General features: G+C 38.4%; 3 protein-coding genes, 1 long non-coding RNA gene and 2 other non-coding genes across 7 annotated transcripts in view; all 6 read right to left on the bottom strand.

Annotated features, from left to right (window-relative positions):
* Positions 1 to 2,891, bottom strand: part of LOC145559645 (uncharacterized) — a 4,408-nt gene extending 1,517 nt beyond the window's left edge. Inside the window, exon 1 of the long non-coding RNA XR_014092826.1 lies at positions 2,627 to 2,891. This is a non-coding gene — a long non-coding RNA (uncharacterized LOC145559645). The remainder of the gene's footprint in view (positions 1 to 2,626) is intronic.
* Positions 2,892 to 25,450: 22,559 nt separating this feature from the next.
* LOC145558472 (carboxyl-terminal-processing peptidase 2, chloroplastic-like) lies at positions 25,451 to 39,809 on the bottom strand. Of its 2 annotated transcripts, none has more exons than XM_081619723.1 (15): positions 39,451 to 39,809; positions 37,086 to 37,353; positions 35,116 to 35,329; positions 34,764 to 34,954; positions 34,375 to 34,544; positions 33,972 to 34,054; positions 33,632 to 33,837; positions 30,047 to 30,115; positions 29,743 to 29,864; positions 29,242 to 29,317; positions 29,114 to 29,155; positions 26,402 to 26,510; positions 26,012 to 26,109; positions 25,841 to 25,934; positions 25,451 to 25,744 (listed from the first exon to the last, which is right to left on the bottom strand). In XM_081619723.1, exons 1-15 carry the CDS (start codon positions 39,629 to 39,631, stop codon positions 25,619 to 25,621), a joined length of 2,049 nt encoding a protein of 682 aa, XP_081475849.1. In that variant the 5' UTR covers positions 39,632 to 39,809; the 3' UTR covers positions 25,451 to 25,618. The 2 variants fall into 2 exon arrangements, with proteins under 2 accessions (XP_081475849.1, XP_081475848.1); XM_081619722.1 differs by having other exon boundaries at positions 34,375 to 34,524; positions 34,612 to 34,954.
* Positions 39,810 to 42,808: 2,999 nt separating this feature from the next.
* LOC145561106 (small nucleolar RNA R71) lies at positions 42,809 to 42,915 on the bottom strand. Its single transcript, XR_014093687.1, has one exon. It is a non-coding gene; the product is annotated as a small nucleolar RNA R71 (small nucleolar RNA).
* Positions 42,916 to 50,822: 7,907 nt separating this feature from the next.
* LOC145561031 (small nucleolar RNA R71) lies at positions 50,823 to 50,929 on the bottom strand. The gene has a single exon (XR_014093613.1). It is a non-coding gene; the product is annotated as a small nucleolar RNA R71 (small nucleolar RNA).
* Positions 50,930 to 66,437: 15,508 nt separating this feature from the next.
* LOC145557506 (uncharacterized) lies at positions 66,438 to 67,058 on the bottom strand. Its single transcript, XM_081618684.1, has one exon. It carries the CDS (start codon positions 67,056 to 67,058, stop codon positions 66,438 to 66,440), a length of 621 nt encoding a protein of 206 aa, XP_081474810.1.
* Positions 67,059 to 71,807: 4,749 nt separating this feature from the next.
* Positions 71,808 to 72,089, bottom strand: part of LOC145557507 (uncharacterized) — an 828-nt gene continuing 546 nt past the window's right edge. Inside the window, exon 1 of the mRNA XM_081618685.1 lies at positions 71,808 to 72,089. This exon is cut by the window's right edge and continues 546 nt beyond it. Coding sequence (XP_081474811.1) covers positions 71,808 to 72,089 — 282 coding nt within the window.

The raw sequence follows: 72,089 nt of genomic DNA on the forward strand, positions 1-72,089 counted from the left end.
TCAGCTTTAGGAAGCACTTCAGCAACAGCATGTAGGATTGCCTGAAAACACACACAAACAGTAGGACAAAACAACATATGTCATATATATTACCCTTTACTCAACCTTGAACAACTAATTATAAACATCAGAAATACACCAAATAGATATAGAAAACACAATTACCTGATGTTCATCAGAAATAATGGCCACACCAGTGCCATCTCCTAGCTCCAAACAAGCCTGTATATGGGTGAAAAACCAGACCCAAGACAAGGTATTTTCACCCTCCACGGCTGCCCATGAAATGGGAAACATATGTTCATTAGGGTCTCTTCCCACTGCACTCATGATCTGACCCCCTAAAAAGGTTTTTATGAAGGCTGCATCAACACATATTACCCTCATACAACCCTTCTTCCACCCTTCCCTAACTCCATCAAAGCATACAAACAATCTTTTAAACATTGGACTTGACAATTTGAGGTCTGCATCAACCACCAATTCCAAGACTGTTCCTGGGCTTGCATTCTTCACAGCTTGAATATATCTCTCAACCTTCATATAGTGTTCCCTCGTAGATCCATGAAGCATCTTATGAGCATGATACTTCACTTTGTATGCGAAATCCCTCCTAACTATTACTCTATAAGCTCTTCTTATAGTCTCAATTATGTCCTTAGCCGGCCAGTGTGGCCTAGCTTTGAACACTTCTAGCAGCTGACTAGCCACCCAAGTTGATTTCAACTGCCTATTCCTACTCATGTTTCTGTGGCATGTGAGAAGATTAACCACTGTCTTCACAAGCCAAGTCTTCTCTCTAGTATGCATTGAACAATAAAGGTAAAAGGGGCACTCACCAACACACCTCACTGCTAATTGGTCCTTCTTTTTGTTACTAATCACATAACTTATATCCTTCCCCTACAGAACAACATACTTACTCACAGCTTCCTTGAACTCAGCTCTGTTTGGAAACCTTTGACCCACCTTCCACACAAATGTTTTGAAGTCTGTGTCCCCTCTTACTAACAAAGATTTCTTAGTTCTGTTACTTCCCTCACCTTCATTCTCACTATTATGTGGTGTGTGTATCTCCTGGTCACTGTCCTCATACTCACTTGTCCCACCTTCAGGGGCTGCTGACTCAACATTGACTGGTGGCTTCTTGGATGACTGGCCTAACTTCCCTTCAGCAGCTTCTTGTTGCAACTGATGAGCTATCTGAACCAGCTTACTAGTCACTGTCTGAATCCTTATTCTAGCCTCAACCAACTCTTCATCACTTTCATCTGACTCACAACATTAAACTCATCTTCTACAAACTCCTTTTCAACCCCTTCCTCTAATTCTATGTCACTCAACCTAGAATCAGCATCATCCTCACCATCATTTTCATGTCCCTCACCAACTTCTTGGTACTCTGGTGCATATTCAGGGTCACTCTCATCACTACACTCACTGCCATGACCTATAAGTTCACTCCATTTCAATGGACTTTTGGGCCTGTTGTCCTCCCACTCATACTCAGTATTGAAAGATGGGTCGATAAGGGGCAAATCAGTTGTAGTGTGAATGTTTGAAGTTTGGTTTTCAGAGGGTTGCACACTGCCTTTAAAACTCAGATCTGGATTCAAGGGTTTTAATGAGGTAGTTGGCTCATTAAAAAAGGAGGTAGATAGATGAGAAATGGTGGATTTTTTCTGGATTGGTATTGTAGTTGGATTATTATTAACATCAATGAGTGAGGTGGAAGCATCTTTTTTGGCTGATGTGGATGATTCTTGCTGTTTACTAGGACTTTTCCTGGGGACTGATATCACTTTTGTGGGTGGTCCCTTTTTTGGAGTCATTTTTTTTCTTTTTGTGTTTCTTATTGGTTCCAGTGGTTGGTCATTAGTAACTTGTGTAGGATTTAAAACTTGAGAAAGATTCTCAACTGGTGGTGCATCTGTATTGGGGGCATTTGTTTGGGGTGAGTTATCAACAACAACATGTGTACTTGTCAAGGGAGGGTTCGGATCTACATGCTTTAGGTACAATTCAACACACCTATTATTTATAGCTATTTCACCCAACTCCAACACTTCCTTATCCCCATCTATTCTCCTAATTCCATCCTGCATATTCATTCCAGGAATTAAATAGTACAGTCCCCCCACATGTGCATATCCACATTTTTTTGCAAATTCAAATAACTCCCAATAACACAACTCATCTGGGTCAACCTTAAAAGTCCTCCCCTTACCACCTAAATATACCATTTCCCCATTGTTAACATGCTTGAAGGAACCACCATGCCAAACTTTTATACTAACCGTATAAAAAACCGCAAACATAATTACCTAAGCATATACAAATACACACTTCTTTTTTCACTTCCAACAAAAACACACATCAACCAACTATATCAATATGATTCAAATTATTAAAATCAACATAAAACATAACTATCAGCCCTAAATTACTCAAATTTTAGGCTAAAATTACAAACAAAAACAACAATAACAACAAGTACTTCATCTAACTACACAAATTTAACAAAAAAAAATCAATCTTTAAGCAATATCGCACTTCAATTGGTCCTTAAGCATAATCCCACTACAATCCCACCAACAAATCCCAAATTAAAGTAACAAAGACTTACCTCAGTACCACAATTTCGGCTCGAACTTCTTTAAATACCAACTTTGCTTTTGCTCACCAACAATCGCTCCAATAATCTCCGGAACACTCCAATTGCATGCGCAATTTAATGACTCTGAGCAATTTTGTGGTTAAAACGTGTTTACATGAATTGCCTTAATTGGAAAATTCAAAGAGGGATGAGAGAGACTGGGAGAGGAAAATAGAGAGTGAAATTAATGGGTGTTTGGGTAATTAATGCCACGTAGACTTCATTTGGAAGGAAATAGAAGTCAAGGGTTGACCACCCACCTAAAGAGCAAGTCACAACCGGTTAAAGGTAAAATGTTCTATTTAGAGAAGATCCTTGTCAAAGGTCATTTTATTCCGGGATAAACAAAAGGTCATAATATTTATGGAAGACCGGGTAAAGGTCATAATATTCCTGACAAATTTTCCTTTTATTTAATATTGAAACCACGATTAAATAAGAGAAATGATAAAATTTCTGATTAAACATAATTCTGCAAATGAGTGTATTACATATGTAACTTATTTTTCTCCAAAAATAAATATAACTTCTAATTACATCATTTGCTTCAATCCAGCTTCACTAGCATGTTTCTCATGCTTAGATAGTGGAAGGGGTTTAGTAAGTGGATCAGCGATATTCTCATCCGTATGAACTTTGCACATCTTCACATCTCCTCTGTTAACGATCTCTCGAATGAGGTGATACTTCCTCTCAACATGTTTGGATTTGAAGTGTGACCTAGGCTCCTTTGATTGAGCAATGGTGCCATTGTTGTCACAATACAACTCGATTCCCTTTTGAGCACTTGGTACGATATCCAGCTCAGTTAGGAACTTCTTTATCCAAACTTCTTCTTTGGCTGCTTCAACTACAGCCAAATATTCTGATTATGTTGTAGAGTCTGCGACAGTGCTCTGCTTCAAACTCTTCCAGCTCACTGCTCCTCCATTCAGACAGAAAATGTACCCAGACTGTGATCTAAAGTCATCTATGTCTATTTGGAAACTTGCATTCGTATAACCTTTGACAACCAACTCATCTTCGCCACCATAAACTAGAAACATTCCTTTCCTCCTTCTCAAGTACTTAAGGATGTTCTTGGCAGCTGTCCAGTGTGCATCACCTGGATTTGCCTGAAACCTGCTACACATGCTTAGAGCAAATGCAACATCCGGCCTCGTACAAATCATGGCATACATTATCAATCCTATTGCAGAAGCATAAGGAGTGATAGCCATACGTCTCATCTCATCGGGCATAATCGGACATTGAGATTTACTGAGGTAATGCCATGAGACATGGGGAGAAATCCTCTCTTGAAGTTTGCCATCTCAAACCTGTCAAGAACCTTATCAATATAAGTCTCTTGACTTAGTCCAATCACCCTTCAAGACCTGTCTCGATGGATCTTGACTCCCAAAATGTACTCGGCGTTACCCAAGTCCTTCATGGAAAAACAACTCTTCAACCATTCCTTGACTGACTCAAGCATTGGTATGTCATTTCCCATGAGCAGTATGTCATCCACATACAAGACTAGGAAAACTATGCTGCTCCCACTAGACTTCTTGTATACACAAGGTTCCTCTTCACTTTTCAAAACGAAGATTCCAACTCCTGGATGCTTGCTTCAATGTATAAATAGATTTCTGAAGTTTGCATACTATTCTAGGATTTTCTGGATCTTCAAAACCCTCAGGTTGTGTCATGTACACTTCCTCCGTCAAGAACCCATTCAAGAAGGCGGTTTTGACATCCATCTGCCAAATTTCGTAATCGAAAAATGCAGCAATCACTAGAAGAATCCGAATGGACTTAAGCATGGCTACTGGGGAAAAGTTTTCATCATAGTCAATACCATGAATCTGTCTGTATCCTTTCGCAACCAGTATTGCTTTATGGATGTAGGCATTTCCATCCTTGTCTGTTTTAATCTTGTAAACCCATTTGCAACCAATAGGTTTTACCCCATCAGGCAAGTCAACTAGGGTCCACACTTCATTTTTAGACATTGATTCCATTTTGGACTTCATGGCATCAAGCCATTTATCTGAGTTGGGGCTCGCCAAAGCTTGCTTGTATGTTATAGGTTCTTCATTCTCCAATAAGAAGATTTTAGAATCCTCAGTTATCAGAACCTCAACAAACTATTTGTTTCTGATTTTGGCATACCTACGTGGGGTAGGAGAAACAATAGAAATATTCTCTCCAACTCCTTGAAGATTTTCGCATGAACTAGGTTCAAGTGGGACGATAGGAGTCTCGTTAGTCGAATTAGCTCGCTCCGACACATTATTAATCGACTCATGCGCCCTCGCCTCTGATGTGGTGTTATCCACATCCATTTGGTGCTCGTCTTGAATTTCTTCGAGAACCACTTTACTCCCACTTGGCTTTCTAGACAGGAATTCTTTTTCTAGAAAGACACCATCGCGAGCAACAAACACTTTGTTATCTTCGCAACTGTAGAAGTAATACCCTTTTGTTTCTTTTGGATAGCCCACAAAGAAACACTTGTCTGATTTAGGGTGTATTTTATCACCTTGTAAACGTTTTACATAGGCTTCACATCCCCAAATCTTGAGAGACAACTTTGGAGCTCTTCCATTCCACATCTCATATGGAATCTTTTCAACTGCTTTGGACGGGCTTCTGTTTAGTATTCTCGCAGCTGCTTTCTGACATGTCTAGTAAGGTCCTATTCCTAGATTGTAAAGCTCATCATGGATCGAACCATGTCTAGTAAGGTCCTATTCCTCCTTTCTGACACACCATTCAACTGTGGTGTTCCTTGAGGAGTCAACTGCGAAAGTACTCCACAATTAATCAGATGTTCATGAAATTCTTGGGTCAAATATTCACCCCCACGATAAGATCGTAATGCTTTAATCGTTTTCCCAAGTTGGTATTGTACCTCATTCTGGAATTCTTTGAACTTTTCAAAGGATTCCGACTTGTTCTTCATTAAGTAAACATAACCATATCTACTTAAATCATCAGTAAAAGTAATGAAGTAATTAAACCCACCCCTTGCTTTTGAACTCATTGGTCCACACACATTTGTATGTATGAGTCCTAAAAGGTCACTAGCTCTTTCACCTAAACCCGTGAAGGGTGACTTCGTCATTTTCCCAAGCAAGCATGACTCACAATTTTCAAATGATTCATAATCAAATGAAGAGAGAAGTCCATCCATATGTAATTTCTGGATGCGCTTTTGGTTGATGTGACCAAGCCTACAATGCCATAGGTAAGTTGGGTTTGAACCATCTGTTTTCTGCTTTTTATGATCAATGTTGTAGACATGAGTTGTATATTCTAAGACATACAAACCATTAATTAATTTTGCGTTAGCATATAACATATTTTCTTTCGAAATAAAACAACATTTGTCTCTTATTTCAAATGAAATCCTTCAGAATCTAAAACAGGAACTGAAATAATGTTTTTAGTAATTGTTGGTACATAATAACAGTTATTAAGCACCAAAATAAGTCCAGAGGGAAGTCTTAGATTATAACTTCCAATAGCAAGTGCAGCAACTTTTTCTCCATTTCCTACTCAAAGCGTTACTTCCCCTTTTGCTAAGTTCTTACTTTCTTTCAAGCCCTGCACGTTATTAACGATGTGAGCACCACATCCGGTATCAAATACCCAAGTGGAAGATGAAGTAAGATTAATTTCTACAACGAAAACATCAAGTAACTCTTTACCTTCTGTTTTCACTGGTGTATAGTGGGGACACCCTGGTGTATGGCATGGCCAACTACCGCAAAAGAAGCATTCGTTTCCTCGCCTTTTCAGGAACTCCTCAGCATGGTTAAGCAAAAGATTGATCAATGTCACCGACGATACCTCATCATTATGAGTGAGCTTGACAATGTCAAAACCATCATGGAGTGAGAACAAGATAATATCATGTGCAGAGTCATCATCGATCGATTTTCCAAGGACATCCATCTGATTGAACATTTCAATCAGTTCCTTGACATGGGCCATTACTGACTGACCAGGCATGAGTCTTTTAGCCATTATCTTACAATGAACATTGTAAGCCTCATACCTGACGTTGTCAGTCCAGGAATAGTAAATCTGAGGGATCGAGTTAACGACCTCTCTTACATTTTGATCTTTGAAGCCTCCACTTCCTAATGCCCCAATGCCACCTCGACAGATAGCACAAAGACATTTGTACAAGTTGGTTAGCTCATAGTGCCTAAATCTTCTTTTCCAACAAATTGGAATAGATTCTAAAATGAGCCCTCTAATTTTCTCTACATCTGAAACAATTTCAGCATGCCTTTCAGCTTCATATTTTTCTATATACTTGCTCTTAACAGGAATATATAAACGAGATTCAAGCCCATGGCTTGTGAGTACTTTTCTCAACTCATTTTCCCATTCCTTGAAGTTTCTGAGATTTAGCCTTAAGTTAAGTTTCATTGGTAAAACAGTGTTGTCGTATAAGTTATTCATCTACAAACAAAAACAAACGAGGCAAAGTTCAATAATTATGTTTAATAAATTTTTAAAGTACCATAAGCGATTATAAAACTGGTAACTTTAAAACATTCATTCAATTTTTAATTGATCCCTATTGAATATAATGATTCCAAGATCCTTTATTTGTGCAATAATTGACCGGATTGAGGCCCTACCATCAAGTATTGCATTTTTAAGGTGAGTAAACTCTTTACTGATTACAACTCTTTGTAATTCTTGGTTGAATAATTACCCATCACATGTTTAATTAATTATTACCCTTAGCTTCAAGGTTCTAAACTCTTTAGGTAACCTTGTTGAGTAGAACCGATTAAAAGTGTAAAACGTGATTTACCCCCACTCCCCTAAGATATAGTATGACACCCAGCTGAGGCATGACCTGTCATAAATATCGAAGGTTTCATCGGGTTTTTAATTGGAAAAGCAACCTCAATATTACTGGGACCTAGATTTATTATGTTGTGATTATTTAGTAAACTCTAGCACATCATCAAACAACATAAATAAAATCTAACATGCATAATCTACTAATGCATAAATAAAACATGACATAGTATGGCCCCTTAATCCTAAGAAAACTAATAAAGCAAAATCTCCCACTTGAACCTTCATGGATCTCATCCATCTTGCTCCTTTCGGCCTCCACTCCATGGATTCTTGTATTAACTGCAACCTGTAATACTATTCTATTCTATCTACTACTTAAAAAAAATAGAATAAATTACAAAAATACTTTACGGTACGCAGACCGTATTTAGATTACAAAAATACAAAACGATGCGCAGATTGTATTTAGAATCTATGGGCCATACTAGTCTATATAGCAATAAATAACATCATATACTATAAAATTCCATATAATAAATCACTAATCATGTTTTCCTAAACTACAACATCGAATGTTCACAATAAAGGAAACATGGCTCCTAAATATCTCATATTTTAATTAATTACTGTAATTAGATAATATCATATATTATTCATAACCAATTATAAAATATCATATATTTTAATTTAGGTATGAGATAGAATCAAATCTTACTTTAATTATGGAAGATAAATCATATTTATTTTCCATGATTATCCTAACTTTTAGGAAATTTTATCCTAATTACTTGCCAATCACATATTTTAAATCAATTAATATCCTAAAATAATTATGGGATAATCACATTATTTAATCAATTATTATCCTAATAGAATCTTTTGCTCCATATTTATCTTATCTTAACAAAATTAACAACTTTAACTTTGTTAATTATCCTTTTCAAAATCAAAACTTATCTTTAATTTATAATTTTGAAAACTGATTTTTATCCAAAATAAAAATAAAAAAAAAATTTGAAAATAGCGTCAGCCACCGTGGTGTGGCCAGCCGAAGCCAGCCACGATAGTCGTACACCTTGCGGTGTACGCTGCCCTGCAGCGACGCAAGGACAGCAGCAGCAGCACACGCAACAGGGTGGTGCAGTGCTGCGTTGCCCCTATCCGACCCTTGCCCAGCCCACCATACCTCCTAGACCACCACCGGTGCGGCAGTCGCCGTGGCTGCGCCACCCAGCCGCGGCTGCCGCACCTCAATCCCTTTTTTTATTTTTAATTCAAAACAAAACATTTTTATTAAAATTAAATTAATGTGGTCCATCTAATTTTAAAATTAAATCATATTCAATTTCAAAATTAGGGTTCTTCATGAATTTAATCCCAATTCAATTTAACTTTTAAATTAAATAATTTGATCATGAAAAATTCATAATTTAACATGAAATCAAAAGGATTAAATTCTTTAAACACAAAATTTTAGAATTAAATCAAAATCAAAACACAAAATTTCATAAATTAGGGTTCTTGATTTCGAAATTTTCGAAAAATAGGGTGGGGGGGTTTGAATTTTTCAAACTTTATAGGGCAATTTTCGGATCAAATTAAGGCTAATATGGAGCAAATTAAACAACTTTTCATGATTCTATATTGTTAAATCACATTTAATATAATAATTGACCCATAATTAAATTATTCTCCCTCCTAATTGAATTAAAATTGTGGATTATCAAAGAATTGATACTCAATTGTAGGGAATATTTCAAGCGTTAATCCCCTTGCTTGAACCCCACTATGATCATACACTAAAGTACGGTGGCGTCCAAAGGGAAAGAAGATAGAGCAAAAGAGTCGCCAACAAGTTTTTTAGGAACTTGTAAACCGTTCACGAGGTGAAGGTTAAACCCCTTAACGATCCGAGAGATCGTCAACTCCATAAGGTCTTGAACCAAATAGGGTTCGGGGATGAAGGTACAAATCAAACCTAAAAGAGAATGAACCTGCCCTAATAATAGGCCTCTACTTTATTCTGATCGTATTCATGTGCGCTTTTTGACTAACATACAATCAATAGGTTTAACCCTAAACCTGTTTATCTGTGTTGGTTGAATTAAATGCACAAATAAATCTATTATTGGCGATCACTTGAATTATAATCACATTAACCCTAAACAAGATTGTTAATTATCTTATTAAGCATGATTACAAGTACAAATTCCCTTTAAACATGCATAAAAAGGTGATCAAGCAATAAACAATAAAAATCAAGCAACATAATAATAATCATCATAATTAAAATAATCATAATAATAATCAAAAAATAATCATGATAATAACAATCATATTAATCACAATAATAATCATGTTAAAGCATAGCAAGATCCTAGGCATGATACTAACAAGATTAATAACAAACCCTAGCATGTCACTAAGCAATAAAAATCATATATTTAACCCTAACATGATACTAACATGAATAAATATTAGGAAGAACATAAAAGGCATCGTACTTTTAATCATACTTGATTTTAAAATTACCCTAGACATGATACTAGGAATCAAAATAACAATCTAAGCATGAACTCTATATCATAATATCAATAAAAACCATTAAAATACTTACTTTGATGCCTCGTACCTCTTTCTAATAACAAAATACACGCGTTAGTAACTTCAAGGAAAATAATAATCAAAACAATTAAATTAAATAATTGCAATAGAGATTTGGAACCAAACCCTCAGAAATTAAACTTTTCACGTCTAGAGCAAAGGCAACTTCAAATATGGCTAGGTGTATCAAGATCTAATGAATGCGGAATTTTTATATTTGAGATAAGCTAGTTTAGAACAGAGAGAGAGAGAGAGTAATCAAGAGAATCTTGATGAGAGTTGGTGAATCAAAACGGAGTTTTTACGATGTTATTTATAAAGAAAATCAGCCAAAAAGATAAAATATCAAAACAAAGTTATGGCGCACGTAAAACCTGATCAGCGCCAACGCTGGCTATTGGCGCCAGACGCCAACATTAGCGCCAGACGCCAATGCTAGCGCCAAGCGCCAAGCATAGCGCCAGGCGCTATAGCTGGTGTTTGGCGCTGATTTAGAAAATCACGCGTTTTCTTAAATTTAGATAAAAATTGCCGTACAGGAGGATAAAATCGTATTTCCTTCAAAAATGCTCTTTGATTTTAATTAAAACTTTGAAAAGTCAACAAAAGTCAATTTATCAATGCTAATTGAATTAGGAATGAAAAGAACCTTCTGGAAGAATCTAGAAGACTAGAACAATTCATAATTGCATTAGGAATGATAAATCTATTAGGCCCTCCCCTAGATCATTGGGCCGCATATAAGGCTCAAAACGGGCCCAGTTTAGTAAATTGGCCATAACTTCCTCAATATTCATCGGAATTGGGCTTATAATATATCGTTGGAAAGCTCTTGTAAAGCCCCATCCAACTACACTACTATTAGACCCATATCATAGACCAACCAAACTGTATTGGCTGTTTTCTTAAAAATAAGTTTTCAAAAACAGAGAGAAGAGAAAAGAAATTAAAACTATCCGCAACACTAAACTTTCCACACTTTCACTTCATTCGATTATGATTCGACACGAAAGGTACTCATCACTGGGTTTGGTTTTGGGGAGACACAAATGGGTGTCTACATCAATATATGTAATTGCAAGAGGCTAACTGATACCACTGTAGGGAATTATAGGTACTACGCAGCGGAAATAAACATGAATCATATTCATATAGCACCTAACCAAGGATCTGATGCATAACACATAAAGAGTAAGAATTATACCTTTGAAGCGTGATTCCACTAGTAATTGAGCAAGAACAAGGGAGACAAAGAACCTCAAACGTGATTCCTCTACTTGGTCCACAGGCACGGATTAAGACCTCCACTAATGCTAGTTAGTCGCGATCGAACTCTTCAATCGACTTTCTACGAGAAGTATGAACAACGAACTAGTCACGAACCACCACGAACCACCGCGAGCACCACCAGGGGTGGCCGACCGCAAGTCCAAGGGGGAGGATAGGGGTGCCGTGAGAGAGAGAGAGAGAGAGAGTAGTTAGGGTTTTTGGGATTTGGTTGCCTTGATTCACAATTCACTGTAAGTTAATTGTGACTTCTATATTCAACCCTAGGCATGGATCTTATTTATAGATCACATCTCTAAATAAGAGTCCATGACCAAGCCCAATTCCTAACCCCAATCAAACTACACTAGCCTAATCCTATTCATGATTAGTTCAATGCTCATAAGGCCCAATAATGGGCCTCTTACTTGCTTAACCCAATACCTTTGTGTGTGACTTCATAGGATCCATTCTAGCGGGATTTGAACTATTTTACTAGCCCAAAGATCATCTCTCATAGTCTAGCAACAGATGATGACGCCCTAAGAGAATGAGCTTATTATCTCCATAATAATGATCCTTGATATATCTAGTAATTGCACTTATCTAAGACATAACTCCTTCACCACTACCTTCAAGTTCTCTGCCATGACAAGAAAACATAGAAGTGGAATCCATTGGATCTAATGAAGATGACCCCTGATGTGTCTATTTTATATAGTATTTTACCCCCGTCCCTTGGTCATAATTAGTAGTGTTTTTGGCTCTTTAGAGCCACTTTTATTTCTAATTGGTGTTTTCTAGTGTTTTCGTAGATTTGGTTGACTTTTGCAGGGATTTGCACATTTGGAGCATTTTCCCGATTTATTATGGAGCAATTACGAGCACAGGAGAAGCACGACCAGTTTTTATAGCCCAGGGCCGGTTAGAGCCATTGAACCGGTGATTAAGGGCTCGGTATATGTGATACCAGGGCATTTGGACCGAGTATTCAAGACCCGAAGAGGATACCCATATTGGCCTGAAGAATTGGAGCATAATCGTAGTCCAAATAGTGGCCAAGAGAGCCGCCCAGCCAAAGAGGCTGGCGCCCGGAGGCGCGCCCGGCCGGGCGAGAGAAGCAAAGGTCGGCGCCCGGTGACGCGCCCGGCCGGGCGTGAGATTCGTACCTGATGAGCAAAAAGGCGCGCCCGATCGGGCGGTGCCTCGCCCGATCGGGCGCGTGTTATTATTAGGAGTTAATTTCGACGTTTAAGTTTGTTTTAGTTTAGGATTCATACGTAGTATAAATACTTCTGTGTAAAACGATTTTCGTACCTTCTTTTACACTCTCTTAATTACTTCTTAGATTTTCTCTCTCTACTTAGCTTTTAGATTAGTTTCTTTCTCTTATACTTTGTTCTTAATCTATTCTTAATTCCAGATTTATTTGGTAACGATTTCTCTTCTCTTAATCTTAGTTGTTTATTCTATTCCTTTGATCATGTCTTATTCTATTGTTTTGATTAGTTTAGTTCTTATTATGTGTGAGTAGTTCTATTTCTAGGGTTTGTGGGGATCCATAAATAATATGAAGGGGTAATTTATTGTTATTGATTTTCAATGCTAGATTAATTTCCTATTGATTGATTTAATGCTCTGTGACTAGATTAGGCCTGATCTTTTATGCATGAGTTTGACAATATTGATTCGAGATTCGACAGATGAGAATTGATGTTTAGGTCTAGTTTCGATCAATAGGCAGGTTAATTTATAAATGGTTAAGTCGAGATTCGAAAGATGAGATTTAATACCGGTAAATTAATTGTGTGATTGTAATACGTAGCGAAAGCCCTTTATAATCTGATTAATGTATGCATTAATGAATGATTATTATATTCTACCCTGGAATATTATTTACTGGTGAACCTATGCCCTAGATCCTTTTATTCATTGTTTTCTCCCTATTCTTAATCTTCGTAGTTTAGTTTCATATTTAAATATATATTGGTTACTTCGTAATCTAGATTATATTAGTTAATTAGGAATAGAAAGACCCGTTTCTCTGTGGATTCGACCCTACTTCCCTATCTACATTAGTTAGAGGATTTAGGAATTACTTTTGATTAGGGGATACGACTTTACCCTGTCAAAATTTGGCGCCGTTGCAGGGGAAACGGTTTATTTTTGTTTCTTATTATTTTTGTAGTCTAGGTTATTTCTTTTTATCTCAGAGAACGTTAGTTCTTTGAAGCAAATCTCATATTTGCTTTTAGTTTTTTTTGTTTATGCCCAGGTGTTCCAGATCAGGGTACATCCCATTTGATCCTGAGATCGAACGTTCCTTCCATAGACAGAAAAACCTTTACAAGCAAATCCTGGCGGATTCTGGGAATAATAATAATCACCGAGATCCTCCAACTGGTTCTAGCGATTCAGAGGTATCATCAGATCCAAAATCAGAGATGACGGCTCCAAAGAAGCTTAGTGATTACTCACAACCAAAGCTTACAGATTTTCCACATCTCACTCCCACTCCAGCTCTTGATGGGGTACAATTTGAGATTAAACTCCAATTTATAACGATGATAAAGAGGAAGCAATTGAGTGGAGCTAAGGGTGAAGACCCAAATCTTCACATTGCCGATTATTGTCAATATTGTAATACCATCAGGCAAGCCGGGGTCACACAAGACCAAATCAGGGAGATTCTCTTTCCTTTCTCTTTAACTGGAAAAGCTAAATTGTAGTTTAATGGTTTAAATAGAACTGCACTTGGTATAACTGACTTGGAAACTCTTGTTTTGAATTTTTATAACAAGTATTATCCTGCAAAGAGAACAACAGTACTACGGAGTGCAATTCAGAACTTTGCCCAAGAAGCTAATGAAACTTTATATAAGGCTTTGGAGAGGTTCAAGGACCTACAAAGAGAACGCCCCCACCATAATTTGGCACAATGGCAATTAATCCAAGCCTTTTACAATGGCATTGGAAATTCTTCTAGAATAATTTTAGATTCTGCAGCTAGTGGGAGGTTTATGAATCTTAATGTTGATGATGCAGGTCAGGTTATTGAAGATATAACGATACATAATTCCCAATATGGGAATCCTAGAGGATTTGCTAACAAGGGGAAGCATAGTGTTGACTATGTATCCTTTTTGCAAGCTCAATTGACCTCTATCTGCCAAAAATTAGATAATCTTAGCACTGCCAATATAGCTAATGTTTCTGCAATTAATAATAATGCTAATGAGGCTTTCTGTGAAAATTGTGGAATTTCAGGTCATTGGGAACAAGATTGCAGGAGTTCCGTGGAGCAAGTTAATGCCTTTCAAGCTTATAGGCAGAATAACCCATACTCCAACACCAACAATCCTGAGTACCAGAATCATCCGTACCTATTCAAAATCCATCACCACAAGAGCCACACGCGCCACAACAGCAGCAACGGAAATATTACCATCCCAATGCTAGCCAGAAGAACCAATCACAACAACCCTCCTCATCTTCCGACCCCTCTTTGGTAGAAATTAGAGCGATGCTAGTTAATATGCAGAAGCATATGGAGAGTAGAGATGCGAAAATTGATTCAATTCTAGCACATAATAAAATTGTAGATAATCAAATTGCGCAACTTTCCGCTACTCTACAAGCCCGCTAACAGGGAGCTCTGTCGGCACAGCCGACCAGGCCTGCGGATCAAGCCTATGCAATTACTCTAAGGAGTGGTTCAAACTATGAAGGCCCCCCTATGCCCAGAGTTGATGAACCTGTTTTATTAAATAATGCTAATCTTGATTCCATTAAACCAGACAAGGTAACTAATAGCCCAGCAGGGCTAAACCATAGTACTAACATATCTAACTCTACATTGCAGGGTACGACTCCAGAGAAGGTGGCCACTCCAGATAAGAGCAATAATGCTCCAAAGCCAATTATCAAACTTCCATTCCCCAATCATCACTTGAAGACAAACTTGGATAAGCAGTTTGGTAAGTTCCTGGAGATGGTAAAAGATTTGAAGGTAACAGTTCCCTTCACTGAATTAATCACACAAATTCCTTCATACGCAAAATTTATGAAAGAAATATTCACAAGAAAGAGGTCTATTAGTGAGGTAGAGACAGTAGCTTTCACTGCAGAGTGTAGTGCCGTACTTCAAAATAAATCTCCACCTAAATTAAAAGATCCGGGTAGCTTTTCTATCCCTTGTCATATTGGAAATCTAATGATTGATAATGCATTGTGTGATTTGGGTGCTATTGTTAGTGTTATGCCATTATCTGTGTGTTCCAAATTGAATATGGGTACATTAAAAGCTACTAATATTACTCTAAAAATGGCCGACCATTCTTTCAAATACCCCTTAGGTATCTTAGAGAATGTCCCTGTTAGAGTAGGTAAATTTTATATACCTGTTGATTTTGTTGTTCTTGATATGGCTGAGGATATGCAAACCCTGAATATTTTGGGTAGATCATTCCTTAATACTGCAGGAGCAATTATAGATGTGAGAAGTGGTAAATTAACACTATCAGTAGGGGACGATAAAATTATTTTTAATCTTAATAATATCCCTAAAAGCCCCATGACAGAGGGGAAATGCTTTAGTGTTAATGTGGTTGAGAATTATTCTAACAAGCCCCAAGCTCTTGAAAAAGATCCCTTGGAGGCGGTATCTTGTGTTGCATCCCTTTCAGATGAGATAGACAAATGGCAGAAGGAAGTTGATGCAATAGAAAGAGCCCTCTACACTGTCGGTCTTGGTTTTGAGGATGAAAAGGTGGAATCAATCAAGCAAGTTGTGCAAATTGAGCCTACGGTAAGTGTTCCGCCAGATCGAGTTGCAAGTGTTGAATGCAATGACAATTTGAAGCAACCCTCGATCAAAGAAGGATCTTTGGTGCGTAGCATTGAAGAACCCCCAACCCAAGTCAAGGAGGATCTTCCGGATAAGGTGAATTGGCGTCCCACAGGGCATGTCAGGAAGCCGCGTCGTAGCCAAAACACCGCTCGACCGAGTGAGAAACCGCCCGATCAAGCGTTAGGCCAAGGGTCCTAGTTCTTGTACTTGGTAAGAAGGTCGTGTGGGACCTAGATAAACCAGCGCTTTGCGGGAGGCAATCCGTATTTTTAATGCTTTTTAGACAAGTTTTTCTTTCTTTTTTCTTATGAGAGGAGAGATGAGGGAATTTAATGAGTTTTATGAGTTTTTGTACAGTTTTGAAGGAAAAGAGTTAGCCAAAAATTGAAGAAAAGAAGAAAGCAAATAAAATCGTCAATTAGCCTAGGGCCCGATCGGGCAAAGCTCGCCCGACCGGGCGCGAGAGCTAGGTTTAAAAATTGAGTATTTTCGCCCGACCGGGCGATGGGCGCCTGACCAGGCGCGAAACTCGTCGTAAACAGACATATTTGTCTGCCCGATCGGGCAAATCTTGCCCGACCGGGCGCGAGAAGAGGCGAAAATTTGAGCGTTAGATCGCCCGACCGGGCGAAGGGCGCCTGACCGGGCGCGAGAGTTGAAGCAAAACGGGCATTTAGATCACCCGACCGGGCGAATGCCGCCTGACCGGGCGCGAGAGCATGGAAGATATTGGAAATCAGATCGCCCGATCGGGCGAGCACCCGCCCGACCTGGCGCGACGCTCCCGACCCCTTTTCTTCTTCTTCTTTCTTCGGTTTTTCTCATTTCATTCTTTTTCCTCCATAACTTTCTCTCTCTAAAACTCAAATTCTCTCTACCTTCTCTCTAAGATTCTCTCTTCATTTATCACCCAAATCCAAAACTTTTTACATATTATTAATCCCCTCTTCATCCCCTACATTTCTATATCAAAATTTTCGAATTTCATTCAAATTAATTTTCATAACCATTTTTACAATGGCTTCAAAGAGGGCTCGGTCTATTTTCGGTAGGAGTTCTAGTTTGAGGGAGGAATACGATCCAGATTTACAACTCCCGTACTGGCCGACGATCCGTATTGCTAGCCAGGAGCAAAAGGAGCGGCTAGAACACCTAGTTAGGCGCGAGGTAATTCCTTCACGGTGGTTACACCGCCCTACTTTAGAATCGTATGGTTTGTATGATTTTGTGAAACGATTTTTGAATGACATAGGCATGAGAAAATTCGTTGATATGCACTATCCTACATACCGTGAATTAACTTGGGAATTCTTGTCTTCTTTAAAAGTTGTAAATAGTAGAAATGGACAGAATTTAATTTTTAGGTAGAGCAATAGGAATATTAGTTTAACTTATGTCGAATTTTGTAAATTGTTTGAATTAAATTCTGAGTTACCTCACCAATGGCATGCTGATTATAAAATGGGAGACATTTATTATGCTCTGACTGGTTTGCCTACTCCCGACCCCCAACATGCTAGTACCAAACCTATTCATCACCCTATCCAAAAAATCTGGCAAAGATTTGCGGGTTTGTGTTTTTTAGGTAGGAACGAGCCCCATAACGCCCAAACTAACGAGCTAGATGTTATAGGTCACTATGTGTCTGGGTTTGGGAAATTGAACATAGGTAGGTACATTATTCACCATCTGAGCAGACATGCCACGACCAGTACCCAATCTCGCACCCCTATTCGTATTGGAGGCCTTATCACTAGAATAGCAGTGAAAAAAGCCGGTTTTGTTAAGGGTGGACCCCACCAACTGACCAACTGTGGACCAGATACCTATATGACTGCTAGGTATTTTGAGGAGTTGGGGTGGGTACGACCGGATAGTGACCAGACATCCCACTGGTGTATTAGGACTGGGACCGAGCAACCTTTGCCCATCTTTCCCCTACCTAGTCATGACTTGACCGCCTTTCCCCCAGGGCAACCATCCTACACGTATGACCTTTTAGTTGCCAATGCTAGGGGGCAAGCACCACCAGTACCACCACCAGTTCCACCACCCCAGCCTCAGCCTCAGCCAGAGGTGGCAGTTTCTCCACCTCGCATGTCTCACTCCGTCCCCCATGTTGACTCTGACCCAGTTTGGGACCTTCAGAGTATAGGTCAGGCTTTAGGCCGTATCGAGCATTCTCACACTGACCTTAGGAGGATGGTAGGCTCCATAGACCAGAGGTTAGGGTACCTTGAGAGGAACCAGGGTAGAGCTCTTTACCCTATGTATGATGATTATGCTCGTCGGGGCAACATTCCCGACGATGCTATTTACCCTGACTGGTTTCAGCCTCCACCTCAGGGATACGATAAGGATCCCACTGCCCATGGTATTTACACTGACTATTCTGCCTTCCATGGGTACGGCCAGGACATTCCTTTCGGGGGACCGGCGGGGGGGAGTTTTCATGCTGATTATTTTGGTGGTAGCTCTTCTGGTGCAGGTGGTGCAGGTGGCAGTGGAGGTGCAGGGTTCGGCTCCATGGATGAGGATGATCAGGACTAGCTATGCTGGGCTAGTTCCCAAGCCAATGAGGACATTGTCTAATTCTGGCTTGGGGGAGATTTTGGATTTGGTATCTTTCTTTTTCTCTTTTCTTTTATTTTTGGTGTGTTTTCTTAGTCTAGATTTATTGCTTTCTTATATATGAAAAATACAAAAAAATTGAAAAAAAAAATCTAAAAATATGTTCCAATGAATTGTAAATCATGCTTCCCTGTGCCCCTTACTTGAGAAATTTGTTTTTATTCTTGGTATATGATGATAAGCATTGTGGATTAGTTGATCATGATTTGATGTTTGATTGCCTTGAAACCTTAACATGCGTCAATTTTGTCCAACTACTTGCGAATATAATGCTTGACTAGTTGATTTGGTTAGGAATGTGTGTTAGTTCCTGGTATGTCAATGAATTTGAGTATTGGTTTGAAACTATAAGTAATGTTTATATGATTCATTATTATGCACATTGAGGAGGACGAAGGCGTTCATTCTTTTAGGTGGCCTCCAGATGATTGTAGATACATTTGTTCCCTTCTTGCTACCCATGTTGTTGCCTTGACTTTTTGTTGTTTATTAGCCACATTACAAGCCTATTTTGCCCCATTGGTTACTAGTCCCAAGCTTGGCTTGGGGGAGCTATTAGTGAGTGAGGTGAGGGAGTTTGTAGTGTGCTTATTATTTGCACAATTTGGGCGGGATTTGAGAAGTTGTTTTGTTTTTTATCATGTTTATTTTTGATGAGTTTGAGAGTTATATTTTTTTGAAAAAATAAAACATGATGTGATGAAAAAAAAGAGAAGTTCAAGGAAAAGAAAAAAATAAGTGAACTTCAAAAGAAAAAAAAAATAACAAAGAGAAAAAAAAAATGTTCAATGTTCAAATGTTCTAGTTGGAGGTTGATAAAAAGAAAAAAATAAGAGCTTCAATGAAAAATTCAAGTTTGGAAATAAAGTTTGTTTATTCACTCCACTTTTTCATTGTTATATCTTATGAGTGAAATTGTAGGTGTTGGGATTGTTTATTATGATTGGAGTATATTTGGTGGATGTTAGAGTTGGTTGTGTAGGAGATGTTGATCATTATTTATTTTTATCATGGTTTTTACTAGGATTTGCTCCCTTAAGCATAGATTTTCTCTCACTTGTTCCCAAATGATTCCTACCCTTTACCCTAGCCTTACATTACAAGCTTTAAAGACCTTCCGACCTTTGTGCATAGAGTTGTATGAATGTGAAAGTGTTTTTTATCAATGCAAGTTATGATTTGACATATTTCGAGTCGACTAGTAGGTTGAGCGTTCATTGTTTTATACACACGAGAGTGTGAGTTGGGAGGGCATTGTTCACATAAAGGGGTTGGTTGGAGAGCGATCAAGTTCATCTTTTACTCGCCACATAAATGAGAGTTGAGTGTGTGAGCACTAGTCTTGAATTCTATATGCTCTTGTGGTTTGCTCTATTTGACAATTGTTAGGGAGGAAAGGTAATTGGATGGATTTGATTGGGTGGTTTTGAAGCATGTTTATTTGATTTACCCTGAATTGTTCGTGCTTGATTTTTACTTTTTGGGGTGAAGCATATTTATTGATTCATTGATGAGATTTTTGCTTAGGGACAAGCAAAGGTTTGGATTGGGGGAGTTTGATGTGTCTACTTTATATACTTCCTCCGTTCTTTTTTTATTGCACCATAGGAGGTTGGCACAAGATTTTTGGTAGTGGAAAAAAGGATGAGAGAGAAAGATAAAAATACAAGATTGCCCATGTGATGGTATACATAAAAAAAATTAAGTGTTGAAAAGTAAGGGTATATTTGGTATTTGTAGTGTGAACACAAGTATTTATTTTCCTAAAATAGAAATGGTGCAATATTTGTGATACTTCCTTATAAGGCAAGTGGTGCAATATTTAAAAAACGGAGGAAGTAGTATTTTACCCTAGTCCCTTGGTCATAATTAGTAGTGTTTTTGGCTCTTTAGAACCACTTTTATTACTAATTGGTGTTTTCCAGTGTTTTTGTAGATTTGGTTGACTTTTGCAGGGATTTGCACATTTGGAGCATTTTCCCGATTTAGTATGGAGAAATTACGAGCACTGGAGAAGCGCGACTAGTTTTTATAGCCCAGGGCCGGTTACAGCCATCGAACCGGAGATTAAGGGCTCGATATATGTGATACCGGGGCATTTGGACCGAGTATTCAAGACCCGAAGAGGAAACCCAGATTGGCCCGAAGAATTGGAGCCCAATCTTAGTCCAAATAGTGGCCCAAGAGAGCCGCCCGGCCAAAGAGGCTGGCGCCCGAAGGCGCGCCCGGCCGGGCGCGAGATTCGTACCTGATGAGCAAAAAGGCGCGCCCGATCGGGCGGTGCCTCGCCCGATCGGGCGCGTGTTATTATTAGGAGGTGATTTCGACGTTTAAGTTTGTTTTAGTTTAGGATTCATAAGGAGTATAAATACTTCTCTGTAAAACGATTTTAGTACCTTCTTTTACTCCCTCTTAATTATTTCTTAGATTTTCTCTCTCTACTTAGCTTTTAGATTAGTTTCTTTCTCTTATACTTTGTTCTTAATCTATTCTTAATTCCAGATTTATTTGGTAACGATTTCTCTTCTCTTAATCTTAGTTGTTTATTCTATTCCTTTGATCATGTCTTATTCTATTGTTTTGATTAGTTTAGTTCTTATTATGTGTGAGTAGTTCTATTTCTAGGGTTTGTGGGGATCCATAAATAATATGAAGGGGTAATTTATTGTTATTGATTGTCAATGCTAGATTAATTTCCTATTGATTGATTTAATGCTCTGTGACTAGATTAGGCCTGATCTTTTATGCATGAGTTTGACAATATTGGTTCGAGATTCGACAGATGAGAATTGATGTTTAGGTCTAGTTTCGATCAATAGGCAGGTTAATTTATAAATGGTTAAGTCGAGATTCGAAAGATGAGATTTAATACCGGTAAATTAATTGTGTGATTGTAATACGTAGCGAGAGCCCTTTATAATCTGATTAATGTATGCATTGATGAATGATTATTATATTCTACCCTGGAATATTATTTACTGGTGAACCTATGCCCTAGATCCTTTTATTCATTGTATTCTCCCTGTTCTTAATCTTCGTAGTTTAGTTTCCTATTTAAATTTATATATTGGTTACTTCATAATCTAGATTATATTAGTTAATTAGGAATAGAAAGACCTGTTTCTCTGTGGATTCGACCCTACTTCCCTATCTACATTAGTTAGAGGATTTAGGAATTACTTTTGATTAGGGGATACGACTTTACCCTGTCAACCCCATGGCTTTTAAAGCTAACAAGGCGTAGTTCATCCCTACATCTAGTTCTCTGCCACGAAAAGGAAACATAGTAGGCCACATATGTCAAGGGTGAAGAACAAGAAAGGTTAATTTTGTTCCAAGTATTGTTTTTGAAAGTCTAAGAAGCATACAGGAACAAAATCCGAGCATCTTATGGCTAGCGTCTACAATGGAACCTGTCAACTCCCACGTTTGTATCCCATAGCAAGTCATGAAAGTTGTACCCCCATTCCTCGGTATAATTCTTAGTTATTATAGTTAAGAAAGCCAGATCCTCTCCTTGTTTTACTTGTAATCTTGAGCTAGCCTCTTTTTTGGACCGTTGAACAACAACAACAACAACAACAACAAAAAGGAAACTAAGGAAATATACATTCTTTACATGCACAATGCTAGTCATGAGCTCTTTTAGTTGTTGATTACATTTATGTGGGAAAATTTGTAAGCAAATATTTTTAAGGGTATAAATATCCACACTTTATTTTTAAGAGTTTTAAAAACAGGAAACTAACATTAATAAGGTAAATAAGTAAATAAATATTTTAGAGGGTTTAATTGTTCAAACACTATTCATAAGAGTTATTAAATCACACAAGAAAAAGCTTAAAGGCAATTAGCATCATATGATCAATAAGGGCATATTGGTAAATAAAAAATATAAGGATATACCTATCCTCACACTATTCATAAGTATTTTATCATACTTTTTGGAAAACATTGTCAAAAAAACTTTTTAAATGCCTCATTTTGCAAGAAAAAACTTTTAAAAGGATTTTTTTTGTTTAAAAAAAGAGAAATTATCAATGGTACACCTAAGGTTCGGGCTTTTATCAATGGTACATCAACTTAGTTTTTGTTTATCAGCGGTACACCCAAGGTGTAATACACTCATCTACAGTAACCCTAACGTTAATCAAACGTTAATTAAAGTTTACTTTTAGGTTAATCCACTTAAAATGAAATGACTAATTTGCCCCTCACTCCAAATACATTAAATCGCTCATTTCAAACCTCAACTACCTATATTAAAAACTCCTAAGTCAGAAGATCGTTCATCTTCTTCTTCCTTCTCACTCTCTCCCCTGTTTCTGCTGCTGTGAGGTTCCATAATCGACAAGCGAAAATTCTAGCAAATTTTGCACCATTGTTGATCGCTTAAGGTAAGTTTTCATCTGAGTCTTTGATTTTCTGACTTTTCGCTTAGTTTTGGTAGTATATGAATTTTTTGTTTAAATGGTAGAATTTTGGCTTCCATGTACAATTGTTAGCGAATTATGGTTTAAATTATGCACAATGTGCCTGTGATTATTATTTGTTGCTTTATTGTTGTATTTTTTTGCACAAATAATTCGAATTGGGTGTGTTTGAGTAGATATATGTATGTTTGTGTGTGAAAAGGGAAAATCAGAAAGGAGGGAAGCTATATATAGAGGAAGAGGGGGTGGGTAGGGTAGAGTACATAAAGGAGGGAAAATGAAGAGGGAAAAAAAAGGAAAGGAATTTTTTAAGTTAAAAAAATCGAATTAAACCCCAACTTAACCTTTACTTAACGTTTGTTTAACGTTAAGTGTATAGTTGATAATCGTGTGAAACCTTGGGTGTACCGCTGATAAACAAAAACTAAGTTGGTGTACCATTGATAAAAGTCCGAACCTTGGGTGTACCATTGATAATTTCCCTTAAAAAAAACTTTCACGATCAATTTTTTTTGTTAGATGAAACCTCCTCTCCCTTTTCTGGCATTGACTTAGGGTTTTAAGCATTGACCCCTTATTTTCTCTACTTGGAGCCAAATTTAGGGTAATTTTCACTCTTTTTTTGGCTCTTTAATTTCTTCTCTATCTTTTTAGGGTATGTATGCTGCATTGAAAGGTGAATTAGGGTGAAACTACCCAACTCATTTAATTGAAATGTAAATTAGGGTTTCAATTATCTTTCTTCCACCATTCGAGTGGCCAATACTCTTTCTTACACCATTGTAGTGGTCAAATCTCTTTCTTCATCTCTCTAATTCCTTAATTATTTTTGTCTAATTTTACATAATTAATGGTGAATTGTGGGTGTGAGATTTAAGGAGAACTTCATGGACTCATGAAAATCCAAAAAGAAAGTGGCTTGCAAATTCTACAACCACAATCGACCCTCTTCTTCCTCCTTAAAGTAGAAAGGTGAGTTAATGAAATGTATTTTGAAAAAAAAAAACCCCAATTTTGATACTATTTACAGCAATTATTTAATGAATTTACACTTACTTTAGATTATTGTTGCTAGTGCACCAGAGGAGAGAGAGAGAGAGAGAGATCTCAAGTATGATTGAAGTGCAAAGCCTTCATGGAAGCAAAGGAGAGAGAGAAGATAGGGCATTTACTTTGAAGGGAAATAAGAGGGAAGATAGAAGAAGGGTGTGCAAATATAAACTTGGGTGTAAGTAAATAAAATAAGGGGTCAACGCCTAAAACCTTCAATCAATGCCAGATAAGGGAGGGGAGGTTTCATCTAACAAAAAAAAAAAGGATACGTGAAGTTTTTTTTTTTTCAAAAATCTTTTTAAAAGGTTTTTTCTTACAAAATGAAGCATTTAGGGCGTGTTCGGCAAAAGTAGCTGTGTGGGTAGCTGTTAGATGTAGTAGTAGCTGTCGGTTGTATACCTAGTTGTTAGCTGCCAACTAGCTGTTAACTGTGAATACTTAAATTTTTTAACAGTAGTGTTCGGTAAACTACCAGTTGAGTCTATATAATTTTAAATAATAATAAAAAATTATTATTTTAGCTACATCTTTTGTAAAGGAATGACAATTTTTTTTTTAATATGATTTGAAATGAAGAATGCAAAATAGAATGTCAGACCAAGTCATATATAGAGCTATATCATAATTGAACGGTTTTTTTTTTTTTTTGAAAACCCCTATATCATAATTGAACGTTAGACATGAGATAATTATCAAAACAAATTTCAACGTTAAAATTTTGATAAGTATTAAAACAGTATTTGAAATTTGAAGGATAAAAAAAAACAGATTGGATTTTATTTCCTAAAATTTGGATAAAAATTCTATACCTATTATTAAAAAAAATTAAAAAAAAATTTTTTAAAAAAAATTAAAAATTCCACAGCTATTTCAATGTTAAAAGTTTTAACTTTTGGCAAAAGATACTTAAAACACTAAAAGCTACTTTCACCACTACCTTGCCGGATATGCCTAATTTTAATCAAATAGCGTTTTGACCAAGTCAAAAAACTAAAAGCTACTCAAAAGCTACTTAAACGCTAGTGCCAAACATGCCCTTAAAGGTTTTTTCTAACAAATTTTCTAACTTATTTACAAAAAAAAGTTGGGGATTGTGATGATGAAAAGGCTCTACGCAAGGTAATGTAAAGAATCTTAGTAAGTAAATGCTATGAAAAAAAATCTTAGTAAGTATTATGTATGATAATGAATTGGTGTTACAAATAAGATGGAGACTTCCTGAAATGATAATCATTATGCAAGTCTTACAAAAGAATTAAATGTCGTAACACAAGAGAATAAGTGATGAAACATTGAAGAATGTCAGTGCGATATTCATCTTGAAAATAAATGTGCGCCATTAAGATAACAAGCAGACGACGGATCTTGGACACAGGTGCAGAAATCATTCTCGTCTTTGGGAAAAGATGCTGGAAGGGGATGATCCGGTTTGATCCCCACCTACAATGTCAATGAAAACACGATTTAAATGCCATGCACAACAAGAAACATCCAACAAAACACAGAAACATGAAAAGAGAGATAAATAAGGCAAACCTTGTCAATATCTGTGTGAGCAGGCGTCTCATAACGAGCAACTGTGACTGCCAAGCCAGATCCATCAGATAGCTCAAAAACTGATTGTATCTTGCTGCGAAAAGGAAATTAAATTAATCAGAAGGTTATATAAGCACATTCAAAAGATGAAGAATTTTTATTAGCAAATACCCTTTCCCATATGTTGGCTCTCCAAACACCACAGCTCGTTTGTTATCCTTTAATGCACCAGCTAATATTTCACTAGCACTTGCAGTCCCCTTGTTCACCTAATACGAATCGACCAAGGTTGAAAGAAACAATCAAATAATGAACAGATTGCATTATGTTATATACAGAAATTGCGACAACATATATATACAAGGAAAAAAAAAACCTCAATATGGTGGATTCAATAATAATGTAAATGAAAATGAGTTTAAAAAGACAAAAGTATGGTGATCATATATATTTCCAAGCTGTGTCTTTTAATTTTTTTTTTTTTGTGTGGGGGGGGGGGGGTGTGGGGGAGGTGGGGAACACTTTTAAGTTTTAACAAAAAAGTAGATGGAAAGGATTTACCAAAACAGCAAGGGGTTCTGATGCGGCTATAGCGTCGCTTCCTTCAACATCATATATATCCCGAACACCACGACTATCACATATATACACAATAACTCCTTTGTTCAACCTAGATAACAGAATATATTAAAATCATTGGTTCAGTCCATGAAAGAAAATATGAAAAGGAAATAAAAGAGATTTTAGATCTATGATAACATCTACATAAACCATATGCATCAATGCTTGTAAAGAAACAATGCTATTTGTCACTGCCCCAAGTGCGTTACAGCATAAGACGTTTATGCTCATAAATTGTGCAATATTTTAAGAAAACTAAGCAGGTTTAGAGCCTATTGGTTTCGCTCTTTTGCTCATGCATCACCTGGCCTATCCCTTTCATTTATATTGGTGGGCATTTGAGCTACTCCCCAAACAAACCAAGCCCCAACTCTATTCTCTCCTTTCTAGCAACTCCTGCCCTCCTTGTCACCACCCTACACCCTCTAATCCTCCCTATACCTCAATCCACTGTTCCGACCACAAATAGTAACCATGCTCAAGATTGTAGAAAGTACAGTAAACAACATCTTACTATAAGACAAAGGCTTTAAGATTTAAGACTAAACAAACTGATAATAGGCATCCCAGCTATTGCAACAATTACCATGGCTGCTCTGGTCTTTTTACTATTACTATCAACATATAAAAGAATCATCACTACTATTTCTTCTCAACGCACATAACACATAGAAATGGATGTAGGACTCCCGCACATAATAGGTTTCACTGGAAGACAGTCATAATTAACTCTGAAAGAAGGGAAAGGAGGTGCCAGAGTAACTAAGCTTTTCAAGCACATTAGATTTGGTCGTTTAATTCACAAGAAAAATCTTTATTTCAATTCACTTCTATGGAACTTATACAAATTTGTCAAATACTCTTTATACCTAAGCCCTTCAAGCACAGTGGATTTGGAGCTGATACAATGTTGTTAAATAATCTTCAACTAGTTTATAGGCCCGGGCGATGCCTCGGATCATTATAAATTACTTTAATCGAAGTTTGTTTGTCGCTGAGAGTTTAAGTGGCTTTTTTTTTTTTTTTTTTTTTTATAGATAATAGCTTAAGTAGTTTGTTGTTTGTATGAACTGGTTTGACTATAAAAATAATTATTAAGGATTGGAGTAATGTTAAATATCTTACAGTTTTATGAATTAATGCACAAAACCCTTTTACTCTATAATTACAGTTTTATGAATTAATGCACAAAATAAAAATGGAGTAATGTTAAATATCTTACAAACTTTATTATTGTGTAATTATTAAGGATTGGAGTTATAATCCAAGGGAAATTTAGATAGGTTGTTATGCATATGAAGAGGTTATCAATTAAATTAAACATTAATATGTGGAGTTTAATGTATGAAGTTTTTCAATTATTAATGGTATGATATGATTTGGCGACACATTATTGCCAAATGGCAAATTGATGACACATGGCAAAGTAGCATGTCTAGTCATGACTTTTAATAATATATATTGATTTTAGTTAGACCTGGTTATCACTAGGATACCCTACCCAATTACCAGGTCTAATTTTAGCTAATCAAATTGTAGTCTTGTAGATTCTTCCGTGCATTAGGAGCAGAGAGATGATTTATGGATAAGAAAGTGTGCATGTCTACTTTACAAAGATCAGATACATGAAGGAGGAAGGAAAGAAAGCCATGGCATTCAGCTGTTTTGAAAATCTAGCTGAGCTTTAAGTTGATACAATGTTCGTGTAATTTGGATGTAGGTAGACTATGGCTCATATGAGAAGACCACTTATGGAGAGAAGAGTTAGAAGAAATATCATCCATTAAATCTGGCTTTTAGTGATCAAGATTATAAGTAAATACAAGTCTTTTACAGCTATAACTAAAAGAAAAGATGCATGATGATTGTTTTCGAACTTCTCTAGCCAAGTCATTGGTTCCAATTCTTCATAAACAAATAAAATCCCTTTGATCTTCTCCCTCTCTCTTCCTCATCCAAACTCACAACCTCCATTAACATAGCTCTAATCAGCTCAAATGGAGTGTGCAAGATTTCACCACCACCTATTCGCAAGTATATTTTTTCTCTCCTCCCACGACCCTTCATTGCCAATTCTTCAAATCTATTAACAGACCCTCTCTCCTTCACTCTGCAATTACTCAACTCAGCCTTGTCAAACCTGAGGTATGTGGCTATAAAGGGGGGATAAAGTGTGTGTGTGTAGAGGAGGGGGGGGGGGGGGGGTTAGAGCGCTTTGAAGATGACAGAGATTGTACTCTGTGATTTGCTGACATTTCAAAATTGATTCCATGAATTTTAATTTGTCAATGGTGTTGAAGATGCATATTGATTTTGGATTTCTGCAACTTCTTAAATTTTCTTCTATTTTAGACATACGCTCCTGCACCCCTTAGCTTGAAGAAATATTACATTTTAAAATATCTACTTGCATTTCAAATTAATTGGTTGGTAGTGCTGGTTTTTATTGCATGTTATTGATGCTTCATTAAATTTCAGAAGTTGATAGCAAAATCTTCAGTACATTAAGAAGAAACTTTGTTATGTCCTTGTATATAGCACAGCTTGGTAATAGTTCAGATTCTTTGCACATCAGCATTAACTCTTACACAGCTTGTAGACAACTATATACAAAACATTAGTGTATATATACGCATATAGCATAAGGCTTACCAAATTTTGGCTGTCTCAATTCCCTCTGGAAAGAGGCCACCACTGCAAAGTTTACACAAATCGTGAAAAAAAAAGTGCAGTAAGGTTAATATTTAAGCTGGAAAAGAATGCATACCAAATTTCTTTACCTATTATCCCGGAGATCCAGCACAAAAGCATTAACATCATTACTTCTTAGTGTTTCTATGGCTTCCTTGACTGCATCTGTTTATGAAATGGTCAGAAAACAAGTTAAGCACATAGAGTCCATGTAAGTTTCATGTTAAAATTCCCGATTACAGTGTTACTCCATAAATTAAATAGTTATTATGAAAAACCTTCTTAAATGAATGCAAATGCAAAGCTCAAAGAGCTTAAGAAAGCAAATTCCAGCATCCACTTAGCTTGTTTTCTAAAAAGCATGTATTTTTCTATTAAAACTAGGAATCCATACAGATCAGACTAGATCTATAGACAAAAAATACTCCAGCTACCAGTAACAAGTAAAACCATCATAATCAACAAATCAATTGAAATAGAGCAACAATGTTAATAAATGCATGGGAAGCAGGCAGCAGCCAGCTTCTTAAGAAACAGACATTGATTCTGTATAAGCGAAATATATCAGCAAACAATAGAAAAGAACTCACCAGAAGCATTCTGAGTGAAAGACATTAACTTAATATATCCTACTTTTTGAGGAGTATCCTTCGCTGAACCAGGCATCTCACATAATCTGGATTTTACTGGGTTTAGAGTAACTCTCTCACGCCTGAAATTAGTTTTCAGTCATAAAATAAACACAAATTTCCCAATACTTGCGCAAAAGATTAACATTACTGCATATTTGGAATTTAGCAAGTATATATAGCTAACATCATATATGAGAAGCATACAACAAGTAGATAACTGAGTATATGGTAGTTCTTAAGAAATATACTTTATAGTACTTACTTTAACCCCACATGTTTTAATTCATCTTTACTACGGATTGTCAACTCAACAGAACTTCCATCAGGTCCCCTGTAGTAGACTTGCAAGAAAAATTGATTCAGTCATTGAACATTTTCTCTAAGCAATTGTGGTATCAAATATTCACAGTATTATACAAAAAAAATTCTCAATTCTTTGGGGCACATTTACTTACACACAACCTGGACCATCAATATCTTTATTTATTTACTAGTTTGGTGCCCCGTGCGATGCTCAGGTTATTTATTAAATTTTAAAATTTTATGTATGTAGCAAGTTTTAAAATATATCATTAATACAAAATTGTTAGGAATTAATATGATTTTGTGACAATTTAAATTATGTAGTGGACATTTAGTGACTAATAATAATATTGGTGAAAATGTTTGATTTAAAAAATCTTTAAAAAAAAAAGCAAAGTAAGCTTGAAATATTAGAATTTTTTTTAAATTAGCCAAAATGAAATCAAACAAAAAAAAAAATATATTATTCTAAGACTGTTTGGTTGACCCGAACCCAAAACATTGGACCAGCATTGAAAATATCTTGACCCATGACTTGAAATGACTTGACCTGAAATGACCTACAACCTTACTTGATTGACAGATCTACATACAATAATAAAATCATATGAGATTGTGAAGTATTTTATTTCAATTAATTAGAGTACATTAAAAATGAATGTTGTACATTTTGAACTACTTCCTTTGCTCCAAAAAAAAAGTATATAAAAATAAATTTGTATGATAAATTATTTAACTTTTTCTATGTGGCGCGACATTGGTGAAAAGTTCAGACGTCAAGTGTCGCTATCTCGTAGTGTGGCTAAACTTAAATTTTAACAATTTTATCATATAAATCTATCCAAATTTTATTGAAAATAAAACTCTAATCTAACTTTTTTATTAACTTTTTTATCCTACATTATCTATCTAAGTTTTTATCCTAATAAAAAAATACAAATTTTTTATTCATAAAAAATATATCCAAAAAAATCTTACGTGTCATACTAATATTTAATTGTTTCCTACGTGGCGCGACACTTGGCGAATAGTTAAAATGACAAGTGTCACTGTTTCGTAGCCTGGCTAAAAGTTTAGCTTTATATATTAGTTATATGATTAGCAAAAATTATAGTAATAAATAAATAAACTATGTTTTGAAAATATAAATTGAGAGTAATTATCCAATAACAATTTCATAATAAACATGAGTAGTTTATACAAGTATAATAGTAAAACAAATAGGTCAATCTAAGCTCATGAATAGTGCAACAAGTCAAAGTCGGAAGTTTTTTGTGGAACGGAGGGAGTTTTTAAGAACGGTCACTAAGTGGCATATCTTGGATCAAGCAAAAAATGAAAATATTAATCTACACCAGAGAACAAACATAATTGCAAACAAATACAGAATAAGGAAAAAAAAAATGAGAAAGATAATTTGATGTATCACTTCCAGTGCAGTCAATGGTCTTCTCAAATTAATAATTGTTTTCAAATAGCCTTACAAAAAGTATAGAAATGTGCCCTGTACAAAGTTAATCAGCTCTTATTTGCCCTTTTCAAAACTCATTTCAGTTTTTGCATTTATTTATTGCTTTCATAAATTGTTTTCTTACACTTACTTATTCCCTAGTCAAAGAATTTCTTTGACAAACATTTTACTAAAGAGTTTTCGCAGCCTAAGGGGTGATCAGAGATGTAACACAAAAGGTATGCACTTTTCAGTGATTGATTAACACTTTGTATGCAATCTGGTAATTTGCTTTTTTGTATCTAAATGAGAAGTGAAGAGAGTCTAAATTTGTAACTCAGAAAGCATGCTTGCATTTGATAAGATACATTAAAATGACTGGAGACACTCTGATAAAAAAAATATGAAAGGAATTTGTTTCTCTAGTTTCCTTTACATCAATTTGATAAACTCACTTTGGTAACAGATTTCAAGCTCTAGAGACATAGAATTGCATGCAAGATTTAGACATAGAATGTCAACTAACATACTATTACCTAATTATATTAGGTAGTACATCTGTCAATGGCCCAATAGAAAGAGATTTCGTTATATTGATATCAAATAACATGTAAGTATAAATCTTGGGAGTAAAGATTTAGAAGTGAGTTTGAAGGAAACAAACAAAGTACATTACTTGCTAAAAAGTTCAGTAACAGAAAATTATAAAATTCCTCTGTCTCCCCCAGATGAATTACTAATCTTTCATTTCTGAATTCTAATGCAACCAATGCCTACTAACCAAATTGCTTCTGGGCAATATAGTGTCCAATTATAGAACTATAGCTAATGTTTACTGCTACATTGCTACTTCCTTAAAAATTTATGCCTATAATGAAGTTAAACTAATCAAACACATGAATCAGTTAGGTAATACTCCCTCCATCTCATAATATAGTTTGTATTTCTTATAGTTTACGGGAAATAAGACATAAAAGGAGAAGTGTGTAAAAGTGCATAAAAATCAGTAAAACTACATAAAAGACAAAAAAATTCTAGAAAAATAAAATAGCAATAATAAATAGAGGAAAAATCCAAAAAGCATTTAATATGGGCAAAAACTAGGAAAAAGGTAAGGTTAGTTTGTTATGGGAATTTTAAAAGGTGAGGGTATTTTGGTCATTTCAAGTAATGTAAACAAGGAAAGAAAATAAATGGAAAAAACATTTTGGGACACCCAAATTGGAAAACGAGAACTATTTATGGTTCAAAGAAAGCAGCATTTTTTTACTGTATTGGAACCAACTCCAAAGAATTCCTGCAGATATTTAATTATCAGGGTAAACATGCTAAGCCAAAATCTCAAGTGAAAGATAAAAAAATAACTGTAGAAGCTCTGGGTCCTAGAAGAAATCAAAGCCATGAATTGACATTTGAGAGCAAATTCAACCTGATATTAACAACAAAAAAAAAATTAAAAAAAAAAATAACCAAAAAATAAAATAAAATAAAATAGATCTTGAAAACAGACAGTTCTCAATAGAACTTGAATGTATCATAGACATCTCACCTTCTTGTGTATCTTCCTATAGATATAAATGGGAGAAATTGAGGAAGGCAAGGACAGTGAGAATGGTACAAAGCCAGGAGTTTATGCCCCAGTTTATAATTATGAGTATGGAGGAGGGGCCAGGAGGGAAATCTTAGTAATTAGTACTTTATACAGGGCACATTTCTATACTCATAATTATAAAGTAAAGAAATGTGCCCAGTATAAAGTTAATCAGGTGCTATCCTCTTGCATCCAGTTTCAGAGACTATCATGGCTGGGTGGTTTTCTCATACAGGAGGCAACCAAAAGCTCAGCAGAGAGTTGTACAGGGTTCATTAAGTCAACAACAGATAAAAGGGAGGAAAAAGTAATAAAGTGTTTATTAACATTAAAAAGGCAGAAAAAACGAAAAACACAAGCAGGCAAATACTATAGGACAGATTATTTAAGTAGACAAGAATTACAATACTTAAGAGAGACAAGGGGAAAAAGAGACATCTTATGACAAAGCAGAATATGAGAATAGCAAATAGGAAAAGGCCAATTCATGCAAGAAAACCCACTGTAAGATATTTGCTGCCTCATATATGCCCATTCCTTCAGTGCTCGTACCATCAATAGCCAATATTATATCACCAGGCAAGATGCCAGCCCTACTGGCAGGTCCCCCAGGAGCAGCAGAGATTACAACTACTCCAGTAGATGATCTGTCAAAGGTGGTGGGACCAATAGATATCCCTACACCCGTAAGCGAACTCTGAGTTCCAGACTGCCTTCAAGAAATGATATAAAATAATTTAAAAACAGTTTAACAATGTAGATCAATTACATTGAAAATTGAAGTTTGGTAGAGAATATGAAGCACACACAACGTCACAAAACAAATTGGAATTGAAGCCATACCCGCAAATTCTTCAATTTTTCAGGCTCCAAAAAACGCGTGAATGGATCATTCAGTGTAGAAATCATCTTTCTTATTGCTGAATCTGTTCAAATTAAGGAAAAATAAAGAAGGTTTTATCATTAGTAAACTGTTATATAGGCAAGAAAATAATTGTCGTATCCTGTATTCCAATGAATATGCATTACTTTTTTGTTCAATTCTGTCAGAAACAACTAGATAAATCTTCCCACATCATACTACTTTCTAAGATTAACAATAGTATGGATTATAGTTCAGAAAGTACATTCTTTAGGAGTAACATGAAACTTTGAATATGGATCTTGTATAACTAGAACAATTTTGTTGGCCACTTTTTCGTTCACTGTTATAGGAACAAATAAAGACTAAAAGAAATAAACATACAAGTCTCTTCTCTGCTGTTCATGGGCTCATTGCGCAGTGCGTTCTCCCTATAGCGAAACCAACTTTGTCCATTAAAAGTCTTGTCAACATAAGCACGATCTAATGTTCTCCAAGCTTCTAAGAAAAGGCGATTCTCCTCAGAAAGGGACCCTGCAGAATATTCATGAGACCTGACATCCGGAAATTTAACAAATGAACTTCAGTATCACTTCGAGCTATTCCATAATTCAAACTTACAAGATGGGCCTTGGTTTATAGATACAGAAACAAACATAACCAATACAACTTCAACAACCAAACGAACAAAGGAGACATAGATATGACGTTTTCTTTTTCCAAAGTTGCTGACTATCTTATAGATTTCAGCACTGCATTTCTTGGCTTCCCACCTTATTGTAGATAGACCATTCTGGAACAACCTCTTGTGGCTTTTCCAACATGGCCAAAGATCTAACTGACATGAGCGACAAAAGTTTGGGATCCAACCAATAGCATCACATGCATGATTCAATTTCCTCAGCAAAACGTGCCAGATATGAAATTCCGCAATCTTTGTGGGGGCACATTTCAAGGAGAGTACCTGCAAAGCTAAAATCAGTAAGTAGTAAGACTCTGAAGTCTAAATTTTAAAAAAAAAAAAAAAAAAAAACGTACGTGAATATTTGGTATACATTTAGTTATAAAAAAGCACACATGTTTAGATTAAAACAAAATAACATTGAAAGATGTTTGTAAACTGACCTCTAAGATGGTGGGTTCAGATGCATTAGCCAATTCAAGGAGACGAAACAAGCCAGCTGCAAAGAACCGACTGTAACTAAAACCCCCATTTCCACCAGCTCTAGCAGCAATTTCCTTTAAGATGTCCTCTATTTCACCTTCTCTTGATGAGAAATCAACCAGTGAAGTCCATGTTTGGGTACGAGCCCACTCCTCCAGTTTCTGAGCATCTTTTCTAATGGACAGAAGGTTAAACTGTCACTATTTGAATCATATATATATATTGTTCAGTGCTTATGGAAGGGGTACTGACAATAATATAGTTCGACACGAAGGCTACAATGTACAGAGCCTTACGTCTAGGCAATTGAGATTAGTTAAGTACTCTCTCCGTTTTACAATAATTTCCCCCCTCTTACTGTAGCTCCACATGCAAAGGCAAAGAAGAATGTGGGGTAAATGGGCACCTTATACACACCCGAAAGTATACTCAAATAAAAGTGAGGAAAGTATATCCCATAGGATGGGCAAACTAAAGCTAAAAAGGTAATTTTTTTCTGCAGAAATAGGAATAAAGCCATGAAAAAAGAATTTGATTGAAATTTACTTCAAAGGAAAAGAACTTTGGAAATGGAAATATAGAATAAAAAGCCCTATTATATTAAGGGTTAGTATACTACTTTAAATGCCCCATTAAAACATAGAGAAAGATACAAGACTCCAAAGATACCAAGACATCTGATTGAATAAACAAGAAAAGGTCTACTTGAGTGACTTGAAAATGAACATATAAGGATAATATGGGAAAGTCATAAACTAAGAAATACATGAACTTGTGACTGAATACTTATGTGGCTAACGTGCACGATGCGCGCGCCATAGCTAACCATGTTCGGAGAGCTTTTTCTGTCCGCACACTTTTCTTAAGTTTTTCAAAAAAAAAAAAAGCAATCAACATTAATGAGGGCAAATAAATAAATAAAAAATTTAAAGGGTATAATTGTAAAAAATTATCCACAAGAGTTATGAATAACTTATTAATATGTAGAGATTTAAGAAAAGGCAATCAACATCAATGAGGACAAATAAGTAATAAATATTTAAGAAGGTATAATTGTACAAACACTATTCATAAGAGTTATCTCAAACTTTTTAAAAGGTATGGAAACATGGAGGAAAGTTACACCGAGGTCACAAATGTAATTATGAACAGAAATTTCCTATATAAAATAGAGAAAATAAAATCTAAAGATTTTGATGGTAGATGTTCTATAATCAACCTTCGTTATAACCTTAATACTAAAGGGCGGACGGCGCACCAAGGTGCAAAAAGTCCTTGGAGCCTAGGCGCGAGGCAGGGGCAAAGGCGCGCGCCTTTTGTAGGTGAGGCGCACTTTATTCATATAGAAAAGAAATAATAATTTCTATCACATAAATGAAATTATGAGAAAAGGTGAAAGGGCCATGTGATCAATAACAAGAGTTCTTCAAATCGAAGTATAGGATCTGGGATTTCTCTCCACTAGAATTGAAAAAAATTTGCCCATAACAAAGCCTCATGGTATACTTTAGGAAAATTAAACTTAAATAATAGCTATTGATGCTTTAAAACATAATGCGCAAAATAAGGCTTAAAGGCGCAAGAAACAGCCTAGAAAAAGCGCAAAGGTGCACGCCATTTGTAGGTCTTTGAGCCTCAAAGAGCTAAAGTGCCAACTCTTAAGCCTCATTTTACCTTGCGCCTAAGCGCGCCGCAGTTTTTAAAACTAAGGTTATAACATGAACAGTGACATGTATTGAAGATACAACTCCTCAACTCGTTCAAATCCTGTGCTTACACAAGTGAGCAGCATGGAAAATTTTAATTCTTATCACCTAAAACTCTAGTAGGGGGACATGCTTTTTGCTAGTGGGAGTCAACTTCACTTCCAAATTTCCAATTATCACCTTATAATCCAAGAACATGACAAGTAATTGCAATCAACACGAACCTGTACTGCTCGGGATCCTCATTTAGTGCCCTTATGTAAGCTTCAAAGATGGCACTTCGATCTTCATCACTAGGATACTCCTCCATCAGCTGATCATAGATAGTAACAAAACCAAGGGCAAACACAGGATCATATCTGTATGTTCTTTTGTATCTCATCAAGTGTTGTTGAACAAACAACTCTTGTAGCACATTGTTGAAGATACTAGGAATTGGCCGTTTGTAGGCCTTGAGAAAATTTAACTTCGTCTCGGATATTGTGGGAGTTTCTGAAAGTATATACAATTAAAAATATTATTAAACTGAAAAAAAGAAAAAAAAAAAAAATTCTTTTTCTCATTCTTCCTTTGAAAAGCTTGTATAAGGAACTAAAAATAAAGTTAAAACTTGTTCCCCTTTACAGTAACTAAACCAACTACCAATATATATATATATATATATATATATATATATATATATATATATATATATATATATATATATATATATATATATATATCTGACTTCACATCCATTGGTCATCACACATTTAAAGAGCTTTATTTTGGAAATACACACTAAATTGACAGAAACACCATGATTGAATCTAAAGCATTGAAAATCTTAATTAAAAAAATATATATATATATTTTTTAAAAAAAAAATCCTAAAAAGCATCAAATAGGGAAAATACAAGTAATTGAAGGCAGGTACTAACCATAGGGCTAAGCTATATCAGAGTTCAAATAAGGGACAGTTCATTAGCTCTTTCCATTCTCGCAGATGCTAACACTTACACTACTCTTAATATACATTCTCTCTATATGAACAAACTAAGTAAAAAAGTTCAGAACCATTGTCAATTAAGAAGCCACATTTTGAAATGGAATTTGTCTTTACAAAAAAAATACTAGAAGAGATTGTTCATCAATAATATTAAATCATCAAACTGACACTTATATTTTCTCATATCTCATAATATTAAAAATGCTGAAAAAAACAGAATTTGATACAAATATGAAGCAGAGGAGGGGCAACTTAGAAAACACAGGCATAATTCATCCAGAATTCACGACTGCTTACAAGCATACATTGCCACAATTACAACAGAGTGATTCGTCCCAACTATAGTAGAGGTTCAAAGCAATTGTTCACAAATATTCTTCTCCTAGTTTAACCAAATGACTCAGTCACACTCACACTGGTGGTTGCAACTTGCCAGGGACTGTCATTTGGTTCATTTACTCACTAAACTAAAAACCAGAAGTTCATAAATCACTTTTTTTTTTTCCTAGCCACCACATATCGCTTTACCAACCAACAACCTTTGGTCCTCATTTTCCCATTATCCTTCAAAAAATACTTAAATAGGACATTAAACTTCCACCGAGACTAATTCTTCTCAGAGCCACTCATATTCAATAAAGATAAGCATTAAACGATTGGGTTAAATTCTTAGTTCATGCTTGGATTAAGGCCAATATAAATGAATGGTTAGACTCTTAATTCACGCTTGGATTAAGGCCAATATATACGAATGGTTAAATTCTTATTTCGTGCTTGGATTAAGGCCAACATAAACGGTGGTGTTAAATGAAAGATGCTAGAAATAGTATAAGAAAGAAAAAGGAGGATAACAATTACCCTCAAAATGAGGTTAACAGTTTCCCCTCCCCTTTATCATCACAATTCACAACATCATTACTTCAATTTTCTTGCAATCACACCATCACTACCTCATTTTTTCTCGCGATGACAATTGAAGTTTCGTGCATAAAAACTCCTTCCTCCATTTTACTATTAATTCCGACAATTGAAGTTTCATGCATAAATACTTCTTGCTCCATTTTACTATTAATCCCGACAATTGAAGTTTCGCGCATAAAAACTTCTTCCTCCATTTTACTATTAATCCCTACAATTGAACTTTCGTGCATAAAAACTTCTTCCTCCATTTTACTATTAATCGAGACAATTGAAGTTTCGTGCATAAAAACTTCTTTCTCATTTTTACTATTAATCGTGAGTTCGTGACAGTTGAAGTTTCGTCCATAAAAATTTCTTCCTCCATTTTACTATTAATCGCGACAATTAAAGTTTCGTCCATAAAGCTTCTTTTTCCATTTTACTCGCGACAATTGAAGTTTCGTGCATATGCAGAGCTTTAAATTAAGAAGTGTTGATTTTGAGAAAAAAAACAAAATGAGACTAATCCAACCAGATTACACAACTTATTAATTATTAAATATAATTAAAATGAATAAAAAATATGGTCAAAGATAGTACACATGCACAGAATTACCAAACCAAAAAAAAAAAAATAATAATAATAATAATTATTATTATTATTATTAAAAAAATAGAAAAAGCATTGCATAATTCAATACCAGTAATAGCAGAGGTAGATGACATGCACTGTATTACAAAACCAGAAGACGCAGCAGATAGATCGGAAGACGAATTACAGCGCAGACGAATGGATTCGAAAGTTCGAGTCGAAGAAAAGCTCAATTTTCGCTCAAATGATTGAGATAATGCCGAGAAAGATAAAGATGTTACAGCCGCCATTGGAGACGAAATCCAAGCTCAATTATTACAGAGTATTGAGTTGACGATGAGAGAGATTTGGAATATTTATGGTTGAATTTAAGCAGAGATATTCGCCACTTATGAAAAGATAACGAGAGCTTCTCTTTGTGAATTTTCTGTTGCTACAGCCTACATGTAGTCATGTAGAAAACGAGAGAAGAGAGGCTGAAAATTGTATTTTATCCGAATTATCAATAGTCAAATACTAAACTGTTCTTTCCGTTTTTAAATACTCGCTCCATTTCTCAATGTAAATTGTAAAAAATAAAAGTAGTGGAAGAGTAGGATGAGAGAGAATATTATATTGGGTCCACTAAGTATATTAAATGAATTAAATATTGTAAAAGTTTTATAATGTGTCTAATTTATATAGTATTTTACCCCGTCCCTTGGTCATAATTAGTAGTATTTTTGGTTCGTTAGAGCCACTTTTATTACTAATTGGTGTTTTCTAGTGTTTTCGTAGATTTGGTTGACTTTTGAATGGATTTGCACTTTTGGAGCATTTTCCCGAAATATTATGGAGTATCTACGAGCATTGGAGATGTACGACCAGTTTTTATAGCCCAGGGCCGGTTAGAGCCATCGAACCGGTGATTAAGGGCTCGGTATATGTGATACCGGGGCATTTGGACCAAGTATTCAAGACCCGAAGAGGAAATCCGGATTGACCTGAATAATTGGAGCTCAATCTAAATCCAAGGAGTAGCCCAAGAGTGCCGCCCGGTCAAAGGAGCTTCCGCCGAAGGCGCGCCCGGCCGGGCGGGGAATAGAAGCTGGCGCCCGAACTCGCGCCCGGCCGGGCGCGAGAGTTGTACTTCGGAGTAAAAAGGTGGGCCCGATCGGGCGGTGCCTCGCCCAATCGAGCGCGTGTCAGCATTAGTAGATTATTAATCGTCGTTTAAGTTTGTTTTAGTTTAATATAAATACTTTTCCGTTAATCAAGTTTAGTATCTTTCTTTTTACTCTTTCTTACTTCTTCTCTTAGACTTTCTCTCTCTACTTAGCTTTTAGATTAGTTCCTCTCTCTTAGTACTTTGTTCTTAACTCAACTCCTAAATTCAGATTATTTTGGTAACGATTTCTTCTACTTTTATCTCAATTATTTACTTTAATTCTTTCATCATGTCTTATTTTATTGTTTTGATTTGTTTAGATTTAATTATGTGTGAGTAGTTTTCTTTCTAGGGTTTGTGGGCAATGGCGGATCTGTGTTGGTGCACACTGAGTCACGTGACTCAGCAGCACCAAAAACAATTAATTTTTTTTAAAATAAAAATATCAAAGAGACCGCTTCTTGTAGAGAGGCGGTCTCTTTGATGCTGCTAACAGACTGACGCAGGTTTCCTTTTATAAAAATATCAAAGAGACCAACTATTAAGGTAAGTGGTCTCTTTGATGCTGCTATTGCATTTCACATTTTGGAGTTGCTTTCTTTCTTCATTAAAGAGACCGGTTATACTTAATAACAGGTCTCTTAAGTTATCTCATTTTTTTACTTAACAATTATTAATAATTTTTGCTTCTATTTATAATTTTATATCCTATATTTGTACAACCAATTTTAATATTTTTCCACAAATCTAAGTAAAAAATCATACAGTTAATGTAATAGTTTTATATTACTATTTGTTTGTAACATGTTATTTGTAATATTTTCAACTTGTAAGATTGAATTTTTAAGTAGTACGAAGTATTTGGTTGTATTATGGATTTTTGTGTCCTATTTTAGATTGAAATCGATTTGGTGAAATATAATTTTTTTTATATATATATAATTTTTGGATTGAAATTAATTATGAACAAGATTTGGAAAAATTATTTGTACTTTCACAAGTAATCAATAATTGATAGTGACTCACCAAGTCGGAAATCCTGGATCCGCCACTGTTTGTGGGGATCCATAAATAATATGAAGGGGTAATTTGTTGTTGTTGATTGTTAATCCTAGATTAATTTCCTATTGATTGATTTAATGCTATGTGACTAGATTAGGCCTGATCTTTTATGCATGAGTTTGACAATATTGATTCGAGATTCGAGAGATGAGAATTAGTGTTTAGGTCTAGTTTCAATAGGCAAGTTAATTTATAAATGGTTAAGTCGAGATTCGAGAGATGAGATTTAATACCGGTAGATTAATTCTGTAATTGTAATATGTAGCGAAAGCCCTTTATGATCTGATAAATTATTGCTTTACCCTGGAATGTTATTTATTGGTGAACCTATGCCCTAGGTTTTTTATTCATTAATTTCCTCTATTCTTATTCTTCCCTACTTTTACTCTTATAGTTTAGTCATCCGTTGATTATAATATATTGGTTACTTTATAATTTAGATTGCTTTAATTAATTAGGAATAGAAAGACCAGTTTCCCTGTGGATTCGACCCTACTTTCCTATCTGCTTTAGTTAGAGGATTTAGGAATTACTTTTGATTGGGTGATACGACTTTAGCCTGTCTAAATTTTGGCGCCGTTGCCGGGGAAACGGTTTTATTTTTATTTCTGATTATTTTTGTAGTTTGGATTATCCCCTCTTGTCTCAGAAAACGTTAGTTCTTTGAGGCAAGTCTCATATTTGCTTTTAGTTCTTTGTTTATGCCCAGGTGTTCCAGATCAAGTTATATCCCATTCGATCTTGAGATCGAACGATCCTTCCATAGACAAAAGAATTTTTACAGGCAAATTCTGGCGGGTTCTGGTGATAATAATTATCGTCGAGACCCTCCAACTGATTCTAGCGATTCAAAGATACCTTCAGATCCAGAATCAGAGATGGCGGTACCTAAGAAGCTCAGTGATTATTTACAACCAAAGCTTACAGATTTTCCGCACCTTACTCCCACTCCAGCTCTTGATGGGGTACAATTCGAGATTAAACCCAAATTTATCACGATGATAGAAAGGAAGCAATTCAGTGGAGCTAAAGGTGAAGACCCAAATCTTCATATTGCAGATTATTGTCAGTATTGTAATACCATCAGGCAAGCTGGGGTCACACAAGACCAAATCAGGGAGATTCTCTTTCCTTTCTCTTTATGTGGAAAAGCCAAATTATGGTTTAATGGATTAAATAGAACTGCACTTGGTATAACTGACTGGGAAACTCTTATTTTAAATTTTTATATAAATATTATTCTGCAGAGAGAACAGCTGTACTAATGAGTGCAATTCAGAACTTTTCCCAAGAGGCCGATGAAACTCTATATGAGGCCTGGGAGAAATTCAAGGACCTACAGAGAGAATGTCCCCACCATAATTTGGCACAATGGCAGTTGATCCAAGCCTTTTACAATGGAATTGGAAATTCATCTAGAATAATATTGGAGTCTACAGCTAGTGGGAGGTTTATGAACCTTAATGTTGATGATGCAGGTCAATTTATTGAAGATATGGCAATACATAATTCCCAATATGGGAATCCCAGAGGCTTTGCTAATAAAGGGAAACATAGTGTCGACTCTGTATCCTTTTTACAAGCTCAATTAACCTCTATTTGCCAGAAATTAGATAATCTTAGTACTGCAAATGTAGCTAATGTTTATGCAATGAATAATAATGCTAATGAGACTTTCTGTGAAAATTGTGGAATTGTAGGTCATTGGGAGCAAGATTGCAGGAGTTCCGTGGAACAAGTCAATGCCTTTCAAGCTTATAGGCAGAATGACCCATACTCCAACACCTATAATCCTGGGTACCGGAATCATCCATATCTTTCCTACCGGAGCACCAATGTTCAAAATCCGCCACCTCCACAAGAATCACAGGCGCCACAACAAACTCAGCTAAAATATTACCACCCCAATGCTGGCCAGAAGAACCAACCACAACAACCCTCCTCATCTTCCGACCCTGCTTTGGTAGAAATTAGAGCGATGCTGGCTAGTATGGAGAAGCATATATAGAGAGTAGAGATGCCCAAATTGATTCGATCATAGCACATAATAAAATTGTAGATAATCAAATTGCGTAGATTTCTGCTACTCTACAAGCCCGTCAACAGCGAGCCCTGCCAGCACAGCCAACCAGGCCTACGGATCAAGCCTATGCAATTACTCTAAGGAGTGGTTCACACTATGAAGGGCCCCCTATGTCCAGAGATGATGAACCTGTTTTAATAAATAATGCTAATCTTGATTCCATTAAACCTGACAATGTAGCTAATAGCCATGCAGGGCTAAAGAGTAGCACTAATATTTCTGATAATACATTGCAGGGTACAACTCTAGGAAAGGTAGCAACTCCAGATAAGAGCAATAATGCTTTAAAGCCAGTTATCAAACTTCCATTCCCCAATCGTCACTTGAAAACAAATTTGGATAAGCAGTTTGGTAAGTTTCTGGAGATGGTTAAAGATTTGCAGGTAACAGTTCCCTTCACTGAATTAATTACACAAATTCCTGCATATGCAAAATTCATGAAGGAAATATTGACAAGAAAAAGGTCTATTAGTGAGGTAGAGACAGTAGCTTTCACTGCAGAATGTAGTGCCGTACTTCAAAATAAATCTCCACCTAAACTGAAAGATCCGGGTAGTTTTTCTATCCCTTGTCATATTGGCAATCTAATGATTGATAATGCATTATGTGATTTGGGTGCTAGCGTTAGTGTTATGCCATTGTCTGTGTGTTCCAAGCTAAATATGGGTAAATTAAAATCTACTAACATTACTCTGCAAATGGCCGACCGTTCTTTTAAATACCCCTTAGGTGTTTTAGAGGATGTTCCTGTTAGAGTAGGTAAATTTTAAATACCTGTTGATTTATTTGTTCTAAATATGGTTGAGGATACGCAAACCCCAATTATTTTGGGTAGATCATTCCTTAACACTAAAGGGGCAATTATAGATGTGAGATGTGGCAAGTTGACACTATCAGTAGGGGACGATAAAATTACTTTTAATTTGAATAATACCCCTAAAGCCCCATGACAGAGGAGAAGTGTTTTAGTGTTGATGTGGTTCATAATTATTCTAACAAGCCCCAAGCTCTTGTAAAAGATCCCTTGGAGGCGGTATCTTGTGTTGCATCTTCTACAGATGAGATAGACAAATGGCAGAAGGAATTTGATGCAATATAAAGAGCCCTCTACACTGTCGGTCTTGGCTTTGAAGATAAGAAGGTGGAATTAAACAAGCAAGCTATGGAAATTGAGCCTACAGTAAGTGTTCCGCCAGATCGAGTTGCAAGTGCTAAATCTAGTGACAATTTGAAGCAACCATCGATCGAAAAGGGGTCTCTAGTATGTAGTATTAAAGAACCCCCAGTCCAAGTCAAGGAGGATCCATTAGATAAGGTGAATTGGCGTCCCACAGGGTATGTCAGGAAGCCGTGTCGTGGCCTAACCACCGCTCGACCGGGTGAGAAACCACCCGACCAAGCGTTAGGGCAAAGGTCCTAGTTCTTATACTTGGTAAGAAGGTCGTGCGGGACCTAGATAAACCATCGCTTTGCGGGAGGCAACCCGTATTTATTTGATTTTTAAGACTAATTCTTCTTTCTTTTTCTTATCAGAGGAGAGAGGAGGGAAGTAAATGAATTTATTGAGTTGTACAAGTTTGGAAAGAGTTAGTCAAATTTGGAGAAAAGAAAAAAAAATCAATCGTCCAAAGTTGCCTCGGGCCCGACCGGGCGAAGCTCGCCCGATCGGGCGCGAGAGTAAAGCTAGAAAAATCGGCAATTTTCGCCTGATCGGGCGCGAGTTTTGACGTTTACGGTGATTTAGATCGCCCAACCGGGCGAAGGGCGCCTGACCGGGCGCGAAAGAATAGGAACTTCTGGGCAACAGATCGCCCGATCGGGCGAAGCTCGCCTGACCGGGCGCGAGAGCAAGAAAAAATAAAGAAATAGATCGCCCGATCGGGCGATAGCTCGCTCAACCGGGCGCGACACCAGCCCCGCCCTTTTTCTTCTTCTTCCTCCCTTCTTTTCTTATTTCTTTTTCTTTCCTCCATACTTTCTCTCACTAAACCTCCATTTTTCTCTACCTTCTCTCTAACTTTCCCTCTCCATCTCTTACCCAAATCCAATAATTTTTACATATTCTTAATCCTCTCTTCACCCTCTACACTCTATACCAAATTTGCCCAAATTCAATCAAATTTTTCTTACCCATTTTTCTATTATGGCTTCAAAGAGGTCCCAGTCGATTTTTGGGAGGAGTTCCAGTTCAAGGGAGGAGTATGATCCGGATTTGCAGCTTCCTTATTGGCCAACAATCCAAATTGCTACTCAGGAGCAAAAAGAACAACTAGAGCATCTCGCCGGGTGGGAGGTGATTCCTTCTCGGTGGTTACACAGCTCTACCCTTGAATTTCATGGTTTGTATGATTTTGTTAAACGTTGTTTGAACGGTATAGGAATGAGAAAATTTATTGACATGCATTATCCTAAATACCGTGAATTAACGTGCGAATTTTTGTCCTCTTTGAAAGTTGTAAATAGTAGAAATGGGCCGAACTTATTTTTTAGGTTGAACAATAGGAATATTAGTTTAACTTATGTTGACTTTTGTAAATTATTTGAGTTGAATTTTGAATTACCTCATCAATGGCATGCTGATTATAAAATGGGTGATATTTATCATGTTTTAACTAGTTTACCGACCCCCGATCCCCAACATGCTAGTACGAAACCTATCCATCACCCTGTCCCAAAAATCTGGCACAGATTTGCAGGATTGTGTTTTCTTGGTAGGTACGAGCCTCATAACGCCCAAACCAACGAACTAGCGTTTATTGGACACTATGTGTATGGGTTTGGTAAACTGAACATAGGTAGATACATCATCCACCATTTGAGTAGACATGCCACGGCTAGTACCCAGTCTAGTACCCCTATCCGTTTAGGAGGTCTGATAACTAGGATAGCAGTTAAAAAGGCCGGTTTTGTTGAGAGTGGACCCCACCAGATGACTAAATGTGGACCTAATACCTATATGACTGCTAGGTACTTTGAGGAGTTGGGTTGGGTCCGATTGGATAGTGAGAAAACCCTCCACTGGTGTATTAGGACAGGGACTGAGCAGCTATTGCCTATGTTTCCCTTACCTAGTCCTAACTTGATCGTTTTTCCTATCGGGCAAGCATCCTACACATATGACCTATTAGTTACCCACGCTAGGGGGCAAACACCGCCAGTTCCACCACCCCAGCCTAAGCCTGAGGTAGCGCTTTCACCACCTCGCATGTCTCACTCTGTCCCCCATGGTGACTCTAACCCAGTTTGGGACCTCTAGAGTATAGGTCAGGCTTTAGGCCATATTGAGCATTCCCACACTAACCTTAGGAGGATGGTAGGCTCCATTGACTATAGATTAGGGTACCTTGAGAGGAACCAGGGTAGGGCCCTCTACCCTATGTATGATGATTATGCTCGTCGGGGAAACATTCCCGACGATGCCATCTACCCTGACTGGTTTCAGCCTCCACCCCAGGGATACGATAGGGATCCCACTGCCCATGGTACTTATACCGACTATTTTGCTTTCCATGGGTACGGCCAGGACATTCCTTTTGGGGGACCGCCGGGGGAGAGTTTTCACGCTGACTATTTTGGTGGTAGCACTTCTGGTGCAGGTGGTGCAGGTGGCAGCGGAGGTGTTGGATTCGGCTCCATGGATGAGGATGATGAGGATTAGCCATGCTGGGCTAGTTTCCGAGCCAATGAGGACATTGTCTGATTCTGGCTTGGGGGAGATTTTGGATTTGTTATCTTTCTTTTTCTCTTTTCTTTTGTTTTTGGTGTGTTTTCTTAGATTAGATTTATTGCTTTCTAGGTTAGTTTTATTGCTTTTTTATATAAGAAATATCAAAAAAATTGAAAAAATAAAAAAAATCCAAAAATACGTTCCAATGAATTATAAATCATGCTTCCTTGTGCCCCATACTTGGAAAATATTGTTTTGATTCTTGGTATATGATGATAAGCATTGTGGATTTGTTGATCATGAATTGAAGTTTGATTGCTTAGATGACCTAACATGCGTCAATTTTTGTCCAACTGTTTGTGAATATAGTGCTTGACTAGTTGATTTGGTTAGGAATGTGTGTTAGTTCCTGGTATGTCAATGAATTTGAGTATTGGTTTGCAACTATAAGTAATGTTTATATGACTCATTATTATGCACATTGTGGAGGACGAAGGCATTTGTTCTTTAGGTAGCCTTCAGATGATTTTAGATAAATTTGTTCCCTTCTTGCTACCCATGTTGTTGCGTGCCTTGACTTTTTGTTGTTTATTAGCCACATTACAAGCCTATTTTGCCCCATTGGTTACTAGTCCCAAGCTTGGCTTGGGGGAGCTATTAGTGAGTGAGGCGAGGGGATTTGTAGTGTGCTTATTATTTGCACAATTTGGGTGGGTTTTAAGAAGTTATTTTGTTCTTGAGCATAGTTTATTTTTGATGAGCTTGAATGTGTAATTTTATTGAGAAAAAAATAAAGTATGATGTTATGAAAAAAAGTGAACTTCAAAAGAAAAAAAAGAGCAAAAGAAAAAAAAATTTTAATGTTCAAATGTTCTAGTTGGAGGTTGATCAAAAGTAAAAAATCTTTGAGTTTCAATGAAATTAATCAAGAAAGAAGAATTAAAGTTTGTTATTCGCTCAAGTGTTACATTATTATTTCTTTATGAGTGAAATTTGTAAGTGTTGGGATTGTTGTTTTTGTTTGGAGTTGTATTTGGTGAATTTTTGTTGGAGTTGAGTATGTTGGAGATGATCGGTCATCATTTATTTTTGACCATGGGTTTTATTAGGATTTGCTCCCTTTAAGCATAGTTTTTCTCTCACTTATTCCCAAATGTTTCCTACCCTTTACCCTAGCCTTACGTTACAAGCTTTAAATACCTTCCGACCGTTGTGCATAGAGTTGTATGAATGTGAAAGAGTTGTTTATCAATGCAAGTTATGATTTGACATATTTCGAGTCAACTAGTAGTTTGAGTGTACATCTTTTTAAACACACGAGAGTGTGAGTTGGGAGGGCATTGTTCACATTAAAGGGGTTGGTTGGAGAGCGATCGAGTACATCCTTTACTCGCCACATAAATGAGAGTTGAGTGTGTGAGTGATGTGTCTATTTTATATAGTATTTTACCCCCGTCCCTTGGTCATAATTAGTAGTGTTTTTGGCTCTTTAGAGCCACTTTTATTACTAATTGGTGTTTTCTAGTGTTTCGTAGATTTGGTTGACTTTTGCAGGGATTTACACTTTTGGAGTATTTTCCCGAGATATTTTGGAGCAATCACAAGCACTGGAGAAACATGACCAGTTTTTATAGCCCAGGGCCGGTTAGAGCGATCGAACCGGTGATTAAGGGCTCGGTATAGGTGATACCGGGGCATTTGGACCGAGTATTCAAGACCCGAAGAGGAAACCCAGATTGGCCCGAAGAATTGGAGCCCAATCGTAGTCCAATTAGTGGCCCAAGAGAGCCGCCCGGCCAAAGAGGCTGGCGCCCGGAGGCGCGCCCGGCCGGGCGGGAGAAGCAAAGGTTAGCGCCCGGTGACGAGCCCGGCCGGGCGCGAGAGTCTTCCTGAAGAGCAAAAAGGCGCGCCCGATCGGGCGCGTGTAAATATTAGGAGTTAATTTTGTCGTTTATGTTTGTTTTAGTTTAGGATTTGTACGGAGTATAAATACTCCTCCGTAATACGATTTTAGGATCTCTCTCTCTCTCTCTCTCTTTACTCTTTCTTTACTCTCTTAATTGTTTTCTTAGATATTCTTTCTCTTAAACCTTTGTTCTTAATCTACTCTTAATTCCAGATTTATTTTGGTAACGATTTCTCTTCTCTTAATATTAGTTGTTTATGTTATTCCTTTAATCATGTCTTGCTTTATTGCTTTGATTAGTTTAGTTTCTATTATGTGTGAGTAGTTTTCTTTCTAGGGTTTATGGGGATCCATAAATAATATGAAGGGGTAATTTATTGTTGTTGATTGTCAATGCTAGATTAATTTCCTATTGATTGATTTAATGCTCTGTGACTAGATTAGGCCTGATCTTTTATGCATGAGTTTGACAATATTGATTCAAGATTCGACAGATGAGAATTGATGTTTAGGTCTAGTTTTAATAGGCAGGTTAATTCATAAATGGTTAGGCCGAGATTCGAAAGATGAGATTTAATACCGGTAAATTAATTGTGTGATTATAATACGTAGCGAAAGCCCTTTATAATCTAATTAATATATGCATTGATGAATGATTATTATATTCTACCCTGGAATATTATTTATTGGTGAACCTATGCCCTAGATCCTTTTATATATTATTTTCTCCTTATTCTTGATCTCCGTAGTATAGTTTATTATTCAAATATAAATTTTGGTTACCTCATAATCTAGATTATAATAGTTAATTAGGAATAAAAAGATCCGTTTCTCTGTGGATTCGACCCTACTTCCCTATCTACATTAGTTAGAGGATTTAGGAATTACTTTTGATTTGGGGATACGACTTTACCCTGTCAAAATTTGGCGCCGTTGCCGGGGAGACGATTTTATTTTTATTTCTGATTATTTTTGTAGTCTAGGTTATTTTCTTTTTGTCTCAGAGAACGTTAGTTCTTTGAGGCAAATCTCATATTTGCTTTTAGTTTTTTTTGTTTATGCCCAGGTGTTCCAAATTAGGGTACATCCCATTCGATCCTGAGATTGAGCGATCCTTTCATAGACAGAAGAACTTCTACAAGCAAATCCTGGCGGATTCTAGTGATAATAATAATTACCGAGACCCTCCAACTGGTTCTAGCGATTCAGAGGTATGATCAGATCCAGAATCAGAGATGACGGCTCCAAAGAAGCTTAGTGATTACTCACAACCAAAGCTCACTGATTTTCCACACCTCACTCCTACTCCGGCTCTTGATGGGGTTCAATTTGAAATTAAACCTCAATTTATAACGATGATAGTGAGGAAGCAATTTAGTGGAGCCAAGGGTGAAGACCCAAATCTTCACATTGCCTACTATTGTCAATATTGTAATACCATCAGGCAAGCTGGGGTCACTCAAGACCAAATCAGGGAGATTCTTTTTCCCTTCTCTTTAACTGGAAAAGCTAAATTGTGGTTTAATGGCTTAAATAGAACTGCACTTGGTATAACTGACTTGGAAACTCTTGTTTTGAATTTTTATAACAAGTATTATCCTGCAGAGAGAACAGCCGTACTACGGAGTGCGATTCAGAACTTTGCCCAAGAAGCCGATGAATCTTTGTATGAGGCTTGGGAGAGGTTCAAGGACCTACAAAGAGAATGCCCTCACCATAATTTAGCACAATGGCAGTTAATTCAAGCCTTTTATAATGGCATTGGAAATTCTTCTAGAATAATTTTAGATTTTGCAGCTAGTGGGAGGTTTATGAATCTTAATGTTGATGATGCAGGTCAGGTTATTGAAGATATGGCGATACATAATTCCCAATATGGGAATCCTAGAGGATTTGCTAACAAGGGGAAGCATAGTGTTGACTCTGTATCCTTTTTGCAAGCTCAACTGACCTCTATATGCCAAAAATTAGATAATCATAGCACTGCCAATATAGCTAATGTTTCTGCAATTAATATTAACTCTAATGAGGCTTTCTGTGAAAATTGTGGTATTTTAGGTAATTGGGAACAAGATTGCAGGAGTTCCGTGGAGCAAGTTAATGCCTTTCAAGCTTATAGGCAGAATAACCCATACTCCAACACCTACAATCCTGGGTATCGAAAACAATCCGTACCTTTCCTACCGGAGTACTAATGTTCAAAATCCACCACCACAAGAACCACAGGCACCACAGCAACAGCAGCAGAAATATTACCATCCCAATGCTGGCCAGAAGAACCAACCATAACAACCCTCCTCATCTTCCGACCCTTCTCTAGTGGAAATTAGAGCGATGTTGGTTAATATGCAGAAGCACATGGAGAGTAGAGATGCGACAATTGATTCAATCCTAGCGCACAATAAAATTGTAGATAATCAAATTGCGCAACTTTCCGCTACTCTATAAGCCCGCCAACAGGGAGCTCTGCCGGCACAGCCGACCAGGCCTACGGATCAAGCCTATGCAATTACTCTAAGGAGTGGTTCAAACTATGAAGGGCCCTCTATGCCCAGAGTTGATGAACCTGATTTATGAAATAATGCTAATCTTGATTCCGTTAAACCAAACAATGTAGTTAATAGCCCTGCAGGGCTAAAGCATAATACTAACATATCTAATTCTACATTGCAGGGTACGACTCCAGAGAAGGTGGCTACTCCAGACAAGAGCAACAATGCTCCAAAGCCAATTATCAAACTTCCATTCCCCAATCGTCACTTGAAGACAAATTTGGATAAGCAGTTTGGTAAGTTCCTAGAGATGGTAAAATATTTGAAGGTAACAATTCTCTTCACTGAATTAATCACACAAATTCCTTCATATGCAAAATTTATGAAAGAAATATTGACAAGGAAAAGATATATTAGTGAGGTAGAGACAGTAGCTTTCACTGCAGAGTGTAGTGTCGTACTTCAAAATAAGTCTCCACCTAAACTAAAAGATCCGGGTAGCTTTTCTATCCCTTGTCATATAGGCAATCTAATGATTGATAATGCATTGTGTGATTTGGGTGCTAGCGTTAGTGTCATGCCATTATCTGTGTGTTCCAAGTTGAATATGGGTAAATTAAAAGTTACCAATATAACTCTACAAATGGCCGACTGTTCTTTCAAATACCCCTTAGGTGTTTTGGAGGATGTCCCTGTTAGAGTAGGTACATTTTATATACCTGTTGATTTTGTTGTTCTTGATATGGCTGAGGATATGCAAACCCCAATTATTTTGGGTAGACCATTCCTTAACACTGCAGGAGCAATCATAGATGTGAGAAGTGGTAAGTTAACACTATCAGTAGGGGATGATAAAATTGTTTTCAATCTTAATAATACCCCTAAAAGCCCCATGACTGAGGAGAAATGTTTTAGTTTTAATGTGGTTGAGAATTATTCTAACAAGCCCAAGCTCTTGAAAAAGATCCCTTGGAGGCGGTATCTTGTGTTGCATCCTTTTCAGATGAGATAGACAAATGGCAGAAGGAAGTCGATGCAATAGAAAGAGCCCTCTACACTGTTGGTCCTTGTTTTGAGGACGAAAAGGTGGAATCAATCAAGCAAGTTGTGCGATTTGAGCCTTTGGTAAGTATTCCGCCAGATCGAGTTGCAAGTGTTGAATGCAACAACAATTTGAAGCAACCCTCGATCAAAGAAGGATCTTTAGTGTGTAGCATTGAAGACCTCCCAGTCCAAGTCAAGGAGGATCCACCAGACAAAGTGAATTGGTGTCCCACAGGGCATGTCAGGAAGCCGCGTCGCAGCCAAAACACTGCTAGACCGGGTGAGAAAACCGTCCGATCAAGCGCTAGGCCAAGGATCCTAGTTGTTGTACTTTGTAAGAAGGTCGTGCGGGACCTAGATAAACCAGCGCTTTGCGGGAGGCAACCCGTATTTTTAATGCTTTTTAGACTAGTTTTTCTTTCCTTTTTCTTATGAGAGGAGAGATGAGGGAATTTAATGAGTTTTATGAGTGCTTATACACGCTCGAAGGAAAAGAGTCAGCCAAATTTTGAAGAAAAGAAGAAAATAAGTATTTTGATAATTAGCCTCGGGCCTGACCGGGCGAAGCTCACCCGATCGGGCGCAAGAGCTAGTTCCAAAAAGTGAGTATTTTCGCCCGACCGGGCGCGAAACTCTTCGTATACGGAAAAATTTGTCCGCCCGACCGGGTGCGAGAAGAGGCAAACATTCGAGCGTAAGATCGCCCGATCGGTCGAAGGGCGCCCGACCGGGCGCGAGAATTAACGCAAATCGGGCATTTAGATCGCCCGATCGGGCGAATGCCGCCCGACCGGGCGCGAGAGCAGAATTGATTTTAAAAATTAGATCGCCCGACCGGGCGAGCCCCCGCCCGACCGGGCGCGACGCACCTGACCCTTCTCCTTCTTCTTTCTTCGGCTTTTCTCATTTCATTCTCTTTTCTCCATAACTTTCTCTCTCTAAAACTCAAATTCTCTCTACCTTCTCTCTAAGTTTTCTCCTTCATTCCTCACCCAAATTCAAAACTTTTTACATATTTGTAATCCCCTCTTCATCCTCTACATTTCCATATAAAAATTTTCAGATTTTATTCAAATAAATTTTCAAACCCATTTCAACCATGGCTTCAAAGTGGGCTCGGTCTATTTTCGGTAGGAGCTCCAGTTCGAAGGAGGAATACGACCCGGATTTGCCAACTCCCTTACTAGCCGACGATCCGTATTGCTAGCCGAGAGCAAAAGGAGCGGCTAGAACACTTAATCGGGCGTGAGGTAATTCTTTCTCAGTGGTTACACCGCCCTACTTTAGAATCATTTAGTTTGTATGATTTTGTAAAACGATTTTTAAATGACATTGACATGAGAAAATTTGTTGATATGCACTATCCTACATACCGAGAATTAAATTGTGAATTCTTGTCTTCTTTACAAGTTGTAAGTATTAGAAATGGGCCGAATTTAATTTTTAGGTTGAACAATAGGAATATTAGTTTAACTTATGTAGAATTTTGTAAATTATCTGAATTAAATTCTGAATTACCTCACCAATGACATGCGGACTATAAAATGGGTGATATATATCATGCTTTGACTGGTTTGCCTACTCCTGACCCCCAACATGCTAGTACCAAACCTATTCATCACCCTGTCCCAAAAATCTGGCAAAGATTTGCGGGTTTGTGTTTTTTAGGTAGGGACGAGCCTCATAATGCCCAAACTAACGAACTAGCTGTCATAGGACACTATGTGTATGGGTTCGGGAAATTGAACATAGGTAGGTTTATTATTCACCATCTGAGCAGGCATGCCACGACCAGCACCACATCTCGCACCCCCATCCGTTTAGGAGGCCTTATCACTCGAATAGCAGTGAAAAAGGCCGATTTTGTAGTAGATGGACCCCACCAACTGACCAACTGTGGACGAGATACCTATATGACTGCTAGGTATTTTGAGGAGTTGGGGTGGGTACGACCGGATAGCGAGCAGACACCCTTCTGGTGTATTAGGACTGGGAGCGAGCAACCTTTGCCCATCTTTCCCCTACCCAGTTCTGACTTGACCGCCTTTCCCCCAGGGCAACCATCCTATACATCTGATCTTTTAGTTGCCAACGCTAGGGGGCAGGCACCACCACCACCAGTTCCACCATCCCAGCCTCAGCCTCAGCCCGAGGTGGCATTCTCTCCACCTCGCATGTCTCACTCCGTCCCTCATGTTGACTCTGACCTAGTTTGAGACCTTCAGAGTATAGGCCAGGCCTTAGGACGTATCGAGCATTCCCATACTGACCTTAGGAGGATGGTAGGCTCCATAGACCAGAGGTTAGGCTACCTAGAGAGGAACCAGGGTAGAGCTCTCTACCCTATGTACGATGATTATGCTCGTCGGGGAAACATTCCCGACGAAGCTATTCACCCTGACTGGTTTCAGCCTCCACCCCAGGGATACGATAGGGATCCCACTGCCCATGGTATTTACACCGACTATTCTTCCTTCCATGGGTACGACCAGGACATTCCTTTCGGGGGACCGGCGGGGGGGAGTTTTCATGCTGATTATTTTAGTGGTAGCTCTTCTGGTGCAGGTGGTGCAAGTGGCAGTGGAGGTGCAGGGTTCGGCTCGATGGATGAGGATGATCAAGACTAGCTATGCTGGGCTAGTTCCCGAGCCAATGAGGACATTGTCTGATTCTGGCTTGGGGGAGATTTTGGATTTGGTATCTTTCTTTTTCTCTTTTCTTTTATTTTGGTGTGTTTTCTTATGTTAGATTTATTGCTTTCTAGGTTAGTTTTATTGCTTTCTTATATATGAAAAATAAATAAAAAAAATTGAAAAATAAAAAATCCAAAAATACGTTCTAATGAATTGTAAATTATGCTTCCCTATGCCCCTTACTTGAGAAATTTTTTTTTATTCTTGGTATATGATGATAAGCATTGTGGATTAGTTGATCATGATTTGATGTTTGATTGCCTTGAAACCTTAACATGCGTCAATTTTGTCCAACTACTTGTGAATATAGTGCTTGACTAGTTGATTTGATTAGGAATGTGTGTTAGTTCGTGGTATGTCAATGAATTTGAGTATTGGTTTGCAACTATAAGTAATGTTTGTATGATTCATTATTATGCACATTGTGGAGGACGAAGACATTTATTCATTTAGGTAGCCTCCAGATGATTGTAGATACATTTGTTCCCTTCTTGCTACCTATGTTGTTGCCTTGAATTTTTGTTTTTTATTAGCCACATTACAAGCCTATTTTGCCCTATTGGTTACTAGTCCCAAGCTTGGCTTGGGGGAGCTATTAGTGAGTGAGGTGAGGGAGTTTGTAGTGTGCTTATTATTTGCACAATTTGGGTGGGTTTTTGAGAAGTAGTTTTGTTTTTAATCATGTTTATTTTTGTTGAGTTTGAGAGTTATATCTTCTTGAAAAAAATAAAGCATGGTGTTATGAAAAAAAAAGGGAGAAGTTCAAGAAAAAAATGTGAAAAAAATTAAGTGAACTTCAAAAGAAAAAATAAACAAAAAGAAAGAAAAAGTGTTCAATGTTCAAATGTTCTAGTTGGAGGTTGATCAAAAGAAAAAATAAAGAGTTCAATGAAAAATTCAAGTTTGGAAAGAAAGTTTGTTTATTCACTCCACTTCTTCCTTATTATATTCTTATGAGTGAAATTGTAAGAGTTGGAATTGTTTATATTGTTTAGAGTATATTTGGTGGATTTTTGTTGGAGTTGGTTATGTAGGAGATGTTGATCATTATTTATTTTGATCATGGTTTCTACTAGCATTTGCTCCCTTAAGCATAGCTTTTCTCTCACTTATTCCCAAATTTATCCTACCCTTTACCCTAGCCTTACATTACAAGCTTTAAAGACCTTCCGACCTTTGTGCGTAGAATTGTATGAATGTGAAAGTATTTCTTATCAATGCAAGTTATGATTTGACATATTTCGAGTCGACTAGTAGGTTGAGCGTTCATTGTTTTATACACACGAGAGTGTGAGTTGGGAGGGCATTGCTCACATAAAGGGTTGGTTTGAGAGCGATTGAGTACATCTTTTACTCGCCACATAAATGAGAGTTGAGTGTGTGAGCACTAGTATTGAATTCTATATGCTCTTGTGGTTTGCTCTATTTGACAATTGTTAGGGGAGATTGGTAGTTAGATGGATTTGATTGGTTGATTTTGAAGCATGTTTATTTGTTTTACCCTGGTTCGTTTGTGCTTGATTTTTACTTTTGGGGTGAAGCATATTTGTTGATTCATTGATGAGATCTTTGCTTAGGGACAAGCAAAGGTTTGGCTTGGGGGAGTTTGATGTGTCTATTTTATATAGTATTTTACCCCCGTCCCTTGGTAATAATTAGTAGTGTTTTTAGCTCTTTAGAGCCACTTTTATTACTAATTGGTGTTTTCTAGTGTTTTCGTAGATTTGGTTGACTTTTGCAGGGATTTACACTTTTGGAGTATTTTCCCGAGATATTTTTGAGCAATCACGAGCACTGGAGAAACACGACCAGTTTTTATAGCCCAGGGCCGGTTAGAGCCATCGAACCGGTGATTAAGGGCTCGGTATAGGTGATATCGGGGCATTTGGATCGAGTATTCAAGACCTGAAGAGAAAACCCAGATTGACCCGAAGAATTGGAGCCCAATCGTAGTCCAATTAGTGACCCAAGAAAGCCGCCCGGCCAAAGAGGCCGGCGCCCAGAGGCGCGCCCGGCCGGGCGGGAGAAGCAAAGGTCGGCGCCCGGTGACGAGCCCGGCCGGGCGCGAGAGTCTACCTGAAGAGCAAAAAGGCGCGCCCGATCGGGCGGTGCCTCGCCCGATCGGGCACGTGTAAATATCAGGAGTTAGTTTTGTCGTTTAACTTTGTTTTAGTTTAGGATTTATACGGAGTATAAATACTCCTCCGTAATACGATTTTAGGATCTCTCTCTCTCTTTTTACTCTTTCTTTACTCTCTTAACTGTTTTCTTAGATTTTCTTTCTCTTAAACCTTTGTTCTTAATCTAATGTTAATTCCAGATTTATTTTGGTAACGATTTCTCTTCTCTTAATCTTAGTTGTTTATGTTATTCCTTTAATCATGTCTTGCTTTATTGCTTTGATTAGTTTAGTTTCTATTATGTGTGAGTAGTTTTCTTTCTAGGGTTTATGGGGATCCATAAATAATATGAAGGGGTAATTTATTGTTGTTGATTGTCAATGCTAGATTGATTTCCTATTGATTGATTTAATGCTCTGTGACTAGATTAGGCCTGATCTTTTATGAATGAGTTTGACAATATTAATTCGAGATTCGACAGATGAGAATTGATGTTTAGGTCTAGTTTTAATAGGCAGGTTAATTCATAAATGGTTAGGTTGAGATTCGAAAGATTAGATTTAATACCGGTAAATTAATTGTGTGATTATAATACGTAGCGAAAGCCCTTTATAATCTAATTAATATATGCATTGATGAATAATTTTTATATTCTACCCTGGAATATTATTTATTGGTGAACCTATGCCCTAGATCCTTTTATATATTATTTTCTCCTTATTCTTGATCTCCGTAGTTTAGTTTATTATTCAAATATAAATTTTGGTTACCTCATAATCTAGATTATAATAGTTAATTAGGAATAGAAAGATCTGTTTCTCTGTGGATTCGACCCTTTTTCCCTATCTACATTAGTTAGAGGATTTAGGAATTACTTTTGATTTAGGGATACGACTTTACCCTGTCAGTGAGCAATAGTCTTGAATTCTATATACTCTTGTGGTTTGCTCTATTTGACAATTGTTAGGGAGGAAGAGTAATTGGATGGATAAGATTGGTTGATGTTGAAGCATGTTTATTAGATTTTCCTTGAATCGTTTGTGCTTGATTTTGATTACTTGGGATAAAGCGTGTTTTATATGTTCATTGATAAGCCCTTTGCTTAGAGACAAGCAAAGGTTTTGCTTGGGGTAGTTTGATGTGTCTAATTTATATAGTATTGTTCCAGATGCGGATCCAAGGGTTCCGCTAGGTGAACCGGGTCCCGTCAACTACCTACACAAGGCAGCACACGTAAGCTGCCCTCGGGTGTGGCTCGAGGAACCCCCTTCCAAAGCTTAAGTTAGAGAGTGTTTAGAGAGACAGTGTACTTAGAGAGATGTAGAAAGTATAATGACTTGATTGTCTTACCCCCTTTCCGTTGTACTTTATCCTCTACTTATAGGCGTACCATCTCCTTCGTGGAGAGTTCAGCCTGGTCAGCCCTGCGGGCTGACTCTGCCGGGCTAGTGAGCCCTCCTTTAATTGCTTTCTCGGCAGTGAGTGCGCAACCTTGGGGCTGGGCGATAGTTCAGCGGGAGCTATCCTATACAACTAGCCCCCCAAGAGGTGGTATGAGGTCACTCATGCCGACTCTTTGCTTGTAGGAACATTCTTCTTAACTGAGCCTAGCTGGAAGGAATAGTTTAGCAGGAGCTATCCCCTAAAACTAGCCCCTTAAGAGATGGCGTGAAGTTCTTTTCATGATAGCTGTTCTGAGCGTGTACCCTTATCGGCCATGACTCAACGGGTCGTCTGGCTGAGTTAACCTGCACACTCCTATCCCCTCAAGTCTCTAGGGTGTTGATGCGCCTTGGAGACTTGGGTGGTCAGGTGGTGTTATTGTTGAGTCTGTTGCCGTATTGTTTGTATGGTGACGTTGGTTCTAGTCTTAAGAAATGACGAGCTCGCGGGGAGGAATTTCAATCACTCCCGCTGAAGTCTGAGAAATGACGAGCTTGCAAAGAGGATTTTCGATCACTCCTACTGAAGTCTAAGAAATGACGATCTTACAGAGAGGATTTTTGATCACTCCCGCTGAAGTCTGAGAAATGACGATCTTGCAGAGAGGATTTTCGATCACTCCCGCTGAAGTCTGAGAAATGACGATCTTGCAGAGAGGATTTTCGTTCACTCCCGCTGAAGTCTGAGAAATGACGATCTTGCAGAGAGGATTTTCGATCACTCCCGCTGAAGTCTGAGAAATGACGATCTTGTAGAGAGGATTTTCGATCACCCCGCTGAAGTCTAAGAAATGACGATCTTGCATAGAGGATTTTCGATCACTCCTGCTGAAGGATTTTTTTTTTGGGGCAGAAATCGTGTTTGCATGAGTGGGACACGTGTTGACGATTCGGGCTGTCAATTTGATTTTATTGAAGTGACATGGCGGTTTGGCTTTGCCTTGTGTCTAACTTCCCATTTACTTCGTATTAATTTCACTGTCCCCTCTTTTCACTTATTTCTTTTACTCCTCTTACTTTTTCATCTTCCCTCTTCATTAATCTGTCATTTCAAAATTTTCGCTCTTTGCTCTTCCTCTTTCAAGCGTTCGTGATCCTCCATTGTTGTGGTAAGTTCTCGCTTCTTCGTCTTTGTTTTTGTCTTAATTTTCACTTTATTTGCTTTTTCCCTTCTTAATTCTTGCTTCTTCACTGACTTGTTTCTTCTTTGTTCTTCTTAATTGCAGGTTTGAACTTTCGTCTTGCTGGGCTTTTATTTTCGCCATTGTTGTTGTACTCTGTTTCTTCTGCAACTTTTTCTGTAAAGGTACTTACTTTGTACCTTTTGTTGCTTGTACTTACCCCATTTTTGCTTCTTTTTGCTTTTTCTTTGCAAGATTGTGCCTTTTTATTCTTCTCAATTGTCGTTGTTCCCATTTCTTCTCTTTGTTGTTGTATTTGCGTTCTTGGCTTTTTTCTTCTTATTCCGTCATTGTTCCTAAACTGATTCTTTGATTTTTTGGTGCCCCGTTACCTTTTCTTTCCTTTGCGGGCTTGTATTTCTTTGTAGATTGCATAATGTCTAACGCTTCTGATAGTCAGAACATGAGTGAGCCTCAAACGGCCACTGGATCGGATTCCTCTTCCCAATCTTCTCGTTCAGGTGAGCGCCCTGCGCACACTTCTCCTATTTCTCCTTCTTCTTCTCCTACCCCTATACGAACTGTTATCCCTCCTGACTTCCCCCCGCTGTGAGCGGAACGGGTACTGCTGCGACTTCTACTGCTGCGTCTGGGTCGGGCAGTAGTCGTCCCGCTGAGGGTAGTGCATTTCGCCTTTTCTAGCGCAGGCCCCGCCCTAATTTCTTTGATCCTTATTGCGAGCGAGTACTCACGCTGGATGGGATTCCTTTATCCCATCTTACTCGCTTGAGGCTGCGCGCAATACGCCATAAAGCGTTAGCTGATGCTGTCAAAGCTAATCCCCATGACGTGTCTCTTGTTAGCCCCATTCCCCATGTTCAGCCTTTAAACAGTTTTGCTTGGCTTGATGACATGGCTAACATGCATCGATTTGATCATTATGTAATGCGAGGTGGGAATACTAGGACTCCATCACCATCTCCTTCCCCAGCAGTTCAATCAAGCAGGATGACTGAGTCTCCTGGTGACCGCTCATATTACGACTGTCAGCCCATTTATGTTGTGGAGCCCGTAGAGGAGGGAAAAACTGAATTCTTTCTGGACGACAAGTGTTATGGGCCCAAGAACTGTGTGTTGGATTCCGGTTGGCACAAGGATGCTGAAAGGCCGGATCTGGCCGTTGTTGGGAAGAAGTTCTATGGTTTTGGGGAGGGTTACAAGTTGGTTCTCCCCGCTGACGGTGCGAAGTTATCGGCTCCCCCTGCAGGTCATATTGCTGTGTTTGCTTCGCAGCTAGATTTGGGTTTGAGGTTTCCTTTGGACCCCACCTTAGAGAAGTTGCTTCGTGCTTTCAATATATGTATCTCTCTGGTGCACCCTGCTTCCCTTCACACCCTGATTTGCCTACTGTGGTTTCTAAGGTTTCGAAGGTATCCTAAGTCCCTGCACTTGTTCAAGTCTCTCATGAGCCTGAAGAGGTCTGCTTCTGGGACTGAGTCGGGGTGGTACTATGTTGCTCCCAAGGAGAGTAGGGTCTTGTCCTACCCAAAACTTGGACGTTTCAGGGACTGGACTGGCAAGTTCTTCTAGGTGAGGGTGCCTTCCAACTTTGCTGCCCCGCGCAACTTCAGAGAGATTTGTACCAACATGGCCGGGGTCACAGTTTCTCCCTCTGAGCCTGCCCGTGAGACAGAAGCTTTTGAGGCTCTGTTGGGAGCGGGGACTGGTGACTCCAAGTTTCCCAAGGTATGGCTGCCCAACTTCATCTACATTGTGGGCAATGAACAACTATCTGCCATGCGTTTGTGCCATACGCATGAGTCTGGTAAGCTTTTCTGCCTTCTGCCTTTCCTTTTCCTTCCTCGTCTTATTTAACTTTTCTGCTATTTTGTTTTTCAGGCTATGACAAGTTGGACAAGCGTATGCTCGGGCTGGCTGATAATTGGAAGGACCCTTTGACCGCCACTCTTGAGAATCCTCCTCAACTTTTTGATACGCTGGAGGTGTTTGCGGGCTCTTTGAAGGGTGAGGTGAGCCTGGCTCCCGCTGAACTGCGGGCTGTTGTTGGCACGACAGCTACTGTTGAGCGCGCTATGTCTAGCCGTGCTGAGCTTGAGCCTTCGTCCTCTACTGTTAGGAGTAGGCGTGAGACTCGCCCTGCTCCTCGAAAGGAGGCTTCAGATTTTGAGGCGTTAGTGGCGCCTGCTGCTTCTCCCGAGAAGAAGTCTGTCGCGGCTTCCGGCCAGGTGGCACCTCAGACCTCTCCTGCCAAAAGGCAACGTGACCAAGCTTCTGATGAACTAAAGGCTACTGTCGACGATTTTGCTGACAGTGTTCTCCAGTTTCCCTCTAAGGGGATTGAGACTACTGTTGCGGGTGAAAAACACGTTTCTTCTGCTGAGCATGTTCTGCTCTTTCCTTCTTCTGTTGATGATACTACCGCTGCGAAGGACACTACTGTTCCTTCTGCTGCAACCGCTGATTTTCAGCTACCTGATGAGTCTATCATGGAGCTTCCTAGATTTCCGCCGCGTCCCTACGGGCTAAGAGGGCGGCTCCGAAGCGCTTCACGGGGTGGGCTCTCCCAAGTAGGGGGTTCTCACCAGCAAGATCGTCCAGTGATTGACTTGGAGGACGATCCGGTGTCTTCTGCCCCTACCGGAGATGAGCCAGAGGAGAAAAAGGCTCGCACTTCTCCTGGTCTAGACCCTCTTGCCTCCGCATCTGCCAACACTGGGCTTCCAGGTGGGAACGCTGGTGGGGAAGACACTCAGAACTCCAGTGAACTTAACCGCTGTGTTCACTAGTCCTTGAGCGATGCCTTTGAGAATCCTTTGTCTGCGACCTCACTTTCTGCTGGAGGGACTTTCCGCCCCACTGGGGCTATTGAGTTTGCTGAGGTTCCTATTGATGTTCATCTCCGCCCCATACTCTTTCCTGCTAGAGCTGAGAACGCTCCCTTTCGGCCCTTAATGAATGTGAGGGATGACGAATCTTTGTTTATGGACGACCCTCAAGGTGGTACCTTAGGGTACCATTTGACTCAGGGGGTTCGTCTTCCTGCGGATTCTACGCATAGCTCAGTCAACCTCCCAGCTGCTACGGCCTGCCATGACCTGCAGAAGGTTAGTTTCTGCTTTCGGTCTTTCTTTTTCTCGTTTTAGCCTTTCTTTTCTTCTATGCTTATTCTGTTGCTACTGCTTTATTTTATTTTTATTTTATTTTGTTAACTCTCGCTTTGGCTCACCCTTCTCTTCCTCTGCTTTTCTTGCAGCTGGTTATGTCTGTGGCAGATTTGTCCAACACTCTGCTGTCAGTGGAGAAGGAGTATCGGAATCAGGGCATAATTCTCTCTCAGAAGAATTTGGAGGTCTAGCGAGCTCAGGCTGAAAGGGATGCCATGGCCAGTGAGGTGACTCCGCTGAGGGAAAGGGCGGACGCTCTTCAGCTCCAATTAGGAGAATTTCAGCTCACTCAGACCAAGTTGAAGAGCTGCGAGGAACAATTGGGGACTTCTTAGGCCAGGGTGAAGACGTTGGAGGCGGAAATGGCAGGTCTGCGAGCTGCGCATACTGTTGAGCTGGAAGCGGCTAGGAAAGAGGCTCTCAGATCTTTTGCGTTCTCTCTTGCTTTTGCTAAGCTATTGGCTGATCGCCATGATGGTGGATAGGAGGCTGCGGCTCGGTGCGTTAGCATCTTATATGGAGAAGATGAGGAGCAGCAGACTCGCTTCAGCACTTTTTGGGCTAAGGTTGAAGCTGCAGGTGAGGCTGACTTGTTTGAACTCCTTGCTGATCATCCTCGTGCTGCTGGCTGCAAGATTCCCAACCAGGCTGTGCTAAACTTGGAGGTGCCTCTCTGCCCTGACGTGCTGCAGCTATCGGAGTGGAGTCCTTGACTGGTGATCAATAAAGGTTATGGCGGTTGTCACCCTCCTACTCCAGTGGTTCCTCTGAGTTTCCCTCACCCAGATCTGTTGTAACTAGGTAGTTTTTGTTACTATCTTTGGGGTGTATAGCTGCCAAAGATTATGTTTCTTAGTGTAATTCCTGAATACTTTGTCTTTGTTGCTGAGTCTGCCCAGCTTAACTTGAATTTGTGTTCTCCTAACTTTACCTGCTGAGTGTTTCCTTGTCCTGGTGGACGAGGGCTCGGCCTCATTTGTCCTGCGACTGTCTTGCTGAATGTTTACTCTGCCCTAGGGAGCAGGGGCTCAGCTATATAAAGTATGCTTTTTATGATCTTCTGCTGCTTCGCCTGCTCTTTATTTTATTATTTGCACATTTGCCTGGAACTATGCTTTTCTTAGCAGTATCAAGATCTGTTAGTGCTGCAGCATTTTTATTGCATTTGGTGGGGCCTCGTAGGTTGGGCCTCCCTGCTGAGACTTATTTGTGTCGATCAGCTTTCTTATGCTTCGACTTGTCATTTTGTGAGTTGTCATTCAGCTTGTTTTGTTGTGACTTATTTATGTCGTTCAGCTTGTTTATGCCGCGACTTTGTAATTTTGTGAGTTGTCATTCAGCTTGTTTTGCTGTGACTTATTTATGTCGTTCAGCTTGTTTATGCTGCGACTTTGTCTTTTTGTGCCTACTTACTTCTTTTCGTAAGTGCTTATTGTCTGGTTGTCTTCTCCTTTCCTTTTCCCCTCAAAGAGATGAGCTAAGTGGGACTAAGAGAGCCTTAGTGTTGCCCACATAGCTCATCTTCTTCTTTTCCCCTTTTCTCTCCTGCTCAAGCTAAACGTGCCAGGCTTCCCCCTCAGGCATCCCCGAGGTGGTGCCCTGTTTTGCTGTGAGCAGGTGAGGTGAAGTTTTAGGGAGGGATGCGTTTGCTTTGCCACTTTGCGCTAGAGTGCTTCTTGCCTCTAACACTTTGTTATTGTCTTTATTTGACTTCTGCATGTTAGCATATGATGCTTGAGCATAACACATTAAACAAATTTACGTAGCATACTCCTCACGTAGAGGCTTGTATTGCATTTAATAAAAATGGCTCAAATGCCTTAATTAACATAACATGGACTGAATAAAAGTTTATCAGACTTGAGACAACTATGTTTGTTTTTTCAGACTGTTTAAACAAAATACTTCTTTAACACATCCGCATTGAAAGTGTTTCTTAAGACCTGACCTTCTTGATCTGCAAGGAGGAACGCTCCTGGTCCAACTTGCTCGTGAATGATGAAAGGGCCTTCCCAGTTTGCTGATAGCTTTCCATGCTGATTTCCTCTTCCCACTACTGTTGTCCTTCTAAGGACCAAGTCTCCGGGCAGGAGCTCCCTATGCTTGACCCTCTTGTTGAAAGCTTTTGAAATCCTGCTCTTCTGAGCTGCCATCTTGAGAGCTGCTTTTAGCGTTACTTCTGGCAGGAAGTCTAGCTCTTCCAACATACGCTTTTCATTTCCTTGCTGCTCATAGTGCTGTATCCTCATGCTGGGGATTTGTACTTCCACTAGGACAACTGCTTCAGCCCCGTAGGCCAGGGTGAATGGGCTCTTACCGGTTGACTCATTCTCAGTGGTCCTGTTTGCCCACAAGACCTCTGGGACTAGGTCTGCCCACAGTCCTTTGTACTCCTCCAGCTTTTTCTGTAGGGCTGTTAGGATCAGCTTGTTTACTGCTTCTGCTTGACCATTGCTCTGCGGGTGGCTGATTGAGGCACTTGCATACTTTGTGCCCATGTCCCCCAAGTAGTCCTTTATGGTGTCACAGTCAAATTGACACCCGTGATCAAAGACTATGCACCGTGGCACCCCGAATCTTGTGATGATGCTTTTCCACATGAATGTCCTGACTTGGGCTGCCTTTATGTACTTAGTGGGTTCGGCTTCTATCCACTTCGTAAAGTAATCTATCGCCACAATGAGATACTTCCTGCCCGCTGACCCAGTGGTGAAAGGTCCCATTATGTCCATTCCCCACTGAGCAAACGGGATCGGGCTGAAGATTGGAGTTAGATCGTTTGCTGGCTGATTTATGACTGGTGAATACTTTTGACACTTGTCGAATTTTTTCACATATGCTAGTGCGTCTTGTGCGAGAGTTGGCCAATATGCCCCCCTTATGAGGACCTCTACTCCCAATGATTTTCCACCAATGTAGTTGGCGCATATTCCGGAGTAGGCTTCTTCCATAATGCCCTCCTGCTCCCACTCTGGAATACACCTTAGCAGTGGCTTTGAGATGCCCTTTTTGTTGAGTTCCCCGTTCATCACTACATACTAGTTAGTGTCTTTCTTCCCCTTCTTAGCCTGTACTTCATTGTTGGGTAGTGAGCCGTGGACTTTGTACGCCAAGATGTCTGAGAACCAGGCTCTCTACCTTTCAATGCAGTTTACCTGCTCTTTTTCGGCAATGCTGCTTTCTTCTAGTACTTCAACCATCTCTGTCCTTGTTAGGCTTTGTAAAGTGGAGCTGGCTAACTTGGACAAGGCGTCGGCCTGAGAGTTTCCTACTCTGGGGACCAAGTCTATCTGGAAGTGGACTAGCTGGGCAGCCAGTTCCTTTACATTGGCTACGTACTTCAGCATGGTGGCTTCCCTTATCTCATACGCCCCCTGCAGTTGGCTGGCAACGAGTTGAGAATCAGTTTGTAGGTGTACTTTGCGGGCTTCGGCTGCGAGGCTCATACGTAGGCCTGCTAGTGCCGCTTCATACTCAGCTTTGTTATTCGATGCTTTGAACTTGAACTTTATGGCATACTCGAATACGTTTCCTTCTGGAGATGTCATTATGACTCCTGCTCCACTCCCCGTTTGGGGTGAGGACCCATCCACTTCCACCTTCCAGACCCCAATATCATCCTCTTTCTCCTCGTAGGAAGCTTCCACTATGAAGTCTACTAAAGATTCTGCCTTGATGGTTGCTCTAGGTTTGACCTCGAATTCGTACTCAGAAAGCTCAATTGCCCATTTTAAGAACCTGCCCGATGCATCCATTTTTTGTAATGCTTTCTCCAGCATATGGTTTGTGAGGACTTCTATTACATGCGCGTCAAAATATGGCTTTAGCTTCCTTTCTGCTGTGACCACTGCGAAGGCTAGCTTCTCTACCAATGGGTACCTTTGCTCTGCCTCGGTCAGCACGTGGCTCACGAAGTATATTGGCCTTTGTTGCTTTTGTCTTTCTACCAGCAGAACGGTTGCGATTGTCTGTATTGACGCAGAGATGTACATCTGCAGCTTTTCCCTTAGCTTCGGGCTGATCATTGTTGGGAGCTTAGTCAGATGCTCCTTAATGCCCTCAAAGGCTTCTTTCTATTTAGCCCCCCCACTTAAATTCTCTGTTCCCTTTCAATAGCTGATAGAACGGCAGGGCCTTATCTGCTGACTTGCTGATTACACTACAAGAAAATAACCTTTTCGTAGCGATTATTTTAACCTTTAGTATCGATTGTAATTGCAACAAAAAGCTTTCCCAACGAATGGTCATTCGATACAATATCCCCCGTTGCCTTAGCCTTTAGTAGTGGTTTTCAATATCGCTGGGGTTGACCTCAATAATCGATACGAAAAACTACATCCAATCGTGGTGATTATTGTAGCGATTACAATCGCTATAAATGTTTAGCTCATTTTATTCAAAAAAAAAAAAAACATGCGTATGATCTTTACAAGATTCGAACATGCAACCTCAAACTCTTATATTAAATGTTTTACCAATAAGCTATGACATATTTTATGTATTCTTTGTCAAACAATATTTATATATCTAGTGTTGAAAAGGCTTTTCGTATCGATTTTTAGGATTTAGTGGCGATTGTAAATGATACGATTTCTCAAAATTATATAAATGTGTAAAAATAGTGTGGATATGTATTATTATGTTTTCCGTATCGATTTTATATGGGAAAACCATGGCGATTGTAAAAATGATACGACATCCTTAATTATTTCACAAACATACTAGCATATTGTAGTGATGTACAATCGCTACGAAATAATCGCTACGAAAAGAGATTTTTCTTGTAGTGTGAACTTGGTAAGCGCGGCCATTCTGCCTGTCAACCGCATGATATCCTTGATGCACTTAGGCTCAAGCAGGCTGAGGACTGCTTCGACCTTTTCTGGATTGACATCTATCCCTCTCTTGCTGTTCAGAAAACCCAAGAACTTTCCCGAGCTCACCCTAAAGACACATTTCTTCGGGTTGAGTTTGATTTTATATTTGTTCAGGGTGGCAAATGTTTCCTCCAGATCCATGATATGTCCAGCCTGCGTGACGCTCTTAACAATTGAGTCGTCAACGTATATTTTAACATTTCTACCCTTCTGGTGAAGGAATACTCTATCCATTGCCTTCTGAAAAGTTGCCCCAGCATTATTCAGCCCGAAGGGCATAGCTATGTATTTATACACTCCCCCTTCAGTGATCACTAGTAGAAAAATACAAATAGGCACCCCCCTAATGGCACCGGTTTAGGCCAAACCGGTGCCAAAAACCGGCCTAAAAATGAGCAAGTTTTTGAACAAAGAGAAATGGCACCGGTTCAGCTCAAACCGGTGCCAAAAATAAAAAGGGCACCGGTTTGAACCGGTGCCTAACCAAACCGGTGCCTAACTGAACCGGTTTTTATTTATTAAAAAAAAAAACCCGCCCATTTATATACCCCAAACCCTAAATAATGACCCTATTCTCTCTCTCCTCTCCTCTCCTCCGCCTATTTCTCTCTCCTCTCCTCCTCTTTCCTTCTTGCTCAGGCCAATTCACCATCGATCTTGGTTCTTCATTTCTATGTATTTCTGAAACTCCTCCTCCTTTCTATCACTTGAAGACGAAAAAGAAATGGAAGATAACAACAAATCGAAGACCAAAAACCGCGGTTTGATGTTGTTTTCGACTTTGATGTTTTTCGATTTCAATTTCAATTTAGATTTTGATTTTGTTTTTCAAGTTGCATGCGGTTTTGGGGTTTTGATTTCGTGATTTTCAGGTTTTTTTTTCGATTTTCAAGTAATTTCGATGTTTTATTTTTGTTTTTCGATTTTTTTTTTCAATTTCTGGGTTTTGTTTTTCGATTTTTTTTTTTTCAATTTCTGGGTTTTGTTTTTCAATTTCTGGATTTTTTTTTTTCAATTTTCGGGTTTTGTTTTTCGTGATTTTCTGGGTTTTTGTTTTTCAATTTCAAATTTGATTGTGTTGTTTTCGATTTTGATTTTGTTTTTCGATTTCAATTTCAATTTCGATTTTGATTTTGTTTTTCAAGTTGCATGTGGTTTTGGGGTTTTATTTTCGTGATTTTAAGGTTTTTTCGATTTTCATTATTTTTTCAATCTCTGGGTTTATTTTATTTTTGTTTTCAAGTTTGTTTTAATCAAATTTTTAATCAATTTCGATTTTGATTTTTTTTTTTCAGATTTTGATTTTTTTTTTCGATTACAATTTTTTTTTGTTTTCTGGGTTTTTGTTCGATTTTAATTTTTTTGTCGATTTCTAATTTTTTTTCTGGGTTTATTCGAATGTTGTTAGATTTATTTTTTGGGTTTTTTTTTTAATCGAATTTAATTATATTTATTTTCTGGGTTTTTTTATATCGAATTTAATTTTATTTATTTTGTGGGTTTAATTCTTTTTTTAACTGTTCTGGGTTTTTTTTATTTTTTTCGCAGCTTGTTCATTTTAATCAATTTATTGTTGATGTTTTAATTTGCGCAGGTATACATAATCCAAGAATCAAGAATCAAGAATCAAGAATATGGGGATTTTTAGATTGTGATGTTGTAATATTTTTTTTTTGATTTATATTGTAGTTTTTTTTTTTTTTATTTATATGTGTAATTTTTTTTGATTTATAAGTAATTTTTTTATTGATCTATGCTGTAAAATTTTATTTATTATATGTTATACAGAATCGTTTATATTGATTGTGATGTTTGATTTATATTTTGTGTTTTTATTTAATTTAGTGTATTTAATTTTTAAGCAAAAAAAAACAAAAAAAAAAAAAAAAAATTGATTTTTGGGGGTTTTTTGGCACCGGTTAACCGGTGCCAAAAACTTTGAAAAAAAATTTAGTGGGCCTTTTTGGCACCGGTTAACCGGTGCCTATTCCACCCTATGGCACCGGTTTTGAACCGGTGCCAAAAACTTGGTTTTTGGCACCCCTCACATAGGCAGCGGTTCAAACCGGTGCCTTAGACCGGGTTTGAACCACTGCCAAATGCATTTTTTCACCTAGTGGATGAATGCGGTTTTCTGCCTGTGTGGCTCATGCAGGCTGATCTGATGGTACCCTGAAAAGGCGTCCATGAAGCTTAGCAGGGCGTGTCCGCTGGTTGAGTCTACCAACTGATCTATCCGCGGCAGCGGGTAACAGTCCTTCGGGTAGGCCTTATTAAGATATGTGAAATCAACACACATTCTCCACTGGCCATTTGCTTTCTTTACCATGACCACGTTGGCTAACCACTCTGGGTAGTCACAAGGTTCAATGAATCCTACCTCCAGGAGCTTCTCCACCTCCTCTTGGATTGCTTGGTTTTTCTCCGTGGAGAAGCTTCGCCTTTTCTGCCTAACTGGCTTAATATCCTCCTTCACATTCAGCCTGTGTACCATGACTGCTGGGTCAATTCCGGGCATCTCATCTACGGAAAATGCGAAAATGTCTTTGTTCTTCCTCAGTAGCTCTATAAGGTGTACCCCTACTCCTGGGTCAATGTCTTTCCCGATTTTCACCGTCCTTGAGGGGTCACCCTCTATGAGCTCGACTGTGACGTGTTCCCCACTGGGAAGTGGCCTGGCCATTTCCTCTTATGCGGGCTCAAAGTTTTCCATTGCTAGCTTCTGTTTATCCTTTTCCCTGTGATATTCTTCACGCTTCCTTTTCCTCGACTTCCTCTCAGGTTGTTCAGTGTGCCTTCTCTCTGAACCAGGCTGCTGTCTTATTTTGCGGGCTGCTTTAGGGCGGTTATGTAACATTGGTGGGCTGTCCTTTGACTTCCCCTGAGCTTTGCTGACCATCCCTCATTAGTTGTGTAGGCCATGGCAAGGTGATAGGTGGATACCACCCCGCCTATCTTGTGGATGAGTGGTCTTCCCACGATCACATTGTAGGGTGAAAGGGAGTTTATCACGACGAACTCTGCCCGGACATCACGCCTTCTTGATCTTTCCCCTACTCGGACTGAGAGTTTGATTATACCTTCTAGGGTAAGCCTTGACCCATTAAACCCGGTGACTTCGTAGCTCACCCTCTTCAGGTCTTTTCTGTCCAACTTCAGCTCGTTGAACGTACTGATGTATATGATGTTGGCTGAGCTGCCTCTGTCTATCAATATTTTATCCACCTCCTAGTTTGCGATTCTCATTGTCACCACCAGTGGGTCATCATGGGGGTAAATTATGCCCTTTTGGTCATACTCATCAAACGTGGCCTACGGCTACGGGGGAAGAGGTGTTCATCTACGCTTATCATTGTCATTTATTTGATGTATCATCGCCTGCAGGTCAGCTCGCGCTCTGTTGAATGTACCCCCATGCACTGGGCCCCCGCTGATCACATACACCCTGCCTTCTGGCTTGCCATCTACGTCTTTGTCTCCGGCTGGGCCCCTTTGACCTCCTCTATGGTCAGGACGACCTGCTCTATCTTCATCCCTCCTTCTGGGAGGGTCATCGCGCTGCTTAAACTAATTCAAGTACCCTCTCCTGACCAAGTCTTCTATGTTGTCTTTCAAATGCGTGCATTCTTAAGTGGTGTGACCATGGTCTCTATGGAAGTCACACCTCTTGCTGGTATCACAATTTCTGTTAACCATCCTCGGGGGTCTCTGCCACTTGTCATCAGTTTTGTTAACGCTGAATATATGAGACCTGGAATGGGTTAATGGGGTATATTGGTCAAACCTCCTAGGCCTTGGCCCTCTCTTTGGGTCTGACCTTCTCAGGCCCACTGCTCTGTCCGTTTCTCTGCGGTTTTGCTCATCCCTGCTCGGCTGGTCCACCCTGGGCGTGTTCTCTGCCCGGGTGAC

This window comes from Chenopodium album, chromosome 9 (genome assembly GCF_948465745.1).
Source record: "Chenopodium album chromosome 9, dcCheAlbu1.1, whole genome shotgun sequence".
NCBI lineage: Eukaryota > Viridiplantae > Streptophyta > Magnoliopsida > Caryophyllales > Amaranthaceae > Chenopodium > Chenopodium album.

Bases quoted from the DNA above. Each gene is read 5' to 3' on its own strand.
- LOC145557506 (XM_081618684.1), bottom strand. From the start codon at position 67,058: ATGGATGCATCGGGCAGGTTCTTAAAATGGGCAATTGAGCTTTCTGAG.
- LOC145558472 (XM_081619722.1), bottom strand. From the start codon at position 39,631: ATGGCGGCTGTAACATCTTTATCTTTCTCGGCATTATCTCAATCATTT. The intron at 34,955-35,115 runs GTCAGTTTACAA...TTAGCTTTGCAG, and splicing joins CTGAACCCACCATCTTAGAG to GTACTCTCCTTGAAATGTGC. The intron at 25,745-25,840 runs GTTTGCCTTATT...TTGACATTGTAG, and splicing joins CTCACACAGATATTGACAAG to GTGGGGATCAAACCGGATCA.